At 45.3% G+C, this 53,297-nt stretch overlaps 1 protein-coding gene across 2 annotated transcripts; it reads right to left on the reverse strand.

Moving 5' to 3' along the window:
* Nucleotides 1-6,621: 6,621 nt before the first annotated feature.
* LOC106601141 (3',5'-cyclic-AMP phosphodiesterase 4C) lies at nt 6,622-36,502 on the reverse strand. Of its 2 annotated transcripts, XM_045715116.2 has the most exons (14): nt 36,286-36,502; nt 35,661-35,697; nt 35,408-35,478; nt 34,078-34,127; nt 33,545-33,657; nt 17,568-17,661; nt 16,004-16,176; nt 12,332-12,430; nt 12,031-12,195; nt 8,762-8,861; nt 8,369-8,523; nt 8,099-8,221; nt 7,782-7,964; nt 6,622-7,573 (listed from the first exon to the last, which is right to left on the reverse strand). In XM_045715116.2, the coding sequence occupies exons 1-14, from the start codon at nt 36,447-36,449 to the stop codon at nt 7,031-7,033; spliced, it is 2,070 nt and encodes a 689-aa protein (XP_045571072.2). In that variant the 5' UTR covers nt 36,450-36,502; the 3' UTR covers nt 6,622-7,030. The 2 variants fall into 2 exon arrangements, with proteins under 2 accessions (XP_045571072.2, XP_045571073.1); XM_045715117.2 differs by lacking the exons at nt 33,545-33,657; nt 34,078-34,127; nt 35,408-35,478; nt 35,661-35,697; nt 36,286-36,502 and adding an exon at nt 25,343-27,054 and having other exon boundaries at nt 6,623-7,573.
* Nucleotides 36,503-53,297: the final 16,795 nt, after the last annotated feature.

Genomic DNA, 53,297 nt, shown 5'->3' on the forward strand with positions numbered 1-53,297 from the left:
TTTAATTTGTAAATTATGTCTGAGTGTTGAAAATAGCACCTGGCTGTCCGTAAATTAAAAAAACAAGAAAATAGTGCTGTCTGGTTTGCTTAAAATAAGGAATTTTAAATTATTTATAATTTAACATCCGATACTTCAGTATATTTAAAACCATACACTAACATAGTACTCTTTTACTGGGTGACTTTCACTTTTACTTGAGTCATTTTCTATTAAGGTATCTTTAGTTTTACTCAAGTAAGATAATACGGTACTTTTTCCACCACTGAAAATACTTCATAATTATAAGAGAGGTAGTAGCTATGATCAAGGCAAGCCAAATAATTAGATAGTATAGCCTGAAACTGTCAGGCTGAAATGAGTCCATCAATTCCTGCAATGGGGCTTATCATATGTATTGAGAATCCTCATGGTGTGCAATGGAAGTCTCTGTTGCCCATTCTTACTAATCACTTAGATAGTTTTGATAAACATATAGGCCTACTCATACATTGATTCTCTCAAAATAAAAATATGGTGTGGAAGCATAGTATTCACATTCATTTTATAAACCACAATAAACCAGACTATTGAAGACCTTGACCTTTAAGTCTACTCTTTTTTTATAATCTCTGATACCATTATTAATTAAGCACACACAGTAGCCTACACAGACAACAAATACAAGCCAGTAGGCTATTTCTCTTTGCTTATATTATAAAAAAATCTTCCTTTATTTGTAATTTTAACACACTTTACAGTACCGAACAGTGAAATAAAATAAAAATATACTGATATATAATTGTATTATATAGCTGTTTGCTTATTAAATGCATTTTATTCACAAAATAACACCTCAGTTCTCTCAGAAGAAAACCTTTCATAAAAATAATATAATAAAAAATAACTTGGACACATTTTACACATTACAGCAATATAATTTACAAATATTACAATCATTTAATGGTGTTTTTTCCATTTATATAATTTTCCTAACTTGTGAACGAGTAACACATGGATTAAAGCCCAGATAATTGTTCTCGGAGGGAGTCTAATATGACAAAACTGACCAAGAAGTGGAGGTGGAGCTCATTTCAAAATGGCTACGCAATGTCTCTCTCAGAACCCTCTTGTTTTTTACCTCTCGCTTCACCCATACACATCTGTCAGTTACTCACAATCACTCCTACATGGCATATTGACAATGAATAGTTTTCATTGATTATGACTTGAGCAATATGGAATGGGCAAACATGGAATAGCACAATAGAAAAAAAACTAAGGCTTGAAACCAGGTCCAAAGGAACTAGTGAGAGACATAACTACCAAATCCTCCAACAAACACATACTGTACCCACATACTACTTTAACCACATTGTCTACCCTACAACCTCCCTTAAAATAAAGTTCTGGTACAAAATATTTTCATTTTTCTGATGATTAATCTAATCCTGATTCATTCAATCCATCTAATTAATCTAATAATGAAATTGACACACTTCTGTGTGTGAGAAAAATGATAGCACAAAAGAGAAAGACAGAGGAAAGATGAGGACAGAAAAAGAGAAGGAAACGTGATGCTGTGGCCAGTAGTGTTTTACTGATTTAGTTATTTTCTTATAACTAAACATGGTTAATTATCAATGATAATGACCTGAATAAATTTCTATTTTACAATCCAACATTACAAAATATACAAAACAAGCTGTGATAACGCTAATAGTTATATTATCAATATGTCATTATAGTTTACTATCTAGACCATCCACCAGAATGATACAAAAATAAAAACTGTACACAAACTGTTCAAAGAAAAGACTTGTGGTATTGTCCATGGTTTTCTTTTCAATATTTAAAAAGAATGGCAGCAATTCATCAACTGAATAATTTCTTAATAAGAAATGATCGCTACAGTATTGTGTTAAAATGGCAATTAAATATTTATTTGTTTTTATAGCTCATGAAAAAACAAAAAGCCAGATAAACAAAGCCATATATCTTCAAAGACAGGGGGAAGCTTCATGGGAATCTCCTACTCCATGTACTGAGACAGTATCGTTGGATTCCCATTCCAACAATTAAAGGCCTGTGCGGTGACACCGCAATGCTGCTCCAGCCAATCAAAGAGCTGGACTGGACGGATCTCAGGCCTTTGTTCCATCAGGCACAGGCTGTTCTTTAGACGAGCTACGTTACCGACCAGCAGAAACCAGCTATACTTATGTTGTTGTTTTTTACCCTGTGAACAACTCCAAGTCAAACTGAGACCTATTCAAGCTGTGTGGTGATCAGTCCTGTTACCTCATACAGCCAGGATGGTGATTCTAGTGAGTGATGACACACAACAAGTCTCTCTCTCTCTCTCTCTCTCTCTCTCTCTCTCTCTCTCTCTCTCTCTCTCTCTCTCTCTCTCTCTCTCTCTCTCTCTCTCTCTCTCTCTCTCTCTCTCTCTCTGCATTCCCTGCATTCCCTGCATTCCCTGCATTCCCTGCATTCCCTGCATTCCCTGCATTCCCTGCATTCCCTGCATTCCCTGGAGCTAAATTGGCCTATTTATTGTGCCCTCGCAACTGACACAACACATTCTTAATATTGGCCATAAAATGTTCCTGCCCATATGCAGATGCTGGGTACATTGTGTATAGACACACAGACACTCACAGATAGAGGCATACAGACATGGTATAAATATACTAGGATATTTAGAATTTATCTTATAAATCTACATAGTGGCAGGTATGTATCCTGCATTTGACATTAAGGCAGAAAAGCTTAAAACATAACAAGAATGGCTGTGTGTGACTGTCTGAACAGCCTCCTTTCTGGCCAAGCTCGTTCTTTCGATTCCCTCCAATCCTAAAATCACCCTGACAAAATCCTCTCAGTCTGTCCCGTCAAAGCATCTCTCCCCTCATCAGTTTCCAATCTGTTGCTTTGGTGACAACTGATGCAGTAAGTGAGAAGAGACTGGTGAATAAATACAGTGTGAGTGGGTAAGAGATGGAATGTGAATTTGTGCTGCTGATGATATTATCCTAATCCTTCAAACATATTTAGCAAAAACGATAATAAATAGAAAACAGGCAGAACATATACTCTAAAGTATCACATGGCTTATCCTCAGAAAGTAAAAAAGAAAAATCATTTTCGTATGTAAAAACTGGACAGTCCACAAGCAGCAGGTGTGGTGGTGTGGTGGTAGTGACTGCTCCTTATCTACCACTTCTGAAATGTATCATCAACTTGAAAAGCAACAAAGGACACACACACACACACACACACACACACACACACACACACACACACACACACACACACACACACACACACACACACACACACATGCGTGCACGCACACACACACTAAATCATGAACAGTTACAATAGATCTTTGAACAAGAGACAATCAAAAATGAAGACAAAAGCCGACCCTCCTGTCCCACGATGCATTGCTTCACGACAGCTCCATGTTTCAGGAGCTGGTGTTTCCAGAAAGGCACACAGCCATCTTGCACCGGTAGCACTTCTTCATAAAGGGAAAATGGGAAAATGGAGGCGGGACCCTCAGGTCCCCTCATCACAGCATCTTCCTTTCTTTATTAAACGTAATCCTCTCTTCTTTTCTCGCTCTACTCCTCCTCTATAGATAGATATCTGTAGTTTTCTTTCCGACAGAAATGGAAAATAAGTCACTCAGAAAAAAACGGAGTTCTTGTTGAATTCTAACAAACATGAACTAGTAATACTGACTGACGCTAGTTAATACTCCATATAGAGATGGCTTTTTCCAAAGAGATTCATTACCAATCAGAGTCCTCTAAACACACACGCACACATAGGCACGCGCAAACACACAAACACACACATTCTCGTGTGTAGACTTTTTCCCCCCCATGAATCAAAGTGTGTGAGTGAGGTGTGTTTGTGTGTGGAGGTGTGTCACGGTGAGTTTGTGTGTGGAGGTGTGTTTGTGTGTGGAGGTGAGTTTGTGTGTGGAGGTGTGGAGGTGTGTGGAGGTGTGTTTGTGTGGAGGTGAGTTTGTGTGTGGAGGTGAGTTTGTGTGTGGAGGTGAGTTTGTGTGTGGAGGTGAGTTTGTGTGTCAGGGTGAGTTTGTGTGTCAGGGTGAGTTTGTGTGTCAGGGTGAGTTTGTGTGGAGGTGAGTTTGTGTGTGGAGGTGAGTTTGTGTGGAGGTGAGTTTGTGTGTCAGGGTGTGTTTGTGTGTGGAGGTGTGTTTGTGTGTGGAGGTGTGTTTGTGTGTGGAGGTGAGTTTGTGTGTGGAGGTGAGTTTGTGTGTGGAGGTGAGTTTGTGTGTGGAGGTGAGTTTGTGTGTGGAGGTGAGTTTGTGTGTGGAGGTGAGTTTGTGTGTCAGGGTGAGTTTGTGTGTCAGGGTGAGTTTGTGTGTCAGGGTGAGTTTGTGTGTCAAGGTGAGTTTGTGTGGAGGTGAGTTTGTGTGGAGGTGAGTTTGTGTGGAGGTGAGTTTGTGTGTGGAGGTGAGTTTGTGTGTGGAGGTGAGTTTGTGTGTGGAGGTGAGTTTGTGTGTGGAGGTGAGTTTGTGTGGAGGTGAGTTTGTGTGTGGAGGTGAGTTTGTGTGGAGGTGTGTTTGTGTGTCAGGGTGTGTTTGTGTGTGGAGGTGTGTTTGTGTGTGGAGGTGTGTTTGTGTGTGGAGGTGTGTTTGTGTGTGGAGGTGTGTTTGTGTGTGGAGGTGAGTTTGTGTGTGGAGGTGAGTTTGTGTGTGGAGGTGAGTTTGTGTGTGGAGGTGAGTTTGTGTGTGGAGGTGAGTTTGTGTGTGGAGGTGAGTTTGTGTGTGGAGGTGAGTTTGTGTGTGGAGGTGAGTTTGTGTGGAGGTGAGTTTGTGTGTCAGGGTGAGTTTGTGTGTCAGGGTGAGTTTGTGTGTCAAGGTGAGTTTGTGTGGAGGTGAGTTTGTGTGGAGGTGAGTTTGTGTGTGGAGGTGAGTTTGTGTGTGGAGGTGAGTTTGTGTGTCAGGGTGAGTTTGTGTGGAGGTGAGTTTGTGTGTGGAGGTGAGTTTGTGTGTGGAGGTGTGTTTGTGTGTCAGGGTGTGTTTGTGTGTGGAGGTGAGTTTGTGTGTGGAGGTGAGTTTGTGTGTGGAGGTGAGTTTGTGTGGAGGTGTGTTTGTGTGGAGGTGTGTTTGTGTGGAGGTGTGTTTGTGTGGAGGTGTGTTTGTGTGGAGGTGTGTTTGTGTGTGGAGGTGAGTTTGTGTGTGGAGGTGAGTTTGTGTGTGGAGGTGAGTTTGTGTGTGGAGGTGAGTTTGTGTGTGGAGGTGAGTTTGTGTGTCAGGGTGTGTTTGTGTGTCAGGGTGTGTTTGTGTGTCAGGGTGTGTTTGTGTGTCAGGGTGTGTTTGTGTGTGGAGGTGTGTTTGTGTGTGGAGGTGTGTTTGTGTGTGGAGGTGTGTTTGTGTGTGGAGGTGTGTTTGTGTGTGGAGGTGTGTTTGTGTGTGGAGGTGAGTTTGTGTGTGGAGGTGTGTTTGTGTGTGGAGGTGAGTTTGTGTGTGGAGGTGAGTTTGTGTGTGGAGGTGAGTTTGTGTGTGGAGGTGAGTTTGTGTGTGGAGGTGAGTTTGTGTGGAGGTGAGTTTGTGTGTGGAGGTGAGTTTGTGTGTGGAGGTGAGTTTGTGTGTGGAGGTGTGTTTGTGTGTCAGGGTGTGTTTGTGTGTGGAGGTGAGTTTGTGTGTGGAGGTGAGTTTGTGTGGAGGTGTGTTTGTGTGGAGGTGTGTTTGTGTGGAGGTGTGTTTGTGTGTGGAGGTGAGTTTGTGTGTGGAGGTGTGTTTGTATGGAGGTGTGTTTGTGTGTGGAGGTGAGTTTGTGTCAGGGTGAGTTTGTGTGTGGAGGTGAGTTTGTGTGTGGAGGTGAGTTTGTGTGTGGAGGTGAGTTTGTGTGTGGAGGTGTGTTTGTGTGTCAGGGTGTGTTTGTGTGTGGAGGTGAGTTTGTGTGGAGGTGAGTTTGTGTGGAGGTGAGTTTGTGTGTGGAGGTGAGTTTGTGTGTGGAGGTGTGTTTGTGTGGAGGTGAGTTTGTGTGTCAGGGTGAGTTTGTGTGTCAAGGTGAGTTTGTGTGTGGAGGTGAGTTTGTGTGTGGAGGTGAGTTTGTGTGGAGGTGTGTTTGTGTGTGGAGGTGAGTTTGTGTGGAGGTGAGTTTGTGTGGAGGTGAGTTTGTGTGGAGGTGAGTTTGTGTGTGGAGGTGAGTTTGTGTGTGGAGGTGAGTTTGTGTGTGGAGGTGAGTTTGTGTGGAGGTGAGTTTGTGTGGAGGTGAGTTTGTGTGGAGGTGAGTTTGTGTGTGGAGGTGTGTTTGTGTGGAGGTGTGTTTGTGTGGAGGTGAGTTTGTGTGGAGGTGAGTTTGTGTGGAGGTGAGTTTGTGTGGAGGTGAGTTTGTGTGGAGGTGAGTTTGTGTGGAGGTGAGTTTGTGTGGAGGTGAGTTTGTGTGTGGAGGTGAGTTTGTGTGGATGTGAGTTTGTGTGGAGGTGAGTTTGTGTGGAGGTGAGTTTGTGTGGAGGTGAGTTTGTGTGGAGGTGAGTTTGTGTGGAGGTGAGTTGTGTGGAGGTGAGTTTGTGTGGAGGTGAGTTTGTGTGGAGGTGAGTTTGTGTGGAGGTGAGTTTGTGTGGAGGTGAGTTTGTGTGGAGGTGAGTTGTGTGGAGGTGAGTTTGTGTGGAGGTGAGTTTGTGTGGAGGTGAGTTTGTGTGGAGGTGAGTTTGTGTGGATGTGAGTTTGTGTACGTTTATGTGTGTGTGTTTCAGTTCCAGTGCTACACTGTCTTCAATGGCCCATTATTAACGATTCTCTATGTTCCTCTTTGTCCTCATAGCAGTTCCTCAAAGCATCAGCTGGAAGAAACTTCTCCAGCTCCCACTCCAAATCTACAGTTGCTGTGTAAATAGCTTTTCTTTAAGCAATATTATTTGTGTTCCCTTTTTGAAAAATAGATTTAAAGGTCTATTGTCTATGTAGTCTTATTTGATATTGGGTTTTGGCCATCGGAAATAAAGGATGGACAACAGGGGCGTGGTGTGTGCATGTGGGGTGTGGCCAGGGAGAGAGGAGCGGAACTCATGTGTCATCAGCTGGTGAGGAGGAGTCTTCCTCCTCCTCGTCCTCCACGGGGCTTGTGTCAGAGTGTATCTCCACTCCTGACTGAGCTCGCTGAAGAACTCCCCTCTTCTCCTCCTCCTCCTCCTCCTCCATCCCTACTTCCCCTTCCTCCTCGATGATGTCTCCTTCCTTTTCACCCTTCACCACGTCCTCTCCTTCCTCCTCTTCTTTCTTGTCTTCCTCCTCTCCCTGACTGCAGTCCAGCACCATGTGATTGGGGGTGGTTTTCCTCTCCTCCTCCTCCTCCTCCTCTTCCTCCTCCTGTCCTCCCTCCGTGTCGTCATCCAAGGTGAGCTTGAACTGGAACTTGTCAATGCAGGCGTTGAGCCTCTTGTCTGGGCCGAGGGGCATTGGGGGTGGGGAGATGGGACTCTGAGGGATGGTGCTCTGGTACCAGTCCCTGTTGTCCTCAAGAGTGTCCAGGATGTCCTGGGCGTCAGGGTGCACCAGGTCCCCCCACGTCTCCCACAGAGGGTGCACGATGTAGTCGATGAAGCCCACCTACAGCACACAACACCAGGAGAATCAAACACACTACCGAACATCACACTAATAACAAGCACATTACACGGCTAAGGAATTTGTGTAAGCAACATGAGATGACATTTATAAACATCAATAATTATTAAGAAAGAAAATATAAGCATTAAGCTTTTATAATTACTTTGAAAGTGATCCCAAAATGTGTGTTGTGTGTATGTTTCCTAACCTGACTCTTCTCCACAGAAGCAGTGTGTTTGTCACACATGGGGCTGATCTCCATGCCTCTCTCCCTCTCCTTGTCCCCCTGTCTAAAGAACTCCTCCATGATGCGCTCAGTCCACTCTCTGTACACGACCAAGGGCTTGGTGGGGTTACTTAGGTCCGCACAGTGCACCATGTTCCTCAGCACCTGCAGACACACACATAAGGTCAGGTATCACCAGTGCACGGTAGACGTTGTGAATTTTCTCCAGCTTCAATTTGAGTTTGGAGTACCATTTTGTCTGCAGGGTATATGTTTAGAGGTCAGAGGGGAAAGCTCACCTGGATGCGGTCAGTGTAATGGTCGAGCAGGAGTACTCCTGAACTGGTCACCTTCTTCGTCTCCACCATGGTCTTCAGATCAGCCAGCAAACTCATGTGCTTGGACATATCCGTCGCCAACACCTTGAGAGGTCAATTAAAGGAGGAGGTCAAACAAAAACATAAAAAAACATCCGAAAATAACATATAAATAACTCTTATAAGCCCCGCCCCTTACCGAGCCAGCAGAGCAGCCCATTAGTGGGTGAGTGTGAGTGGCAGGAGCCTCACCATATCGATAACGAGCTTGCGCAGGCTCTGTCTCTGCCTCTTGCTGAGGTTCTGGAAGATGTCACAGTTGTCCTCGTGGAGCAGCTTGAAGCCCACGGCCAGGTGGTGGTTCTCCAGGACTGACTCATCGTTGTACATCAGAGCCAGCTCCGAGTCTGGGGGAGAGGACAGTACAGAACACATACTAGGTCAGAGCACCTGTAGACACACCCCACAAGTACCGATTTCACATTACAGTGCTGACTCTGACATTTTCTTATCACGTTATCAGCTGTGCTACACTGACTAGTGAGCTGATCTCAACTGAGATGTGGTTCAGGGAGCTTTATTAAGTTAGAATGCAGTGTACTGTACAGCATCCTGTCTCCTCCTATCTCCATTGTAAGGACTCACTGGTGTTGATGAGGAACTGGTTGGACACGCCAGGGTGATCCACATCATGGATGGCAGCAGCAAATAACGCAGCCAGGATCTCCAGATCAGTGAACACAGCCTGACAGAGAGAGCGATAGAACACAGTGTCGTGTCTTTGGCATCATTAAACTGAAGACATGTTTATCAAATAACTCTCTGTAATTATTATTACGCGATTAAACTGATTAATCGTGTAACTGTAATTAACTAGGAGGTCGGGGCACCAAGGAAAATATTCAGATTACAAAGTTCTAATTTTCCTAATATAACTTTCAGATATTATAATATCTGATCGATTTGTCTCCTCATTAATGATGTGTTATTTACCTCATGCCAGTCTCATTCCAAACGTCGTAAATTGTTGTTTATCTGCACGAACCCAGTCTTCACTAAGTCCCTAGTGGGCTAAACCGGCATGGCGGCTTGTTAAAGGGTGATAAGGGTCAGCTGAGACGGTACCAGTCCCTGTATCTTCTCAGCTGGGTGATAAATATTAACAATTGATATGCTAATCCTTTGCACATGAACGCTCATTCGGGAACAATTGCAATCAATATATATATTTACGCTCAGTGTGTCATCGAGATCCTTGTTGGAGAGTTTGGTCTGTTGGAGAGTTTCGTCCTCGCATCTCTCTCTCTCTCTCTCTCGCATTCTCTCTCTCTCTCTCTCTCGCATTCTCTCTCTCTCTCTCTCTCTCGCATTCTCTCTCTCTCTCTCTCTCTCGCATTCTCTCTCTCTCTCTCTCTCGCATTCTCTCTCTCTCGCATTCTCTCTCTCTCTCTCTCTCGCATTCTCTCTCTCTCTCTCTCTCGCATTCTCTCTCTCTCTCTCTCTCTCTCTCTCTCTCTCTCTCTCTCTCTCTCTCTCTCTCTCTCTCCTCTCCTCCTCTCTCTCTCTCTCTCTCCTCTCTCTCTCTCTCTCTCTCTCTCTCTCTCTCTCTCTCTCTCTCTCTCTCTCTCTCTCTCTCTCTCTCTCTCTCTCTCTCTCTGTGTGTGTGTGTGTTAGAATGGATATTTCAAAGTGACATTCATTAATGTCGTTATAGGAGAGATGTTTCGGCGGTCTTCGCGTTCAATGATACCGAATTCCTAGCTGCAGACTAGTAATTAATATCAAAGACTTGTTCTTATTCTGTCGGTAGTCTAATAGTTTAACCACGTGGTATGGTTAAGTTCAGTAGAGGAATGCATGGTCAAACCTTGGCACTCTCGTTATTGAGGTAAGCTGGTCTGGGGAAAGAAACCCTGGAGGGGGGTTTATATACTGAACGTAAAAAAGGCTGTCACATGACGCCTTGTCCTGTTGGTGTCCCTGGGGGCGTGCCGATGACTTAGTTAAGACTGCAAAGGGAATTGGAGTTTCCTTCATTAAACAGTCCAAAATCCATTACACAATATCACAAACAGTTCTATCCTGATTCATTCATTTTATACAACCATTTAGATGTAACTCTCATAGCTGAGGCTATTATATAAACATTATTATGGTAATATGGCCGTATTGTCTCTCATGAGTTTCACCAAATTGTACCAAACGGACCAGTTCATAGCTGGATTCTTCACCGATCTTTTATACCTTCTCCAGGAACATAAATGTTGTTCAGTTCTTCTTTTATGGAATAGTCTGCCTACCCATGTGAGAGACGCAGACTCAGTCTCAACCTTTAAGTCTTTACTGAAGACACATGTCTTCAGTAGGTCCTATGATTAAGTGTAGTCTGGCCCAGGGGTGTGAAGGTGAACGGAAAGGCTGGAGCAACGAATCACCCTTGCTGTCTCTGCCTGGCCGGTTTCCCCTCTTTCCACTGGGATTCTCTGCCTCTACCCCTATTACGGGGGCTGAGTCACTGGCTTACTGGTGTTCTTCCATGCCGTCCCTGGGAGGGGGGCGTCACTTGAGTGGGTTGAGTCACTGACGGGGTCTTCCTGTCTGGGTTGGTGCCCCCCCCCTTGGGCTGTGCCGTGGCGGAGATCTTTGTGGGCTATACTCGGCCTTGTCCCGGGATGGTATGTTGGTGGTTGGAGATATCCCTCCAGTGGTGTGGAGGCTGTGCTTTGGCAAAGTGGGTGGGGTTATATCCTACCTGTTTGGCCCTGTCCGGGGGTTTCATCGGATGGGCCACAGTGTCTCCTGACCCCTCCTGTCTCAGCCTCCAGTATTTATGCTGCAGTAGTTTATGTGTCGGGGGGCTAGGGTCAGTCTGTCACATCTGGAGTATTTCTCTTGTCTTTTCCGGTGTCCTGTGTGAATTTAAATATGCTCTCTCTAATTCTCTCTTTCTCTTTCTTTCTTTCTCTCTCTGAGGACCTGAGCCCTAGAACCATGCCTCAGGACTACCTGGCTTGATGACTCCTTGCTGTCCCCAATTCACCTGGCCGTGCTGCTGCTCCAGTTCCAACTGTTCTGCCTGCAGCTATGGAACCCTGACCTGTTCACCGGACGTGCTACCTGTCCCAGACCTGTTGTCCCAGACCTGCTGGAACCCTGACCTATTCACCGGACGTGCTACCTGTCCCAGACCTGCTGTTTTCAACTCTCTAGAGACAGCAGGAGCGGTAGAGATACTCTCAAAGATCGGCTATGAAAAAGCCAACTGACACTTACCCTTGTGTTACTGACTTGTTGCACCCTCGACAACTACTATGATTATTATTATTTGACAATGCTGGTCATTTATGAACATTTGAACATCTAGGCCATGTGTTGTTGTAATCTCCACCCAGCACAGCCAGAAGAGGACTGGCCACCCCTCATAGCCTGGTTCCTCTCTAGGTTTCTTCCTAGGTTTTGGCCTTTCTAGGGAGTTTTTCCTAGCCACCGTGCTTCTACACCTGCATTGCTTACTGTTTGGGGTTTTAGGCTGGGTTTCTGTACAGTACTTTGAGATATCAGCTGATGTAAGAAGGGCTATATAAAATCATTTGATTTGATTTGATTCTCCAATCCTGTGAGGTGGAAGAATTCTTTTGTCTCTCTATGAAACCACTCTGTGTCAAAACTGTGGCCATGAGGCAGGACATTCCCTTTGGAATTTACGACCCCTCTCACAGGGCCTGGGTAGGGGGAGGTAGGGGGATGGTACATAGAAACCCAAAGAGGGCAACGTCATGACAACAGTGTAACCAATCACGTTTTAGAACAGCCTACAGGACATGAATGTGCGATGATAGTTAGAGTGCAGCTGTGTGCTTCAAGTTCGCTGTTGTTAGACATAGGCTCAGTGTGTGGTGAAATGTGGTTCTTACGTCCAGAGCCGGTGTGGACAGCAGGACGTGGGTGGACTGTGTGACGTCAGCGGCGTGGAGGCTGTTGTGGTAGGCCACGTTGGCATGGTAGTGGTCCTCCAGGGTCATAACATAGGTCACAAAGGTGTCGACAGGGATTCGAAACGTCTTCAACAGATCCCTCTCCTACAGGGAAGGAAAACACAGTGTCACACAAACACTCAGGATCCTATACACGTATATGAACAGCAAAGTCTACATTAAGTCTATATGACCACTCTTACTGAAAATCGAATGGATAAAACCACTGCTTTTCACCCACCTGGAAGATGGCGAACATGATACAGCTGAGAGGCCTATTATTGGAGAACTCAGCCAGACGAAAGATATTAAGGCCCCACTTATTCAAGTCATCCAGCTCCTGGTCAACAGACATCAGAATCAGAAACAGAATCACCTTTATTTGCCAAGTAAATTTACACATTCCCTGAGTTTGACTTGACATATGACTCCATTTAATCCCTTCAGAGACCCATCAATAAATGAAATCAATTCATTTTTGTCCACTCTAATGGAGATAGATTTTTTGGGCTGTATCTCTGAGGCCATACATGCCACTGTGTTAAGTCCTGTTGTACCTTTGAGAGGACATTCTGGGGTATTCAATGATATAATGTGGGGGGTGTGACTTTGTACTTTCTCATCCTGTTTTTTTTTTAAATGGCTGCCATCTCAATTTAGCACATTTTATTTAAAGAAGAAAGTACATGCATGTAATTGTGTAATCATAATTTTTGTGAGTTTGATATTCAAATTGTTTCCAGTAAGTAAATACAGTACATGACCAAAAGTATGTGGACACATGCTCTTGTCGAACGTCTCATTCCAAAATCATGTGCATTAATATGGAGTTGGTCCCCCCTTTGCTGCCATAACAGCCTCCACTATTGTGGGAAGGCTTTCCACTAGCTGTTGGAACATTGCTGTGGGAACTTGCTTCCATTCAGCCACAAGAACATTATTGAGGTCGGGTTCGGATGTTGGGTGATTAGGCCTGGCTCGCAGTCGGCGTTCCAATTCATCCCAAAGGTGTTCACTGGGGTTGATGTCATGGCTCTGTGCAGGCCAATCAAGTTCTTCCACACCGATCTCAACAAACCATTTCTGTATGGACCTCGCTTTGTGCACGGAGGCATTGTCATGCTGAAACAGGAAAAGGCCTTCCCCCAACTGTTGCCGCAAAGTTGGAAGCACAGAATCGTCTTGAATGTCATTATATGCTGTAGTGTTAAGATTTCCTTTCACTGGAGCTAAGGGGCCTAGCCCCAACCAAGAAAAACAGCTCCAGACCATCATTCCTCCTCCACCAAACTTTACAGTTGGCACTATGCATTGGGGCAGTTAGCGTTCACCTGACATCCGTCAAACCTAGATTATTCCGTCGGACTGCCAGTTGGTGAAGTGTAAAGCTCGCCAATGGTGGCGAGCTTTACACCATTCCCACCATTCCAGCCGATGCTTGGCATTGTGAATGGTGATCTTAGGCTTGTGTGCAGCCGCTCGGCCATGGAAACCCATTTCATTAAGCTCCAGACTAACAGTTATTTTGCTGATGTTGCTTCCAGAGAAAGTTTGGAACTCGGTAGTGTGTTGCAACCGAGGACAGACGATTTTTACACATTACGTGCTTCAGTACTCAGCAGTCCCGTTCTGTGAGCTTGTGTGGCCTACCACTTTGTGGCTGAGCCGTTGTTGCTCCTAGACGTTTCCACTTCACAATATCAGCACTTTCAGTTGAGCGGGGCAGCTCTAGCAGGGCAGAAATTTGACGAACTGACTTGTTGGAAAGGTGGCATCCAATGACAGTGCCACGTTGAAAGTCACTGAGCTCTTCAGTAAGGCCATCCTACTGCCAATGTTTGTCTATGGAGATTACATGGCTGTGTGCTCGATTTTACACACCTGTCAGCAACGGGTGTGACTGAAATAGCCAAATCCACTAATTTGAATGAGTGTCCACATACTTTTGTATATACACTGCTCAAAAAAATAAAGGGAACACTTAAACAACACAATGTAACTCCAAGTCAATCACACTTCTGTGAAATCAAACTGTCCACTTAGGAAGCAACACTGATTGACAATAAATTTCACATGCTGTTGTGCAAATGGAATAGACAACAGGTGGAAATTCTAGGCAATTAGCAAGACACCCCCAATAAAGGAGTGGTTCGGCAGGTGGGGACCACAGACCACTTCTCAGTTCCTATGCTTCCTGGCTGATGTTTGGTCACTTTTGAATGCTGGCGGTGCTTTCACTCTAGTGGTAGCATGAGACGGAGTCTACAACCCACACAAGTGGCTCAGGTAGTGCAGCTCATCCAAGATGGCACATCAATGCGAGCTGTGGCAAGAAGGTTTGCTGTGTCTGTCAGCGTAGTGTCCAGAGCATGAAGGCGCTACCAGGAGACAGGCCAGTACATCAGGAGACATGGAGGAGGCCGTAGGAGGGCAACAACCCAGCAGCAGGACCACTACCTCCGCCTTTGTGCAAGGAGGAGCAGGAGAAGCACTGCCAGAGCCCTGCAAAATGACCTCCAGCAGGCCACAAATGTGCATGTGTCTGCTCAAACGGTCAGAAACAGACTCCATGAGGGTGGTAAGAGGGCCGGACGTCCACAGGTGGGGATTGTGCTTACAGCCCAACACCGTGCAGGACGTTTGGCATTTGCCAGAGAACACCAAGATTGGCAAATTCGCCACTGGCGCCCTGTGCTCTTCACAGATGAAAGCAGGTTCACACTGAGCACGTGACAGACGTGACAGAGTCTGGAGACGCCGTGGAGAACGTTCTGCTGCCTGCAACATCCTCCAGTATGACCGGTTTGGCGGTGGGTCAGTCATGGTGTGGGGTGGCATTTCTTTGGGGGGCCGCACAGCCCTCCATGTGCTCGCCAGAGGTAGCCTGACTGCCATTAGGTACCGAGATGAGATCCTCAGACCCCTTGTGAGACCATATGCTGGTGCGGTTGGCCCTGGGTTCCTCCTAATGCAAGACAATGCTAGACCTCATGTGGCTGGAGTATGTCAGCAGTTCCTGCAAGAGGAAGGCATTGATGCTATGGACTGGCCCGCCCGTTCCCCAGACCTGAATCCAATTGAGCACATCTGGGACATCATGTCTCGCTCCATCCACCAACGCCACGTTGCACCACAGACTGTCCAGGAGTTGGCGGATGCTTTAGTCCAGGTCTGGGAGGAGATCCCTCAGGAGACCATCCGCCACCTCATCAGGAGCATGCCCAGGCGTTGTAGGGTGGTCATACAGGCACGTGGAGGCCACACACACTACTGAGCCTCATTTTGACTTGTTTTAAGGACATTACATCAAAGTTGGATCAGCCTGTAGTGTGGTTTTCCACTTTAATTTTGAGTGTGACTCCAAATCCAGACCTCCATGGGTTGATAAATTGGATTTCCATTGATTATTTTTGTGTGATTTTGTTGTCAGCACATTCAACTATGTAAAGAAAAAAGTATTTAATAAGATTATTTATTTCATTCAGATCTAGGATGTGTTGTTTAAGTGTTCCCTTTATTTTTTTGAGCAGTATATATAGTGTATCTGTGGAATAGTTTGGTTAGTTTTCAGAGCAGTGTAATATATTTTTTCTCACATTAAATAAGAGCTAAATAAGAGCTTGTGTATAAATATCCTGTTTTTCACCTACTGTACACATATTTACTGTAATGTAACATTTTACAAATATTAACCGCATCATAATATCCACTACAGTGCACAAACAATAAAATAATAAAATAAATGTTGTAAAATGTTTATTTCACTCCCAAAAAAGTAATAATTCAAAAAGCTTTTTTTTGCTGGGTCTCAGCAGGATATGTAATTTTAAATCATCTTCGAAGTGACTGAGTGTTTATGTGTGAGTATGTGTAAGGGTCCACAGATCCCAGATCCAGTACAGGTATACCGTACCCTGGCCAGTGCATCCTCCTGTTCAGTCTTGACTCCGAAGCGTGGCATGGTGGTGTTGATGGACAGGCTGGAGCTGTGTGTCAGCTTCTTCACTCCACTGATATGACACATGGGCTTGTCCCGCTCCCGCTCCCGCAGGGTCGGAGACGGGATCTCTACCTCATTCTGCTTATCTGGAGGAGACATGGAGGTCAGAGGTTAATTACAATACTTTTGAATGCTTGTTATAAGCATTCATTTATAACTCATTATTATAAAGGCTATAGTGTGCTATATCTCTATAGTATGCATCATTACAGGGCTCACTTGTAAAGAGACCTGAGTCTAAATGACTGCCTGCACTGTAAACCCCAAGGCCGTTTTAACCCAAATACTTCTAGTACGTTGAACTTACGAAATCACATGAACTCAATTTTCTAAAGTTATGACAACAAATTAACTTTTCTCCCAGCATGCTCTACTGCAGGTTGATTTTTGGGAATTGCTTTTAATATCTGTGTTTTTGCATGTACATTGAGTGATTGATTGATTGATTAATGTTATGTTACACACAGTTAAATAACATACAGTTTTCCCCGTTACAGAAATGGTTGTTCCAATTTAAATTGCTTAGGTAGTCTCCTCACACTGTTCCTAACCCTGGCAGTAATTATGAATGCAGGTTGTGAGTGAATACACATTTCTACTGTTGGATAGACTAACTCTGGCTGGATTCCAATAGGAATTACATGTCACTTTGCAAGCCAGCATAAAGTGTCTTGCAGGTAGGGTTGCAAAAGTCTGGTATGTTTTCCAGAAATCCAGGTTAGAAGATTCCTGGAAATCCTTCAACCTCGATTTTTTTTTTTTAAATCTGGGAATTTTGGGAAAGTTCCCTGAATTTTGCAACCTTACTTGCAGGCCTGATGTGGCCTGTCAACCATGAGTTTCAGGCCACTGTATTAGAGTAAATCTAGGCCCCAAAATAAGGCCTTATGAGATATGTAATGTTTAATTATAATGATAACATTCACCTAGGAATTCACTTGGGGAAGGCCATAGGACTGAAAATGAACGAATTCCACAACCATGTTTCTGTCACTAACAAATACAGTCATGGGTGATGATTCCACAATTCACTCAAAAACGCAAGGTACACTGGGAAATTATATTGGGGGCGTGGCTTAAAGTGGGCGTTACTCTGATACAACTCAAATCAGGACCCCCTACAAGCGCACAGTAACTCTATCAGTTTGATTAATAACTACAAAATCACTTTAAGTAACTGTACTCAGATATTTTAAGTTCAACGCGTTTCCTCAAAAGTTTTGAGTAATGACAGCACATTGGGGTTAACAGTGTGGATAAATGTTAAATAACAATAAATGCATTATACTGGTCAGTATTAACTAAAATATAACCCTCTTTCTAAATGGCAGCCGATAGTGCGCTACTTTTGACCAGAGCCACATACATAGGGCTCTGGTCAGTTTTCTAGAGGATAGAGGACTGAGGTGTACAAGGGATAGAAGACAGACAGAGACCGAGTCAGGAGTGCAGGTGAAAGGGGAGGAGTGTGACTCACCGAGGAAGGTAGTGGAGATGTATTCAGACACCTGGTTCCCTGAACGACTCATCTCTGACAGGTGAGATAGCTCCCGGTTCAACATCCTCTTAAACTGGGGGAGGAAACAGAGAGAGAGATGGAGAGAGGGATGGCGAGAGGAAGAAAGAGATGGAGAGGCAGAGCATGATATTATTACCAAGAACGGGAGAAGACAGAAGTTGCTTGAATAGTGTCCCTGAAATAATGTTAAAACTGGAAAGTCTTGGACACAAAGCTACACTTGGCCTCAGAGTAGTACTGTTGAAAAACCCCAAATATGGAGAGAAAGCAAACAAATAAGCAACTTCTGCACAATCCAAAGTCAAAATGAGACCCCACTCTTTCTATACGTATACAGGAGGCCCATGTTCACACTGGATTTCATACCATGCCAAAAATAGCACATCATAGTCCATAAGAAAGGAAATCTGTACAAATCCCTTTTTAGCAAAATACATCTAACACATTGTTTTGAAAAACAAAACAATGGGCAGCAGGTAGCCTGGTGGTTAGAGCAAAGATATTTATAACTAACCCAAGATAGTTCATCTGTGTCATTTTCAATGGGAGCAGATGAAGCATAGCGGGCAGAACAAGCAAGGTGGTTGGCAGAGCCAAGCATGAGCTAACAACATCCCATTGGCGCGTTCTAGCATGTGCTTGTGCAACAACTCAATTCACCCTTGCACTCCTTGTAAACAATGTAGTTAAAAAAAAAACTTTGTCAAAGGATCACGTCTACAAAACTTAGTGCACTCTGTTCGGTCTACAAAACTTAGTGCACTCTGTTCGGTCTACAAAACTTAGTGCACTCTGTTCGGTCTACAAAACTTAGTGCACTCTGTTCGGTCTACAAAACTTAGTGCACTCTGTTCGGTCTACAAAACTTAGTGCACTCTGTTCGGTCTACAAAACTTAGTGCACTCTGTTCGTTCTACAAAACTTAGTGCACTCTGTTCGTTCTACAAAACTTAGTGCACTCTGTTCGTTCTACAAAACTTAGTGCACTCTGTTCAGTCTACAAAACTTAGTGCACTCTGTTCGGTCTACAAAACTTAGTGCACTCTGTTCGGTCTACAAAACTTAGTGCACTCTGTTCGGTCTACAAAACTTAGTGCACTCTGTTCGGTCTACAAAACTTAGTGCACTCTGTTCGGTCTACAAAACTTAGTGCACTCTGTTCGGTCTACAAAACTTAGTGCACTCTGTTTGGTCTACAAAACTTATTGGTGGGGAGTGGACCAGAGGCTTCAGATATATACATCTGGTGAAACATCTGGCTCTATCTGTGGTTAGAGCATTGGGACAGTAACCGGATGGTATCTAGTTCGTATCCCCGAGCCAACAAGATGAAAAATCAATCGTTGTACCCTTGAGCAAGGCACTTAACCCTAATTGCTCCCTGGGTGTCTCAGGGGGAGTTAGGATATACAAAACACACATTTCCAATTCACACATACACATTCAAGTTTTTTTTTCAATCACTGTGGCACATTGTTTCAGGTATAAGTCGTTTATTTTCAAAACTCTAAGTACAAACCTCTAACCTGATAACACTTGTAATGCCCCCATCTTATGTTCAGAACCTTTCATTGTGCATTCATTGGAGTTGAACACATCTTTCACCCTTGAGTCACTCGTGCAAAATACCATGAGAACATTTAGTTTAGTCATCAATACATCAGGCTCACCATTAAGTAATTTTAACTACCATTTTTAACTAACTAAGATACTTTCTTTTTTAAGTGCTTTTTGAAGTGCTGAATAAAAATAATAGTAATTGCATTGTTAACAAATCATGTCAAAAGTACATTTTGAAAAGCAGATACTTAGATTGAATACACTTCCAAATTGAAGGAGTGATTTGGTGCAGTGAACAAGGGACTGTGAATTTGTTTGTTGTACTACTCAGTCAATTGAAAATGTACTTAGAGTTTCGATTTTTGTGCTTAGACTGTTGAAAATGTACCACATACTTGTGAAAATTGCACCAATGTGACTGACAAAACTGTAATAGGTACTTGAGTATGTGTGAAATAGAACAAATGATTATTATTAATATGAACCACTATACCTCATTCAGGATACAGGTCATACCACTAAACAAAGACGAATACTGTACATCAGCTCTAACCTCAATCAAAAATGTCAACAATGTAGCACAATATGAATTCTGTTTGATACTGATGTATCACACATCTACTGTAAAATAGTGAAATAGAATTCCTAAAGAACACATGGGTTTACTATACAACTTTCATACAGTACGGTATGACCTTGTCAACAGGCAACCACTGCAGGAGCCTGACAAAGCAACAGCATGTTGGAGCAATGGTGGAAGAGCTGCCGTTTTCCTACATCACGTTCTGGGTCTTTTGGTGATGATGTCACACACCCTGCCTGTACAATGTCTGCTGGAATGCAGGTGAGAAAAAGACACGATGCATGAATAGGATACATATGTTCCATATGGCTAAACAGGAAATGTAATGTTGCATAGACTTCATGTTGCGATATCTCAACCAAACATGAGCGGATCTTGAAGACTGGTAGTGGAATGTGTTTTGTTACTAACAGAGGCAGTCACGTGCAAGCAGGCGCAGTGCGATTCGGACAAGTCCCCTCAGTCTGTGTCCTACTGACTGATCCTTCACACATAATAATCTCCATGGCAACCATAGAGGTTGCCCTAGCAACTGCCTCCTCACAGTCAGTCCTGCAGCATGATGGGAGCGAGGGAGGGAGGTGGCTGCTGCTTGGGTGACAATCTCAGAGAGTAGGCAGGTGTCTCTGACCTTTCTCAAGGTCAATCCTCTCCTCTCCATTCCTTTCCTCTCCTCTCATCTCATCTGCTCTACTCTCCTCTCCCTTGTTCTCCTCTCCCCTCCCCTGTGTTCTCCTCTCTTCTTCCCTCCACTCTTCTCTGCTTCTCTCTCCATCTCCTTATTTCTCTTACTCCTCTTCTCTGCTCTACTCCCCTTTCCTCTCTATTTTCTGCTCTCTCTTACTCACCTATTTTACTACCTTCCCTCCCACTCTCTCAACCTTCCCTCTCATACCTTCCTACTTCTATTTTTAATTACTCTCTCATCCCTTATTCCAGTTCAACCAGGTATTAGTGACAGTTCGACACGGTTAGAACAGTCAGGTCCCTTTCCCTCTGTCAGAAGCCACTACAACAGACAGACAGACAGACAGACAGACAGACAGACAGACAGACAGACAGACAGACAGACAGACAGACAGACAGACAGACAGACAGACAGACAGACAGACAGACAGACAGACAGACAGACAGACAGACAGACAGACAGACAGACAGACAGACAGACAGACAGACAGACAGACATGATAATGCACCAGGTAGGTACTGTAGACTAGTTAGCCAGTCAAACCCAGTGACACAGTTATGCTGCAGTCTCAATCTCTCTCCATCTCTCTCTCCATCTCTTTACTATATTGAGTCATAATCTGCCAACCAACACAACCCCAGTGCCAGGACACACAGACAGACGCCGCACCACGCTACCGTGCTTCCTCATATGGCCCCCTGACTGATGGAACACAAGATGCCGGGGTGAAGGTGTGAGAGACGCAAAGGGGCATCATCAACCTGATAACTGACTAACATATGGATACCCAGGGAAATGTGACATGTATTGTAACAGGCAGGCTCTCCTGCACTTCCTGTTTTTCACATTACAATAGCAGTTTACAGTAAAGCTCTTTGATGATATCATGGTGAATCAGCTCTCACAACCAACCAACCATTCAATTTCACTTTGTTTATCAAAGTACTGTATATGCCTTTTTTTTTTTTGCTAATGGTAATGGTAAGGCTGTTGTTGGATTCTATCTTGTATCAAAACAAGAGTTTCAAACACGTTTATTTTTTATTGTGGCACGGTGTCAGTGAATTTCTAACCTATGATCTTACACTATGTATACAAAAGTATGTGGACATCCCTTCAAATTAGTGAATTCGGCTATTTCAGCCACATCTGTTACTGACAGGTATATAAAATCGAGCACACAGCCATGCAATCGCCATAGACAAACATTGACAGTAGAATGGCCTTGCTGAAGAGCTCAGTGACTTTCAACGTGACACCAGAGCTGCCCTGGTCAACTATAAGTGCTGTTATTGTGAAGTGGAAATGTCTAGGAGCAAGAACGGCTCAGCCGCAAAATGGTAGGCAACACAAGCTCACAGAACGGGACTGCCAAGTGCTGAAGCGCGTAAATATTATTGGACTCTGGAGCAGTGGAAACACGTTCTCTGGAGTGATTGATCACGCTTCACCATCTGGCAGTCCGACGGATGAATCTGGTTTTGGCGGATGCCAGGAGAACGTTACCTGCCCCAATGCATAGTGCCAACTGTAAAGTTTGGTGGAGGAGGAATAATGGTCTGGGGCTGTTTTTCATGGTTGGGGCTAGGCCCCTTAGTTCTGTGAAATCTTAACACTACAGCATACAATGACATTCTAGATGATTCTGTGCTTCCAACTTTGTGGCAACAGTTTGGGGAAGGCCCTTTCCTGTTTCAGCATGACAATGCCCCCGTGCACAAAGCGAGGTCTATACAGAAATGGTTTGTCGAGATCGGCATGGAAGAACTTGACTGGCCTGCACAGAGCCCTGACTTTAACCCAAACGAACACCTTTGGGATTAATTGGAACGCCGACTACGAGCCAGGCCTGCCCGACCTCACAAATGCTTTTGTGGCTGAATGGAAGCAGGTCCTCACAGCAATGCTCCAACATCTAGTGACAAGAGTGGAGGCTGTTATAGCAGCAAAGAGGGAACCAACTCCATATTAATGCCCATTATTTTGGAATGAGATGTTCGACGAGCAGGTGTCCACATACTTTTGGTCATGTAGTGTATGTTCTCTAGCCATTGAATAAGTCCACTGCGCCACCAGGATGGTCTATTTCAGTCTATTCAAATAGACCCCATTTCAAAGGAAACAAGCACTCATTAGGATCAGGTGTGGCCAATTACTGGGCACGGCCAACACACCTGAACACACTTAACAAGAGAGGATAGAGAAAGTTTTGTTAATGCTTTGAACGGAATGCATGTATTTTTAAATAACATTCGCAGAACATTCTTTGAACATTACTAATGTTTTCTTGCGTTTTTTATGGAAAGTGTTCTTAATGTTCTGCGAACATGATTTTAAATTGAACCATGAGGAAACCTGTAGAAAACGTTATGCTGAAGTACTGTAATTCCCACAGAAGAACGTTGTTTCTTAACATTCTCAAACCGTTCTGAGAATATGATTTTAAATAGAACCATGAGGAAACGTTATACTGAAGTACAGAAATTCCCATATTGTTTCTTAAAGTTCTCTGAACTATTTGAGAATATTCCCCATGTTAAACCAGTTGAAGAATGTTCCTACAACATTACCAACATTTTTATTAAATCTAACCATGTTTGAACTTTTAGGTCATTTTTGTGCTGAGAATGTTCCAAAGCCAAGCAACTGTTCTGCAACATTCCCACAAAGTTGTGGGTAGGTAGTATGCAAAACAACCATAAGACAATCACGCTCTCACCAAGCTCTAAGAAACATACGGTTCTGAGAACGTTATGTGCTAGCTGGGTAAGATGTTGTTGTATGTATCTCAGTAAAGCACAGACAAGACAATGGTTCAAGAGGGCACAGTCACTGCCATGGACAACAGAGCTCGGTCAAAATAACAGGGTCAGTAGATGGTTTGATAGAGACATATATTATGAACTACACGCTGCAACATTAACAATATGTCCGTAAGTCCTATCATGTCTCAGCCTCTCAAAGAAAAATACAAAACTATTCTAACATTGACTAAGATCACAGGAAAACAATGGACAATGGACACACACAGCATTGAGCTAAGATATCCTTCACTGACACTAAACCTGTGTGTGTGTGTGTGTGTGTGTGTGTGTGTGTGTGTGTGTGTGTGTGTGTGTGTGTGTGTGTGTGTGTGTGTGTGTGTGTGTCACATGCTCAGTCCGTTTCTGTGGTGACAGGTTTTCAGCTAAGATATCCTTCACTGACACTAACACTGAACCTGTGTGTGTGTGTGTGTGTGTGTGTGTATGTGTATGTGTATGTGTATGTGTATGTGTAGTGTGTGTGTGTGTGTGTGTGTGTGTGTGTGTGTGTGTGTGTGTGTGTGTGTGTGTGTGTGTGTGTGTGTGTGTGTGTGTGTGTGTGTGTGTGTCAAGGATGGAGATGGACATCTTGTGATAAAGCAGGCTATCTGCAGCAGAAATATTTAACTATTTCATACCTTGCCTCACAACCACTTCCAAATGATTCCCTTATGCACCTTTTATTGTATCTGCATTGATGTATGACTATTCCTGTTGACCTGTTCTGGATTCATCTGTATGTTTATTAAACTGCTGTAACAATAGGACAATAAAGATTTTCTTAATAGGAATTTCTGTACGATTTTAAGGGAATATTGTCTGTGGTTTGAATGGAGGAAATGAGTCTCTAAGGTGAACAGTTTTGAGTTTATATCTTCAGGTTGAAGTGTACTGCAGCTGAGGTTTAGTGCGCCCAGCACCACAGGCAGCATGACGACACATTACAGGGGGAGTTTAGGGTTAATAAACTCTGAGAACTCAATGCCTTTTCCCCTTCAGTGCCCACATGCATAAATAATGCATAGAATATGAAAACAGAGTTGCTGAGGGAAAATATAAACACACAGTCACTCAACATACACCCTGTTATGCCTGTCATCTACAAGGACATAGCCTGCTTTAAGACATCTTTAGGTCATCTCCTCTCTGTCCCAACTGGTCCCTGCAATCCACACAACTAAAACCCACTCAACTGGTCCCTAAAATCCACACAACTAAAACCCCCACAACTGGTCCCTAAAATCCACACAACTAAAACCCACACAACTGGTCCCTAAAATCCACACAACTAAAACCCCCACAACTGATCCCTAAAATCCACACAACTAAAACCCCCACAACTGGTCCCTAAAATCCACACAACTAAAACCCACACAACTGGTCCCTAAAATCCACACAACTGGTCCCTAAAATCCACGCAACTAAAACCCACACAACTGGTCCCTAAAATCCACACAACTAAAACCCCCACAACTGGTCCCTAAAATCTACACAACTAAAACCCCCACAACTGGTCCCTAAAATCCACACAACTAAAACCCCCACAACTGGTCCCTAAAATCCACACAACTAAAACCCCCACAACTGGTCCCTAAAATCCACACAACTAAAACCCCCACAACTGGTCCCTAAAATCCACACAACTAAAACCCCCACAACTGGTCCCTAAAATCCACACAACTAAAACCCACACAACTGGTCCCTAAAATCCACACAACTAAAACCCACACAACTGGTCCCTAAAATCCACACAACTAAAACCCCCACAACTGGTCCCTAAAATCCACACAACTAAAACCCCCACAACTGGTCCCTAAAATCCACACAACTAAAACCCACACAACTGGTCCCTAAAATCCACACAACTAAAACCCACACAACTGGTCCCTAAAATCCACACAACTGACATGGTTCTCTTTTCAACATGAAACTTCAACGGCTTAACAAAATCACACCTACTAAGTAGAATGGACAGATAACAGCCTATATAATGCACAGAACAGCAAGGGTGGAAAAATAGTTCATCAAAACAGCTATCCAAGATGCAGCCTGTCTGTCTGGCCCAGTTCCCTTCCCCTCCCAGCCCTTCTAACCCTACCTGGTCCCACCATCCAATGAGCCATGGTCTCGAGCAGGTCTCACAGAACAGGTCTACTAGAGGTGTCCTGCGCTCCGCTGCCGTCCCAGAACCTTCCAGAACCCCACCGGCAGCCGCACCTAGGTCCAGCTCCAGGTCTGGCCCTCCTCCCCTCCCCTGCAGCTGGCTGTAGCTGGTGGAAGAGTGGGGCAGCCGGTAGCCGCCTGGCACGGGCGAGGGGCAAGGGGACGGCGAGGCGGGGTCAATGGCCTCTACCACACCCATGCTTAGGGTGACGGGGGGCGAGGGGCGCTTGCCCAGACAGGAGGACCGGTAGTGGAGCGGGCTGGGGGTGGGGGCGCTGCAGGTGTCCCAGCAGCATGAGGAGGGATTCGTCGTCAGCGTGTGGGCAGCGTGTAGGCCGCAGCCGGCCAGGCCGGGACACTCCAGAGCGACAGCTTCCCCCCGCCGAGGATGGGGGGGGCGAGGGGTGAAGGGGGAGAGGGACAGGGTCCACTGGTGCTCACAGTCCGTCCCTACATTCAGTTCTCCTGGAAGCAGGCCACCCACCCAGTGCGTCCAGATATGGGCCCCAGTGTGAGGACGGTCCACAGATGAGGGTGCCCCGCAAACGGCAGGCCAGGAGCCCCCTGGATCCCCAAGCTCCAGAGACTACATCTCATCCCAGCTGGTGAGCAGAACTGACCCAAATCAAACAGCAGAGTGGGGAGAGGGGGAGGATAGGATGGGAGAAGATGGAGAGTGAGAGGGGGACCGTCTGAAGGGCAAAGAGAGGCAATGGAGGAGGAGAGGAAAGGGAGAAAAGCCAAGATGTTGTAATGAAAGATAGAAGGTCAGACAGACAGACAGACAGACAGACAGACAGACAGACAGACAGACAGACAGACAGACAGACAGACAGACAGACAGACAGACAGACAGACAGACAGACAGACAGACAGACAGACAGACAGACAGACAGACAGACAGACAGACAGACAGACAGACAGACGGAGATAAAAGAGGACAGAGGAGCTTAGAAGGCTGGAGGGATGGAAAGACGGTGACGACAGGGTGGGAAAGATGACCGTAGTATTGAGCGATGGGACAGAGGAAGAGGACAGAGAGTGACAGAGAGAGAGGGAGACGAACGGCAATGGAGAGAGAAAGAGAAGGAAGGAGAGACAGAGATAGAGAAATAGGGAGCCAGGCCTGTAATGTAGCTAGCAGATGGTTGGTCAGGCTACAGAATCACATCAGAGCTCTCGGTGTGGGGAAAAACAGGCTCTCTCCTCGTCTCCTTGCGTTGCGTCTACTCTGCAAAGTGCCCCTCCCCCACAACGCACCGGATCCAGTGGCCGGGCCCAGTCGTCCTCCTGCTGCATCTGCCTCGTATGTGCCTCAGCGATGATCCCAACACACACACAGTACACAGTCCTCCTCCCAGTAGCTTCCCCCGCAGTATCCCAGTCACTCCATGGTGTCTCTCTGGGCTGGTTAAATTATGTCTGAGGTTGAAACTAATCCAAGAGCTTCAGGCTCCCCTTATTTTTCCTTCCTCTTTCTTTCCTCCGCCGTAGCAAAGCCCTGCTGCCTCCTGTAGCGCCGTCTCGCTGGATGCTGTAGACAGCCCTTGCAAGCTAATCAGCCAGACAGCGTGCACTTGTGTGTGTGTGTGTGTGTGCGTGCAGCCTGAATGCGCATGTGCTGCAGACAGCATGTACGCCTGTCGTAAATTGTGTGTGTGTGTGTGAGAGAGAGAGTGTGTAAGAGCGAGAGTACGAGGGAGGGTGTTCATATGTGTGTGTTCATGTTGGTGTGGTTTTGTGTGTATGTGTCTTTATGTCGCCTGTCTGCTCTTAAAGACCACAGCATTCTCTCTGCTTCTCTGTCAGCCAGGAGCACACACACACACACACACACACACACACACACACACACACACACACACACACACACACACACACACACACACACACACACACACACACACACAGAAAAACACACACACACACACACACACACACACACACACACACACACACACACACACACACACACACACACACACACACACACACACACACACACACTCCCCCCTCTCTCACTCCATCTTTCTCTCTCTTGCCCTCTGTCTGTCTCTCAAACACAGGCATCTTTTGCGTTCTGAAACAGTTGCAACATGCTACATTCCCCTCAGGGTGACAAGAAAAACAAGAATACCACACTGTCTCTTTTAGACACAACACTGTTGAAGGAACCTTGCCTCTTTTTCATTGGTCGCTGCCCAGACCACAAGCCTTGTGGTCAGAGTGGTGAGCCAATGAGTAAAAGGGAAGGGCAGACCCTGTTGTTCGATAGCAACCAAGGTTACAGCAGAGACATCAGCATCAGGACCCTCTCTCTCTCTCTCTCTCTCTCTCTCTCTCTCTCTCTCTCTCTCTCTCTCTCTCTCTCTCTCTCGTTTTAAGCGGAACATCTCGCTGCAGCTCACGCATTCATGTGCACAAACACACATCCGCTACAAACACACTCTAAACAGCAGTATACAGTATACACATATCACCCATACCTTTGTAAATATAGAGCATCTGACAAATCTTTTAGACATTCTGTGTACATGCACACATACATTCCCTTCGGCCTCAAAAGGACAATACACAAATCCCAAACATCAATGGGACTAACAGCTCCTGCGAGTCACAAGGCTGTGATAGACCACTGAGCTAAAAGCTAGACATTATCCTGGGGAGCTAACCCAAGTCATCACATGTCAGACCAGGTTACTCATCACGAGAGTGTGGCTGACCGAACCACCTCTGTTACATTAGCTTGGCCAGTCCACAGTCCACATTCATACAGTTCAGTTCCGCCAAATGCAAACAAGCCTCTCAGACATCAATGAAACATACAGTATGGGAAACTGATAATAGTATTGATATTTAGTTATGTTGGACAGTTGGACTAGGAAACACAAATACTTTGAGGTTGTGGTAGAGGGTATAGGAGAGGGGCATGGACAGGTGTAGTGTAGGGTTGTGGTGTGTGTAGGGTAGTGGCAGTGGTAGTCTAGGGTAGTGGTAGTGGTGGTGTAGGGTAGTGGTAGTGGCAGTGATGGTGTAGGGTAGTGGTAGTGGTGGTGTAGGGTAGTGGTAGTGGCAGTGATGGTGTAGGGTAGTGGTGGTGATGGTGGTGGTGTAAAAAAGTGGTAGTGGTAGTGGTAGTGGTAGTTACGGGTAGTAGTATTGGTAGTGTAGGGTAGTGGTAGGGGTAGTTACGGGTAGTATTGGTAGTGTAGGGTAGTGGTGGTGGTGGTGTAGGGTAGTGGTCGTGGTGGAGTAGTGGTGGTGGAGGTGTAGGGTAGTGGTACTGGTAATTGTGGTGTAGGATAGTGGTAATGGTGGTGTAGGGTAGTGGTGGTGGTAGTTGTGGTGTAGGGTAGTGGTAGTGGTGGTAGTAGTTGTGGTGTAGGGTAGTGGTAGTGGTGGTTGTAGTTGTGGTGTAGGGTAGTGGTAGCCGTAGTGGTGGTGTAGGGTTGCAGTAGCGGTAGTGGTGTGGGTAGACATATTGGTGGTGTAAGGTAGTGGTGGTGTAGGGTAGTGACAGTGGCGTTGTGGGTTGACATAGTGGTGGTGTAGGGTAGAGGTAGTGGTAGTGGTAGAGGTGGAGTAAAGTAGTGGTAGTGGTGGTGTAGGGTAGTGGTAGGGGTAGTTACGGGTAGTATTGGTAGTGTAGGGTAGTGGTAGTGGTAGTTAAGGGGAGTGGTATTGGTAGTGTAGGGTAGTGGTAGTGGTGGTAGTAGTTGTGATGTAGGGTAGTGGTAGTGGTGGTTGTAGTTGTGGTGTCGGGTAGTGGTAGCGGTAGTGGTAGAGGTAGTGTAGGGTAGTGGTAGTGGTGGTGTGGGTAGTGGTAGTGGTGGTGTAGGGTAGTGGTAGTGGTGGTGTAGGGTAGTGACAGTGGCGGTGTGGGTTGACAGTGGTGGTGTAGGGTAGAGGTAGGGGTAGTGGTAGTGGTGGTGGTAGTGGCGGTGGTTGTGGTGTAGGGTAATGGTAGTGGTGGTGGTGGTTGTGGTGTAGGGTAGTGGTAGTGGTGGTGGTAGTTGTGGTGGTGTAGGGTAGTGGTAGTGGCGGTGTGGGAAGACATATTGGTAGGTAGTAGGTAGGGTAGTAGGTAGGGTAGTGTAGGTAGGGTAGTGGTGTAGGGTAGTACTGGTGGTAGTGGTAGGGTAGTGGTTGTGGTAGTGGTAGTAGAGTGGTAGTGTAGGGTAGTGGTTGTGGTAGTGGTAGGGGTAGTTATGGGTAGTAGTATTGGTAGTGTAGGGTAGTGGTAGTGGTGCTTAAGGGGAGTGGTATTGGTAGTGTAGGGTGTGGTAGTGGTGGTTGAAGTTGTGGTGTAGGGTAGTGGTAGTGGTGGTGTAGGGTAGTGGTAGCGATAGTGGTGGTGGTGGTGGTTGTGGTGGTGTAGGGTAGTGGTAGTGGTGGTGTAGGGTAGTGGTAGCGATAGTGGTGGTGGTGGTGGTTGTGGTGGTGTAGGGTAGTGGTGGTGTAGGGTAGTGACAGTGGTGGTGTGGGGTGACATAGTGGTGGTGTAGGGGTAGGGTAGTGGTAGTGGTAGTGGTGGTGGTGGTGGTGGTTGTGGTGTAGGGTAATGGTAGTGGTGGTTGTGGTGTAGGGTAGTGGTAGTGGTGGTGGTAGTTGTGGTGGTGTAGGGTAGTGGTAGTGGCGGTGTGGGAAGACATATTGGTGTGTAGGGTAGTGGTAGTGGTGGTGTAGTGTAGTGACAGTGGCGGTGTGGGTTGACATAGTGGTGGTGTAGGGTAGTGGTGGTGTAGGGTAGTGGTAGAGGTGGTGTAGGGTGGTGATAGTGGCGTTGTGGATAGATATAGTGGTGGTATAGGGTATTGGTAGTGGTGGTGTAGGTAGGGTAGTGGTGGTGGTGTAGGGTAGTAATGGTGGTAGTGGTAGGGTAGTGGTAGGGCAGTGGTAGTGGTAGTGATGGGTAGTGGGGGTGGTTGTGGTAGGAGAGTGGTAGTGTAGGGTAGTGGTAGTGGTAGTGTAGGGTAGTGGTGGTGGTAGTGTATGGTAGTGGTAGTGGTGGTGTAGGGTAGTGGTAGTGGTAGTGTGGGTAGACATAGTGATGGTGTAGGGTAGTGTTAGTGGTGGTGGTAGTGTATGGTAGTTGTAGTGGGGGTGGTAGTGGTAGGGTAATGGTAGTGGTAGTGGTGGTGGTCGTGTAGTGTAGGGTAGTGGTGGTGGTGGTGTAGGGTAGTGGTGGTGTAGGGTAGTGGTAGTGGTGGTGGTAGTTGTGGTGGTGTAGGGTAGTGGTAATGGCGGTGTGGGAAGACATATTGGTGGTGTAGGGTAGTGGTAGTGGTGGTGTAGGGAAGTGACAGTGGCGGTGTGGGTTGACATAGTGGTGGTGTAGGGTAGTGGTAGTGTTTGTTAAGGGGAGTGGTATTGGTATTCTAGGGTAGTGGTGGTGGTGGTGATGTAGGGTAGTGGTGGTGGTGGTGATGTAGGGTAGTGGTGGTGGTGGTGATGTAGGGTAGTGGTGGTGGTGGTGTAGGGTAGTGGCCGTGATGGAGTAGTGGTGGTGGAGGTGTAGGGTAGTGGTAGTGGTAGTTGTGGTGTAGAGTAGTGGTAGTGGTGGTGTAGGGTAGTGGTGGTGGTAGTTGTGATGTAGGGTAGTGGTAGTGGTGGTAGTAGTTGTAGTGTAGGGTAGTGGTAGTGGTGGTGGTAGTTGTGGTGTAGGGTGGTGGTAGTGGTGATAGTAGTTGTGGTGTAGGGTAGTGGTGGTTGTAGTTGTGGTGTAAGGTAGTGGTAGTGGTGGTGGTAGTTGTGGTGGTATAGGGTAGTGGTAGTGGTGGTGTGGGCAGACATATTGGTGGTGTAGGGTATTGGTATTGGTAGTGTAGGGTAGTGGTAATTGTGGTGTAAAAAAGTGGTAGTGGTGGTGGTGGTGTAGTGTAGTGGTAGTGGTAGTGGTAGGGGTAGTTACGGGTAGTGGTTTTGGTAGTGTAGGGAAGTGGTAGTGGTAGTTACGGGTAGTTGTATTGGTAGTGTAGGGAAGTGGTAGTGGTAGTTACGGGTAGTGGTATTGGTAGTGTAGTTACGGGTAGTGGTAGTGGTGGTGTAGTGTAGTGGTGGTGTAGGGTAGTGGTGGTGTAGGGTAGGGTAGTTGTAGTGGTAGTGGTAGTGGTGGTGCAGAGTAGTGATAGTGGCGGTGTGGGTTGTCATAGTGGTGGTGTAGGGTAGTGGTAGTGGTAGTGTAGAGTAGTGGTAGTGGTAGTGGTGGTGGTAGTGTAGGGTAGTTGTAGTGGTAGTGGTAGAGGTGGTGTAGGGTTTCGATAGCGGCGGTGTGGGTTGACATAGTGGTGGTGTAGGGTAGTGGTAGTGAAGGGTAGTGGTAGTGGTGGTGGTAGTGTAGGGTAGTGGTAGTGGTGGTGGTAGTGGTAGTGTAGGGTAGGGTAGTGGTAGTGGTGGTGTAGGTTAGTGGTAGGGGTAGTTACGGGTAGACATATTGGTGGTGTAGGGTGGTGTTAGTGGTGGTGGTGTAGTGACAGTGGCGGTGTGGGTTGACATAGTGGTGGTGTAGGGTAGTGGTAGTGGTGGTGGTAGTTGTTGTGTAGGGTAGTGGTAGAGGTGGTGGTAGTTGTGGTGTAGGGTAGTGGTAGTGGTGGTGTAGGGTAGTGGTGGGTGTAGTTGTGGTGGTGTAGGATAGTTGTGGTGGTGTAGACATATTGGTGGTGTTAGTAGTAGTGGTGGTGAAGAATAGTGATAGTGGCAGTGTGGGTAGTCATAGAGGTGGTGTAGGGTAGTGGTAGTGGTGGTGTTAGTGGAGGTGTAGGGTAGTGGTAGTGGTGGTGTAGGGTAGTGTAGGGTAGTGGTCGTGGTGGTGGTAGTGTAAGGTAGTGGTAGTGGTAGAGGTGGTGTAGGGTAGTGATAGTGGTGGTGTGGGTAGACATAGTGGTGGTGTAGGGTAGTGGTCGTGGTGGTGGTAGTGTAGGGTAGTGATCGTGGTGGTGTAGGGTAGTGGTAGTGGCAGTGTGGGTAGACATAGTGGTGGTGTAGTGTTAGTGGTGGTGGTAGTGTATTTTAGTGGTAGTGGGGGTGGTAGTGGTAGGGTAGTGGTAGTGTAGGGAAGTGGTGGTGTAGGGTAGTGGTGGTGTAGCGTAGTGTAGGGTAGTGGTAGTGGTGGTGTAGTGTAGTGGTGGTGTAGGGTAGTGGTGGTGGTAGTGTAGGGTAGGGTAGTTGTAGTGGTAGTGGTAGAGGTGGTGTAGTGTATTGATAGTGGTGGTGTGGGTAGACATAGTGGTGGTGTAGGGTAGTGGTAGTGTTGGTGTAGGGTAGTGGTAGTGTTGGTGTAGGGTAGTGGTCGTGGTGGTGTCGGGCAGTGGTCGTGGTAGTGGTAATGTAGGGTAGTGGTAGTGGTGGTGCAGGCTAGTGGTAGTGGTGGTGTAGGGTAGTGGTAGTGTAGGGTTGTTGTAGTGGTGGTGTAGGGTAGTGGTAGTGGTGGTGGTAGTAGTAGTGGTGGTGTAGGGTAGTGGTAGTGGTGGTGGTAGTGGTAGTGTAGGGTAGTGGTAGTGGTGGTTTGGGCTAGTGATTGTGGTGGTGTAGGATGGTGGTAGTGGTGGTTTGGGCTAGTGGTAGTGGTGGTGTGTTAGTGTTAGTGGTGGTGCTGGCTAGTGGTAGTAGTTGTGGTAGTGGTGGTGTTGGGTAGTGGTGGTGTAGGGTAGTGGGAGTGTTAGTGGTGGTGGTAGTACGGGCTAGTGGTAGTAGTAGTGGTAGTGGTGGTGTAGGGTAGTGGTAGTGGTAGAAGTAATGGTGGTGGTAGTGGTAGTGTAAGTTAGTGGTGGTGGTGGTGCGGGCTAGTGGTAGTGGTAGTGGTAGTGGTGGTGGTCGTGGTAGTGTAAGGTTGTGGTAGTGGTGGTGCGGACTAGTGGTAGTGGTAGTAGTAGTGGTGGTGGTAGTGGTAGTGGTAGTGTAGAGTAGTGGTGGTGCGGGCTAGTGGTAGTAGTAGTAGTAGTGGTGGTGGTAGTGTTGGTGTTGGGTAGTGGTAGTGGTTGTGCAGGGTAGTGGTAGTGGTAATGGTAGTGGTGGTGGTAGTGATTGTGTAGGGTAGTGGTAGCGGTTGTGTAGGGTACAGGTAGTGGTAGTGGTAGTGGTGGTGCGGGCTAGTGGTAGTGATGGTGAAGGGTAATGGTACTGGTAAAAGTGGTAGTACCTTGTTGGAGGCCATGTCACCGACGCTGCGGTGGGTCTGGATGGTCTCCAGCTGGTCCAGACACCAGTCTAACTCAGCCAGAGTCTCCCTGGCCATCTGCTGGTACGTCTCATCTACACACATACACAGGAGAGAAGAGGGTGGCATTAATGTGCTGTATGTATTATTATAACCGGTATGATCTCAGCATTGATATAATATAGTGTATCATAATATAATGGTCTGTGTAACGGTCATATTCTCTGCATCTGTTCTCTTGAACTGTATCAGCCAAATTGCTACATTTGTAATTTCTTAGAATTGTTCAGTTGAGACTCCAGATTGACACTTATTTATTCAAATCATCTGCAGAATTAAATGCAGCCTATTGGTATCCGTTATTGAGAAAGCCACAGGCCATGGTGCTGCAAATTCTCCTATTAATATCTGTGCATTTTTGGAAGCTTGAGTGCACACTACCAAAACACTGTGAGTTGTGTTGGAGAGTGTTCCCAATCAGTAGCGACTACAGGTCATTTTAGCAGGAAACCTACCAGAGAGTGTTGCCTGAGGAACAGTGGGTTGGCTTGTCACTGGTGACCTCCTGTGGACAAATAGATGATTACATCATCAGAGGAAATGATAAAGAGTGCTCTCTAGTGGACTCTAAGAACATTACAGTTGTATAGGGCATGCATAGTGTAGCGTAACAACATAACACAGGGAATAGATAAACAAACATATTTAACCTCATCTGTATTATGGACAATAAAATTCGTGAGGAATCATAAACTATTTGCATAGATCTGCATCGCAGTCCTTTGAAATATTGTTGTAGCCAATAATATTAAAAACAATGCCTCCTTTTAAGCGAGGCTCTCTCAGCTCTCAGCTGTCTCTTTCTCTACATGGAGGTTCAACTTGCAGTCTAGTGAGGGAGGATTCTGTTTGGAGCTGAGAGCATCATGCTCACTAATTATGGCTCTAGATAATTCCACGGTGCATTGTTACTGCTCATATTGACGTACTGCTAAAAAGCCTGCCAACTCATGTTCTGCCTGTTCCTTGCATTACAAAGGATGATATATTTAGCATTATTGACCACTTCTATCCTTGTGAGTAGTCAGTCAGTCAGTCAGTCAGGTAGTCAGCCAGTCAGGCAGTCTTTCAGGTAGTCAGTCAGTCAGTCAGGGACTTCCATTGGGGACATGATGATCTCAGCAGAATACGATAAAGACACAATGTGATGAGAGTATTGCCACATTATAGCCTACTGATATGACACAGTTCTGACAAAATAGAAGGAAGAAATGTGATATTTACTAAAACTACATATGAAGAGTTTCAATCAAAAACGCTCAATATCCATTTTCAGAAATGTTGGTAAATTAACTGTTATTGTTTAACGAAATTATGAAACAGATTGGTGTTTTTTCACTATCTAATCATGGCATTTGATTGTTCAATGACAGACATGTATTTGTTTAAATCTATTACTTGATCGTTTCATTTCAGAGACAAATAATAATGTATTTTTTTGCAAAATGCTATATATCCACCTCATTCTCAGAGAAACAAGGAGTATTGTTAGGTTTTACACAGTGAAATGTAACAAATAACTAAAAACATCTGAGAACAGTAATATTTTACACACACATGAAGGTACCCACAATTAATCATTCCTGATGAGAAAAACACAAATGTGAAAAATTGGTTGATATAGTGTTTTGGAAATAAACTCTTCATATTCCAGTGAAACTAAGGACTGCACAGTTACAATATAGACACAGTGGGAAGATATCATTCATGCTTCGATAGAGAAGAGAGATGTGACCACATTAAGAGGGGTTGAAAGGGTAACGTGGCTGACAGAATGCTACTGACTTGTTAGTGGGTGTCGTGACATTGGCGAGGATGGTGAAGTTGCTTCTTACAGTTCGTAGACTGGCCAACACCTGGGGGATGGACGGACGGTGGGTGGTGGGGGCGGTGGGGAGAGGGGCAGAGAGCGGAGCGAGACAAATTCACTACATACTCATTTTAGCCCCTTTCAAGTTCTTTACTGCATGTTCTATCTTTAGGCTGGCAGGGTGAAGTGTACGCTAGTTCATCAACAAACTGCAGAGCTGGTGCTTACCTGAGCAAAAGGGGTGACTATGAGATCTTCTGCATGCCTGTAGAAAGAGAGATAGAAAATGAACAAAGGAAGGAGATGACAGTAAAGTCAGCAGGATAGATGGAGAGTTATCGCTGAAGTGTAACCTCTATGACAGTTTACATTAACAGATACCGGATATATATGTGAACCAATGGTATCCATAGCACTATCTGAATCTAAACAAAATATTTTTGGTTCTGACCAAAAAGCATCTTTCTGAAATGGAAGCAGACCAAGACAAATTACACCGCTGTGAAGCGAAAAAGATTTTTACATTAGCATAATACTGCCATAATCATAATAATCATAAATGCCAAGTCGGTTGACTGTGATTGTATAGTGAGTAATGTATAGTGTTGCAGAAATCTGGAGTGTCAGTGAGGCTACTTTCAACTCAGAGTGGATTTAACCATGTGGATTAGCCAAGGTGGTTTTGATGGCATGTGATGAACACAGGAAGTGGAGAATGTAAGGGGGTACATACTCACCAAACCAGGGTTTAAATAGCACAATACTTTAGCTGGGCTTGATTGAGTTTGCCTGGCGCAATGGAACCAATGGAATAGTCTTATAAGTTCAAACCCCGCCCAGGTTTGATACTCACCCCTCACTGTTGATGGAGGAGTTGCGTGACATGGTCTTGGGGGACATGTCATAGTCAGAGTCTGATCGGTACAGGAAGGACTCCCTGCGCTCCCCGCGACTCCTGCACCCCTCTGTGGTAAAGGAGGGGTGCAGCCCCAGCACAGGACTCGCCTGCGAATCCATGGGGCTGCGGCCGGGCGACGGACCATTCTCTGAGTCAAAACTGAAAGACAAAGTGAGAGAGACAGGAAAGTTGTCTGGATCAATGCTTCATTAAAGGCATTTTCCTGTGTTTTATATATATTTACACACTAAGAGGTTGGAATAAATCTGTGAATTTGTAAAAACGATGATAATGCCCTTTTAGTGTAAGAGCTGTTTAAAAAGAGAGCCTGAAATTGCCTGTGTGAGGAGTCTGGATTCCCTGCTGATTCTCTCCTGATTCCGTGAAAGCTCCAACCGCGATTTTGGGAAAACCAGTGAATTTATTGAATGTTCCCGGAATTTTGCAACCATAGGTAGGAAGAAGTTTTGGCCTGCCTGGTGACATCACCAGACGGTAAATTAGGTAACAGACCAATAAGAAAGAGAGTTCCAAACCTCTCTGCCAATAACACCTAGTATTCCCCTCCCCACTCAGACCACTCCCGGACAGACAGTCCTAGCAAAATTCTTTCTTGAGAAATTGCTCTTTGCTAAAGGAGCTATTTTTTTAATCATTTTGACCATTTTAATTTAAAACAATCTCACTAAGTTACTTATTGTTACCCAGAAATGAATTGATATTGAGATATTTAAAACAATATATATGGAGGATTGGAAATGATGCAGACAATTACTTTGATGGAAGCTACAATTTATCTGCGATATGAAAGCTGATCCACCCCACCAAAAAATAAAATAAAATAAATGAGGTTCTGAAGGAGAGACAGACATGTATAAACAACAGTTCAGCCCAGGACATCTGATCTGCATATATACACAAGAGCACCATAGCAATCTAGCCTTACAGACAACCACATGACCCCAAACACAAGATTAGGAATAATCTCAAAGGGATCCAGTCAAACTGAAGCTTAGTGAGAGTTTAGCCAAAGTGTACACAGAAACATACTTCTTAGGTTTAGAGGGGATTTCTCTTTTTTGAACCATGAATGTTTCTACAGCTTCATCAAAAATGAAAAGCACATCATGGAGGGAGACATTGTGAAGCCACACACATGCGCAAGCACACACACACACACACACACACACACACACACACACACACACACACACACACACACACACACATCACAGGGCCTATTAACTGTGCATGGCTACTTGAACACCATGAATACCTGAGAGGAAGGTGGGAGTGAGACGCCCGTCTGCGCTCTATACTGCGGTTGAGCTTCATACGGCGGAAAAACACGGAATTCCCGTGTCCCCGAGTGTGGTCGTGATCAGGGGACACAGGTGAGTTAGCGGAGGTGACATAGGGAGAGGTGGGGGTCAGGCTGGGCGTGGTCAACCCCTCGGGGGTCTCCCACAGATTCATCTGTCGTGTTAGTTTCCTCTGACTCATCTCTGGAAGCTCTGGGCACGACGGAGAGGACTGACGGAAGAAACCACCATCCCTCCCTCCCTCTTCTTCTCTCTCTCTCTGTCCCTCCAGAAAAAACTCTGTCTATCAAACTTTGTCTGCCACTGCCAACACTTCAACCTTCCAATCGGTCTGTCAGTCACTCTCCCTCCTACGCTCCCCCCCCCCCCCCCCCGCCTTGTTCCACGGTTCAGTAGCACAGCTCACATCCCAGACAAAGAGAGTTCTCCTGCACACACCAGCACAAAATCCTGCCAGTCAGAAAGCCTTTGATAACAGACCCTAATCCTATAGTTTAATTCCTGGTCCCAATCGTCAGAGTCCACGTTCAGTTGAAGTCTTCAAGCTTTGATCCTGAAGCCTTGTATTACTGCTGCGTTGGCTCACTTCCTGTGTTCACCTCCACACCACTTTGTTCCCTGTTTCTCAGCAGTTTGTTCTTCCTGTGTAGGTTTGTTTTTGTTTATTCTGTCACTGAAGGGCGGCGGTGCAGCTGTAACCCACAGCCTCTCTCTCAGCTATCAGCTATCTGAACAGGGCCACTCTCAGGAGAGGGCTTCTGATATTTCACTAGCTCAGCTCTCACTCCCTATCGCTCTGTCTGAGTCCATATACTTATCCTGTGTGTCCTCCTCCTGCCACGCTGTCCTTGTCCTCCACGACCAGGCCCCTCAGGGACACTGTGGCTGCCACTCTGCCCGGGCGTCTGCCCGATGTCTCACTCACACCCACACCACCTGGAGGACATACCGACGCTGGCCGGTCCGCTGCTCCGTTTCCTAATCTTTCTCTCTTCTTTTCTTCGCTTTCTCTGCCTGTTTTTTCTCCTTTACTTTCTTCACCTCCCCCTGCTTCAAGCGTGTGCTCTCTTTCTCTCTCCTTATCTCACTGCTCACAGTTTCTCTAGCAGCAACAGACCACCGGCAGTATCGAGAGAGAGAGAGAGAGAGAGAGAGAGAGAGACAAAGTGGATGAGGATGGAGAAAGGAGTCGAGGAGAAAAAGGAGGGAATGGCAGAGGAGAAGAGAAGGAGGAGTGACTCATGGCCTGTGGAAATGTTTACAAGAGCATGCATGATTTGTTTCCAAAACATTCTTTTTAAACATCAACAGCCAAGCCAACAGCCAAGCTTCTTGACCTTTGCAGTCCACAGAAAGACATAGGCCTACTGACCAAGAACAGAGCTACTACACAAACACACCCCTACTCCAAGAAAATCATTTTAAAATGTACTGTATCTGCATACACATCAGAGTGTGTGTGTGTTGTTTCTGACAAAAAGAAGAGAGACAAGAGAAGAGTTTATCTGCATGTATGCAGGAACGCTTGTGTATGTGCATGTGTACAACAGTGAGTTTGTGTGTATGTGTTTGTTTTATATGCTAATGTGAATCTTGTGTCATCCGTTTCTTTGTTTTTGCAGCAGCAGCAGCAGAGGTAACGGTGCATGAATTCTACATACCACTAGGCTGACTAGACAAGGCAGATAGCGGCACAAAGACTATCCACAGAGTAGAACACTATAGAGATGAGATGCCTTGTCAACCACCCATTTCCCCCTGCTCTCTCTCTCCCTCTCCCTCTCCCTCTCTCTCTCCTCCCACACTGTCACTGTCTGCTGTTTTTCAAGACCCTTCCTTTCCTTTTCTGCCTCTATCTCTGTCATTTGTCTCTCTTCCAGTGACTCAGAATAATGAAGGAAAAAGAAGAAGGCACCAGCAGGATGGTAGAGGGGAGCTCAGCTCCCATTTGTTTGTGGGGCACAAGGGACCCGCCTGAGCATAGCCCTCTTAAGTCACTCACGAACAGTCCTTTATGAAACATGGGCTATGGGAACATTGCTCTGATCTGACATCTCTGACTGCTGAAGGATTCCTACTCATTGTGATGAATGCAATTAAAAGCTGCACGGGGTCGATGCTTGTAAAAAGTCAATAATCATATTATCAATTATTAAGTAATAAAACTGGACACAACATTTCACAGTTTGGACATACCTACTCATTCAAGGATTTTTCTTTATTTAAATTTTTTTCTACATTGTAGAATAATAGTGAAGACATCAGAATTATGAAATAACACATATGGAATCATGTAGTAAACAAAAAAGTGTTTAACAAATTAAAATATGTTTTAGATTTTAGATTCTTTAAAGTAGCCACCCTTTGCCTTGATGACAGCTTTGCACACTCTTGGCATTCTCTCAACCAGCTTCATCTGGAATGCTTTTCCAACAGTCTTGAAGGAGTTCCCATATATGCTGAGCACTTGTTGGCTGCTTTTCCTTCACTCTGCGGTCCAACTCATCCCAAACCATCTCAATTGGGTCGAGGTCAGGTGATTGTGGAGGCCAGGTCATCTGATGCAGAACTCCATCACTCTCCTTCTTGGTCAAATAGCCCTTACACAGCCTGGAGGTGTGTTTTGGGTCATTGTCCTGTTGAAAATCAAATGATAGTCCCCCTAAGCGCAAACCAGATGGGATGGTGTATTGCTGCAGAATGCTGTGGTAGCCATGCTGGTTAACTGTGCCTTGAATTCTAAATGATTCCCCCACAGTGTCACCAGCAAAGCACCCCCACACCATCACTCCTCCTCCATGCTTCATGGTGGGAACCACACATGTGGAGATCATCCATTCACTTACTCGTCTCACAAAGACACGGCGGTTGGAACGAAAAATCTCAAATTTGGACTCATCAGACAAATTTCCAGTCTAATGTCCATTGCTCGTCTTTCTTGGCCCAAGCAAGTCTCTTGTTATTATTGGTGTCCTTTAGTAGTGGTTTCTTTGCAGCAATTCGACCATGAAGGCGTGATTCACGCAGTCTCCTCTGAACAGTTGATGTTGAGATGTGTCTCTTACTTGAACTCTGTGAAGCATTTATTTGGGCTGCAATCTGAGGCTGGTAACTCTACTGAATTTATCCTCAGCAGTAGAGGTACCTCCGGGTCTTCCTTTCCTGTGGCGGTCCACATGAGAGCTAGTTTCATCATAGCGCTTGATGGTTTTTGCTACTCCACAATTGTATGTATTGACTGACCTTCATGTCTTTAAGTAATGATGTACTGTCATTTCTCTTTGCTTATTTGAGCTGTTAATATGGATTTGGTCTTTTACCAAATAGGGCTATCTTCTGTATAGCACCCCTACCTTGTCGCAACACAACTGATTGGCTCAAACACATTAAGAAGGAAAGAAATTCCACAAATGAACTTTTAACAAGGCACACCTGTTAATTGAAATGCATTCCAGGTGACTACCTCATGAAGCTGGTTGAGATAATGCCAAGAGTGTGCAAAGCTGTCATCAAGGCAAAGGATGGCTACTTTGAAGAATCTCAAATCTCAATCATATTTTGATTTGTTCCTAACACTTTTTTGGTTACTATATGATTCCATATGTGTTATTTCATAGTTTTTATGTCTTCACTATTGCTCTACAATTTACAAAATAGCAAAAATAAAGAAAAACCCTTGACTGAGTAGATGTGTCCAAACGTTTGACTGGTACTGTACATGTATTTAAAAAAATGTTTTATTAGTTACACTATTTTGATATTGGATTACTGCCCTGTTGGGTAGAGCATGCAAGTTAAGCATTTCACTGTACTTGTGCATGTGACAATAAAACTTGAACTTGATTCCAAGATGGGATGACTGTGGACAGCTACTTCTCTTTCATTATGTGATAACAGAACCCCTGGAGAGGAGGACTGTGGACAATGACATGATGATCAGAGGTCTCACAGGAAAAGGGATGTGTGCCAGCTGGGCGACTCCTTCCTTTGTAAGATAACAACCCTCACAGCTCAATGAGGAGAGAGAGTGAAAGAGGAGCTGGCTAATTAAAACAGCAGTTTATCATGTAGCTCACCCGTGTTTTTCTACTTATTCCAGTGGCTAGGAGACGTAGCATAGCGTCAACACATCTCACACTAGACACAAGCACAGTAATGGACACAGCAACAAGATGGCAGTTACTGCCAGTTCAAATTGCATGACTATTGGATATGTTTTCATTGCCATGGGAAACCTATAAACCACCTTCATCGCTTGAGCAAATACTATAAAATGCTCAGCTCAATGGTATAATGGCTGAGTAGGGACCTTTGTACTGGCAGGTGCTGTAAGCGGCTTGTCTTATTGAATTGCTAAATCAAGATGATGTTCTATCTAGGCTTTTCTTGCAATGAATGTTGCAGTATATGCTGCTCCTTAACACTATGAGTATCTAAACCATTTTCCCTGCTCTGCAGCCATACTCCTAACCCTCCTCTCTATGCAACACATTTCTATAACAAAGAGAGAGAATTTGATTATATTCCATTAATAACGCAGCGTTGAAAGGCTTTGAAGCCTGAGTCAATGTGCGGATTAGTTTAATTAAACCTGAGAGTCTTTAAGGGACAAGAAAGATTTACATTCTCACTCCTTCCAATGAACCCCCCCCCTCCCATTGATTATATATTAACAACACACTAGGAGCTCTCTCTCTCTCTCTCTCTCTCTCTCTCTCTCTCTCTCTCTCTCTCTCTCTCTCTCTCTCTCTCTCTCTCTCTCTCTCTCTCTCTCTCTCTCTCTCTCTCTCTCTCTCTCTCTCTCTCTCTCTCTCTCTCTCTCTCTCTCTCTCTCTCTCTCTCTCTCTCTCTCTCTCTCTCTCTCTCTCTCTCTCTCTCTCTCTCTCTCTCTCTCTAGGAACGGATGGAGGAGAGCTGGAGCCTTCATTTATTAAAGTCACTTTCCAAAATCGATCCCTCTCATTCTTATCCTCTCTCTCCACAAGTTAATGATTAACCTTCCTCAACCCCTCCATCCCTCCATCCCTCCCTCGTGCCTCCTCCCCCCGCTGCCCAGGCCTACCCTCAGCCTGAATGGGGGATGAGAGTGATTTCCTGCCTCCGCTTCCTTTTCTGCCAAGCACAGATGCTAATTTCCACGTGCTATGTCAATCTCTCTCTGTGCATTGCCTCACCCAGGCATTTAGCACCTGCCTGATTGCTACATGCGTGGGGGGAGAGTGGAGGGAGGGAGTGAGGGGAAAGGAAGGGAGGGGCTACTTTTAAGGCCCCATCGTACAAACACAACTGTATTTATTGCTACGGTTGAATCCCGAACTGAATGTTGAATCAGCAACTGATGAGGCAGGGTAATAGGGCTTTTATTACAGAGCAGCTATCACTCTTTGTTGCAGCAGAGCAGGGGCATGTGTTCATATCAGGCTAGAACGCCCATCACCGACTCAACTCAAAGCACATTTCAAATGAGATGGCCAAGCCAACAACAACACACCCTCTCCTCTCACCACTTCTACCTGCCCCAGCATGCCCTCTGTTTCACGCCAGTTCACGGTGCCATGACACAGACCTGCCTGCTCTGGCTGTGTTTTAAAGGCCAACACTTACACAGCTGCCCTGCACAACTGCCTGAGCTCTGAGCCCTCTGAGGAGAGGAGAGTGCTGGCCTGGCTGGAGCCTGGCGCTGCGCCACCCTTGGATCAGGGAGGGCATCTGGCAGTCCCAGCCTCATACAGGGCAGAGGGACACCGCAATGCAAGCAGGGGGATCGGAGGTAGAGGAGAGGGGGAGATAAAAAGAGGGATAGAGAGAGAGAAAGAGAGAGAGAAAGAGAGAGAGGACAAGAGAGAAAGAGGGAGCTAAAGAGAGTAGTTAAAGAGGAAGATAGAGGGGATTCTCTCTACAGAGTGACAGGCTGGTCAGCTGGTCATCCCAGCGATGCCCTGACCGGCCGGCCGGCTCCATCTGAGACAGAGAGAGAGAGAGAACAGAGGGAGAGAGTTCCGCCGTCCACTGTGCTGCATGCGGTCGGTCAGATAACAGCCAGAGGATTACAGAGCCATAATCCTGCCCACAGGATCAGCGACACCATCCAGAGGGGCCTGACTCAGAGCCATGTACTGGAGCCATGTAGAGTTTTAGCAGGGCAGCAGGCAGGAACTCACCTTAAGGATGACATACTGTAGTAGCTACAATTGATTCCACAGACAATCACTCGGCCGACTGACCCCCGGTGGATAGTGGTGTCTTTCATTCAATCCAGAGATGCGCTCTAGTGGATATTCAGTATCCTCCATCAAATGTAGTGTGAAGCCACAGGCTCATTTCAGTGTGAAGGAATGATGGATTCAAATACTATTCTAAATCTTTCAAATACTTTAAGCGTTTGCTTTAGCCAGCCTGAAGTGCCAGATGGGCGGGGTATGCAGCCTTTGCGACTATTCTATTAGTTCCATGGCACCAGGCAAGTTCAATCCAACCCAGCTAAAGCATTTCATATAATTACAATAGTACTTAAAGCACCTGACAGCACTCAGAATGTATAATGCATTGTACAAATCCAGTGGTTGTAAATTGAACGGATCCCAAAACACTGTATTACACAAGCACACCGCTCCCAGCCCCATGCTGTTCCTCCTTCTGTTTAGTTGTGTCTCTGGTCCCGTGTGGTTTGTCCAGAACATCTGTATTCTCCCCCAAGCCACCAATCCCACCGCATTAGCATCACTACATCAGTTACTCCAACTCTCTGAGGAACTTTGTCTAGGTAGAGAATAAATCGACAGTCATTTTTCTGTTTATCCTCCATCGTTAACTCTACCATGCCTAAACTCCAGCCTGTCTAGGTCCTTGTCTGCACGTCGCTGTGAAATATGCTTCCTTTTCACAAAACTTTGTCACAGTCTAATGAAATGACCATCGCATCATCAATTATGTTGACTGTTCCTCTTGTAATGGTAGACGATGTCTCAACTGTTACAGCGCCTTCGAAGTATTAACACCGCTTTACTTTTTCCACATTGTGTTGTGTTACAGCCTGAATTTACATTTTATGTCACTACACACAATATCCCATAATGTCAGTGGAATTTTTTTGGGGGCGGGGACAACTGAATAGAAAATGAAAAGCTGAAATGTCTAGAGTCAATAAGTATTCAACCATTTTGTTATGGCAAGCCTAAATAAGTTCAGGAGTACAAATGTGCTTAACAAGTCACATATTATGTTGCATGGACTCATTCTGTGTTCAATAATTGTGGTTAACATTTTTTTTATGACTACCCCATCTCTTTACCCCAAACATTTACAGAGTTTAATGGTTGTGATATGAGAAAACTGAGGATGGATCAACAACATTGTAGTTACTCCACAATACTAAAAGTGAAAAGAAAGAAGCCTGTACAGAATAACAAATATTCCAAAACATGCATCCTGTTTGCAACAAGGCACTTAAGTAATACTGCAAAAAATTGGAAAAGAAATGCATTTTTTGTCCTTAATACAAAGTGTTAAGTTTGGGGCAACTCCAACACAACACTTCACTGAGTACCACTCTTAATATTTTCAAGTATGGTGGTGGCTGCATCATGTTATGGGTATGCTTGTCACCAGCAAGGGAGTTTTGTTGGATAAAAATAAATGTAATACAGCTAAGCACAGGCAAAATTCTATAGGAAAACCTGTTTCAGTCTGCTTTCCAACAGACACTGGGAGACTAATTGATCTTTCAGCAGTACAAGAACCTAAATCACAAGGCCAGATCTACACTGGAGTTACTTACTAAGAAGACTGTGAATGTTCCTGAGTGGCCAAGTTACAGTTCAGACTAAAATCTGCTTGATAATCTATGGCAAGACTTGAAAATTGCTGTTTAGCAATGATCAACAAACAACTTGACAAAGCTTGCAAAATTATACCAAAAAAAGTACAATCCAGCTCTTAGTGACTTACCCAAAAAGACTCACAGTTGTAATCGCTGCCAAAAGTGTTTCTAACATGTATTGACTCAGGGGGTTGAATACTTATCTTAATCAAGACATATTAGTGTTTTATTTTTCATTCTTTTATCATTCTTTTTTTCATTTTTTCTTCCACTTTGACATTAGAGTATTTTGTGTAGATTGATGACAAAAATCAATTTTAATTCCAATTTGTAACACAACAAAATGTGGAAAAAGTCAAGGGGTGTGAATCCTTTCTGAACTGTGAGTGTGTTGGAGTAACCAATGTTAGAAACCATCTGTGAAAACAGGCAGCTACTGCATGTATAAATGACTCACCTACGTTCATTCGTCAATGGATGATGAATATGCATGTACACTCAACCAGCCCCATGACATCAGTTGTGCCAATATAATGACTATGGTGTGAAGCAACTATAAAGCACATTTGAACCTGCAACCATTGAATTGAATAATAAATGTACATCAGCAGCACTGCAGTCTTTCTGTGTTGCTGATCAGTGTTGGACCGTGTGTTTTTGTGCATGTATGTGTGTGTGTTGGGTATATGTGTGTGTGTACAATGCCGTCACAACAAAGCCAATTTAAAAGTGAGATGTACACTAATACGGCAATCTTAGCAATCGTATAGTTAAACATATTTCATACCATGAAGATGGATTCTAGGGTGCTAAGCTGATATTACAGATAATTACTGATATAATGTGACATAATAAGAAGCACCGGATAAGAAGCTGTAGGAGGATGATATTGATGGTTCCGCTCTCTATTTGCTCTTAGAGGAATACAAATTGCGGAACAAGTCAAAAGTGTATAAACATCTCTTCCTTACATCAAGATGTTGGTATTGCTTAGCAGTACAGTAGACCTATATTAATTAAACAGGTATAGCCAAACAATATCATTTTACAAATAGTCATAACTAAACCAGTAATAGCAGAACAATAGTGAGAACACAGTGATTATCCTTGATCGAGGTAAACTAGTCATCAGAGAAGGTAACACTGGATAATCTGGTGGATTAATGTCCCTTTAAACTGCCTGGGAGCCACTCACACTGCCCTCTCACAGGTTGAGAGAGAGAGGAGAGAGGAGAGAGAGAGAGGGAGAGAGGAGAGAGAGAGAGAGTGAGAGAGAGGAGAGAGAAAGAGAGAGAGAGGAGAGGTGGGGATTGGCTGGTGTGGTAAGTGGGCCTCACGTGTCTGTCATTCTTATCACTGTTTTAATTAGTGTATTTTCAATCTTTTAAGGTTTTTCTCCCTTTTTAGAAAAAAAAACAACAACTCATTTTAGACTTCAAATGTTTCCTAAATTGGACCAACATCAGAGCTTGTTGTTTTGAGCAGCAGGTGTCCTACTTCAACCAATAATAATGTTGTCCCTACACCTGTCCATGGTCAGGACCAATCCCTCACCTCTGTTGGACAAGGTTAAGAAGCTCTAAAAGTCTGAATTCCTCAAGTGTTATTTTGGCATCGTCTTCCTGTCTGAAAGAAGATGCAAATATAGTTTTTAGGGCTTGCTGTATATTTTGGCTTTGAAGAAACTGCCGGTGGTTTATATGCCGCAGCTGGTGAATCTACCATTTCCTTTATCTGTGTTCTTGGTAAAACTTCTACATCTGTTTCCACAATCTCTCTTTAACATTTGACTCCTTCTCTACCACCATCCTATCCCTCAAGCTCCCTCTTCCTCTTTCTCCTCCGTCTACCTTGTCTGCCATACAACCACACCTCTTTCACTATCATCATACTGTCCAGATTTCTCCTTGCTGCGATTGATGGATGACCTTTTAATAGAGTTCAGCTGTGCGCTACATTCATGTAGATAGACATCATATTTCTGGTTATCTGTAATGAGAAGGGGATGAAGGAGACAGATAGCTTATGCTGGCTGGCCCGTGCTTAATGCCTGGCTGGCTGACTGGTAGGCTGGCTGAGAGCAGATCAGACTGGAACCAGGGAGCAGAGAGCACTGGTAATTGATGTTGAAATGAAGGGATGATGAGAGGCGATTTGCTCATGAGACCTGAGGTATGGTCGGAGGAGCTCCAGTTCAACTAGAGACTCCAGAAGTGTAGTAACACCCAGGCAGGCAGGCGGGCAGGCAGGCGGGCAGGCGGGCAGGCGGGCAGGCGGGCAGGCAGGCGGACGGGCAGGCGGGCAGGCAGGCGGCGGGCGGGCGGGCAGGCAGGTGGGCGGGCAGGCAGGCGGGCGGGCAGGCGGGCAGGCAGGCAGGCGGGCAGGCGGGCGGGCAGGCGGGCAGGCGGGCAGGCAGGCAGGCAGGCGTAACACATAGAAGTGGGTGTGGACTGCATGGTGTTGTGAATGAGCACTATGTCCAAAACAGACTGGATGTCTCCCACACTACATGTCCCCAGACAGACTCACAATAGCATGGCTCAAAACACACAGGAACACATACGCTCAGCCAACATGGCTGTGAATCGAGGAACTTACTCTGCATGGCATTCATAGTTTATGATTTAACAATAACATGGCAAACGCCTTTACACTGAGGTATTTGTTACCTACCTCATACTAAAAATAGAATACAAAAAAAATAGAATCACTTTTCACAGAGGGAACTAGGTTGAACAAAGCCCAGTCCCAGCACTGACTGAATACAACACACACTGGGGGAAATGGGAGAGCCTGTCGACTGTTTCAACTCTGAGGTTGCAAATACAACATTCTGATGGCAGAATGCTATAGTGACAAATGCTTTACCCTCATGACAAACATCTTCAGAAGATGTGCCATGCCCAGAGGGCTGCAAAATGAGGACATTACACACACACATACATACACACACGCACACTCTTTCAAATGCATATAGAGCACACACACACGCATCAACACACTCACTGACACACAAACAGATTATCCAAACGCGAATGATCAATCCACAATCTTCCTCCACTCATGCAACCGCAGCAGCCGACACAGTCAATATCTTCCGTGCACACATTGAAAAGCAGAAAGGAAGCAGAAATAAAGCTCAACCAACACTGGAAGCTGAAGCTGGTTGGGTTTAATCTCATTACAGTTGGAGCCTTGGGCCTCCTGTCTCCTCTTCTCCTCTCCTCCGCCTATTTATAGCCCCCTCACAGAGAGGAGGGTGGGCCCTGACATAAACTATGCTCCACTGGCTGGGGCTGATGTGGCCGGAATACTGACGGGCAACACAACCAATCACAGCTGGCTTGAGGTTCGGCTTCCAGAAATCATTCATGACAGCTGGGCCACGGTCTCCAGCCACAGTCTCCTCCTCTCACCCTCTGTTTTCCTCTCACCCGGACCACGGTCTCCAGCCACAGTCTCCTCCTCTCACCCTCTGTTTTCCTCTCACCCGGACCACGGTCTCCAGCCACAGTCTCCTCCTCTCACCCTCTGTTTTCCTCTCACCCGGACCACGGTCTCCAGCCACAGTCTCCTCCTCTCACCCTCTGTTTTCCTCTCACCCGGGCCACGGTCTCCAGCCACAGTCTCCTCCTCTCACCCTCTGTTTTCCTCTCACCCGGGCCACGGTCTCCAGCCACAGTCTCCTCCTCTCACCCTCTGTTTTCCTCTCACCCGGACCACGGTCTCCAGCCACAGTCTCCTCCTCTCACCCTCTGTTTTCCTCTCACCCGGGCCACGGTCTCCAGCCACAGTCTCCTCCTCTCACCCCTGTTTTCCTCTCACCCGGGCCACGGTCTCCAGCCACAGTCTCCTCCTCTCACCCTCTGTTTTCCTCTCACCCGGGCCACGGTCTCCAGCCACAGTCTCCTCCTCTCACCCTCTGTTTTTCTCTCACCCGGGCCACGGTCTCCAGCCACAGTCTCCTCCTCTCACCCTCTGTTTTTCTCTCACCCGGGCCACGGTCTCCAGCCACAGTCTCCTCCTCTCACCCTCTGTTTTCCTCTCAGCTGGGCCACGGTCTCCATCCACAGTCTCCTCCTCTCACCCTCTGTTTTCCTCTCACCCGGGCCACAGTCTCCAGCCACAGTCTCCTCCTCTCACCCTCTGTTTTCCTCTACTCTCTAGTCTGCCTACGCCCCCTCTCCCTGGAGTCTCCTGTCCTCATCCCACCTGCCCTCCACAAAAGGCTGGGCTCCAGTATCACCTTGGTTGACAGCAAACAGGGTCTAAACACACAAGGACATGTCCCTTCATCTCCTGAATAAAACTCTCAGGAGCAGAACCAGAGGAAGAAGGGGTGTGTGTGTGAGAGAGAGAGAGCGTGCACATGGTGTTAACGTCACCCTCAAAGACACCTCATTAGGCTGTTACTGTAGGTTATGTTACTCAGCATGGCCAGAATAACACTGGAATATACTGTAGACTCCCCACCCTGACAGTTTTCACAGTGAGTGTATGTGCATAAACTACATAAATCTCCAGCGTATTTGCATATGTGTGAGTCTGTGTATGAGAGATGGGGGCAAGAGATATTTATGTAGTAGGATGGAGCTGAGAATGGACTGATAAAGGTCAAGTGACAGAAAGAGAGAGAGAGAGAGAGAGAGAGAGAGAGAGTCAAGGCCAGGACGGCTCATCACTGTTGTTAATTAATTTGCCTGTGTCTGAGTAAAACCCAGCCTCTGACCTCCCTCCTCGAATCCCATTCCGGCTTTGTGCTAATGACCTGCACTGACCGCCACTCACAGTGCACTGCAGCATATAGTGCTGCTGCTGCATATGGCCGCAGCCCAAGAAACAGTCATAGTATTTTAAAGAGGATCCGGCTCTGAGACTGACAAGTCTAGTAACCACCGGGAATACCATGTCCATTCCGCAGGGACCTTTTGACCAGCTAATAGCCTGGATGTTGGTGAGCAGGATTTTTTAGATTTTAGTCATTTAGCATACGCTCTTATCCAGAGGGATTTAGAGTAGTGAGTGCATACATGTTCATACTTTTTTCTGGATAAGTTTCTAAAAGCTTTACACACCTGGATTGTGCAACATTTGCCCATTATTCTTTTCAAAATTCTTCAAGCTCTGTCAAATTGGTTGTTGATCATTGCTAGACAACCATTTTCAGGTCTTGCCATAGATTTTCAAGTAGATTTAAGAGAAAACTGTAACTCGGCCACTCAGGAACATTCAGTGTCTTCTTGGTCCGTGTAGATTTGGCTTTGTGTTTTAGCTTATTGTCCTGAATTCATCTCCCAGTGTCTGGTGGAAAGCAGACTGAACCAGGTTATAATCTAGGACGTTCCTTGTGCTCCATTCCGTTTCTTTTTTATCCTGAAAAACTCCCCAGTCCTTAACAATTACAAGCATAACATGATGCAGCCACGGCTATGCTTGAAAATATGGTGATTGGTACTAAGTAATGTGTTGTATTGGATTAGCCCCAAACATAACACTTTATATTCAGGACAAAAACTTAATTTCTTTGCCACATTTTTTGCAGTATTACTTTAGTGCCTTGTTGCAAAGAGGGTGGTGTTTTGGAATTTTTTTATTCTGCTTCCTTTTTTTAATTAGGTTGGTATTGTGGAGTAAATACAAAGTTGTTGACCCATTCTCAGTTTTCTCCTATTTCTCCTGTTTTAAAGTCACCACTGGCCTCATGGTGAAATCCCTGAGTGATTTCATTCCTCACCGGCACACAGTAAGGAAGGATACCTGTATCTTTGTAGTGATTGGGTGTATTGATACACCATCCAAAGTGTAATTAATGCTCAAAAGGATATTTAATGTCTGTATTATTTATTTTTTTTACCAATCTACCAATAGGTGCTCTTCTTTGTGAGGCATCGGAAAACCTCCCTGGTCTTTGTGGTTGAATCTGTGTTTGAAATTCACTGAAGGACCTTACAGATAATTGTATGTGTGGGGTACAGAGATGAGGTAGTTTTAAAAAAATCATGTTAAACACTATTATTGCACACAGAGTGAGTCCATGCAACTTATTATGTGACTTGTTAAGCACATTTTTACTCCTGAACTTATTTTGGCTTGCCATATCAAAGGGGTTGAATACTTATTGACTCAAGACATCTCAACTTTTCATTAATTTGTAAAAAAAAATATTGAAAAACATATTTCCACTTTGACATTATCGGGTATTGTGTGTTGGCCAGTGACAAAATAAATCTCAATTGAATCCATTTTTAATTCAGGCTCTAACACAACTAAATGTTGAAAAAATCAAGGGGTGTGAATACTTTCTGAAGGCACAGTACACAGAACAGATAGACAGGACACTGTGACAAAACCAGCTGTGTTCACACTTTGATCTAACAGAGGTCAGGAACTGTATAAGTGAATCCTCTCTCCTGAGGCTGAGGGAGAGACCAAGCAGAATAGCGGTGTGCATTACCAAGTTCCACTGTACACCTAACAGTGGGCAGTATGGCTATACATCAAGGCTTCTCATACATTATGTAGAAACCTTGAGTGTTTTCAATAACCTTGTCTTGGAAAGATGCTGCTCTATATTCCAAAGCCATACATTGCTGTTTGTGCTTGGATGCCTTTTGCGGTAGGATTTCTCAGAATCATGCCTATGCTTTAGCAATAGCAATGATTTGTTTTGCTTGCTACAGAGAATGGATGTAGGATCTTAATTTGATCAGAGAAACAAACGCTAACTTGTAGCGTATTCAAGTTTTTAAAAGGCTTCTAAAGTTTGTAATTTACACTTTAAAATGTAAGACTTGATTTGCCCTGATGAAAAATGTATCGACCCCTACAAAAAATGTCTAATAATTATAATCCACATAATAATTCACATTTCCTGTTGGTGCAGAATTATTTTCCTTCTGTAGCAAACTGGCTCAAATTAAGATCCTACATCTGTAGATGCTGCACTCATATATGCGTGCACATCCACCCACACAAACACTTACACACACACCAAACCCACAGACAGTCATCGACACTCAAAGTTGAAATATGAAGAAAAAAAGTATAATCAAATTCATGAAGCATTTCAAGCCAGTCGGTGTGTTTCTACGTCAAACATGATTAATTTAAAAATACTAATATCTGCAAAAATCTTAAGTTTAGTCACATCTATCTATAAATACCATAGCAAGAAGCACACTTTAACATTTCCTGGTGCCATCAACTAAATATATATTTGTGAACAAAATGCTATTTGTCTGGCGGTTATGTAAAGATGGTGAGTCAGAAACAGTTGCTTCCAGTTCAATTCCCATACAACCACAGCAGAGCAGAGCCAAGCAAGACAATTCCCATACAACCACAGCAGAGCAGAGACAAGCAAGACAATTCCCATACAACCACAGCAGAGCAGAGCCAAGCAAGACAATTCCCATACAACCACAGCAGAGCAGAGCCAAGCAAGACAATTCCCATACAACCACAGCAGAGCAGAGCCAAGCAAGACAATTCCCATACAACCACAGCAGAGCAGAGCCAAGCAAGACAATTCCCATACAACCACAGCAGAGCAGAGACAAGCAAGACAATTCCCATACAACCACAGCAGAGCAGAGCCAAGCAAGACAATTCCCATACAACCACAGCAGAGCAGAGCCAAGCAAGACAATTCCCATACAACCACAGCAGAGCAGAGACAAGCAAGACAATTCCCATACAACCACAGCAGAGCAGAGCCAAGCAAGACAATTCCCATACAACCACAGCAGAGCAGAGCCAAGCAAGACAATTCCCATACAACCACAGCAGAGCAGAGCCAAGCAAAAGACAATTCCCATACAACCACA

This window comes from Salmo salar, chromosome 03 (assembly GCF_965601325.2).
Source record: "Salmo salar chromosome 03, fSalSal1, whole genome shotgun sequence".
Taxonomy (NCBI): domain Eukaryota; kingdom Metazoa; phylum Chordata; class Actinopteri; order Salmoniformes; family Salmonidae; genus Salmo; species Salmo salar.

Coding starts and splice junctions, on each gene's coding strand:
- LOC106601141 (XM_045715116.2), bottom strand. CDS start 36,449: ATGGATTCGCAGGCGAGTCCTGTGCTGGGGCTGCACCCCTCCTTTACC. Junction 8,524..8,761: donor CCAGTTCCTCATCAACACCA/GTGAGTCCTTAC, acceptor CCTCTCCCCCAG/ACTCGGAGCTGGCTCTGATG. Junction 7,574..7,781: donor CTTCTGTGGAGAAGAGTCAG/GTTAGGAAACAT, acceptor TGTGTGCTGTAG/GTGGGCTTCATCGACTACAT.